The 72,089-nt window shown below is 36.4% G+C and overlaps 1 protein-coding gene across 1 annotated transcript; it reads left to right on the top strand.

Moving 5' to 3' along the window:
• The first annotated feature begins 14,328 nt into the window (after positions 1–14,328).
• LOC137253406 (probable multidrug resistance-associated protein lethal(2)03659) lies at positions 14,329–46,084 on the top strand. Its single transcript, XM_067790266.1, has 11 exons — positions 14,329–14,879; positions 16,234–16,430; positions 28,676–28,761; positions 32,899–33,058; positions 34,873–35,248; positions 36,654–37,420; positions 37,700–38,527; positions 41,258–41,700; positions 42,401–43,179; positions 43,260–43,676; positions 45,766–46,084. Exons 2-11 carry the CDS (start codon positions 16,354–16,356, stop codon positions 45,802–45,804), a joined length of 3,972 nt encoding a protein of 1,323 aa, XP_067646367.1. The 5' UTR covers positions 14,329–14,879; positions 16,234–16,353; the 3' UTR covers positions 45,805–46,084.
• The last annotated feature ends 26,005 nt before the right edge of the window (positions 46,085–72,089 follow it).

The raw sequence follows: 72,089 nt of genomic DNA, 5'->3' as shown, positions 1-72,089 counted from the left end.
TTTTCGAGATATCGCCATAAAGGTGGACCAGGGGTGACTCTAGAATTTATTTTGTACGATATGGGTATCAAATAAAAGGTATTAATGAGTATTTTAAAAGAGCGTGGGCCTAAGTTCTATAGATGGACGCCTTTTCGAGATATCGCCATAAAGATGGACCAGGGGTGACTCTAGAATTTGTTTGTACGATATGAGTATCAAATGAAAGGTGTTAATGAGTATTTTAAGAGGGCGTGGGCCTTAGTTCTATATGTGGACGCCTTTTCGAAATATCGCCATAAACGTGGACCAGGGGTGACTGTAGAATTTGTTTGTACTATATGGGTATCAAATGAAAGGTGTTAATGAGTACTTTAAAAGGGAGTGGGCCTTAGTTCTATAGGTGGACGCCTTTTCGGAATATCGTTATAAAAGTAGACCTGGGTTGACTCTAGAATGCGTTTGTACAATATGGGTGTCAAACGAAAAGTGTAATAAGTTTTTTAAAAGGGAGTGGGCCTTTGTTCTATGGGTGGACGCCTTTTCGGGATATCGCCATAAACGTGGACCAGGGGTGACTCTAGAATGCGTTTGTACAATATGGGTATCAAATGAAAGGTACTAATGAGTATTTTAAAAGGGTGTGGGCCTTAGTTCTATAGGTGGACGCCTTTTCGAGATATCGCCATAAAGGTGGACCAGGGGTGACTCTAGAATTTGTTTGTACGATATGGGTATCAAATGAAAGGTGTTAATGAGTATTTTAAAAGGGAGTGGGCCTTAGTTCTATAGGTAGATGCCTTTTCGAGATATCGCCATAAAGGTGGGCCAGGGGTGACTCTCGAACTTTTGTGTACGATATGGGTATCAAATGAAAGGTGTTAATGAATATTTTAAAAGGGTGTGGGCCTTAGTTCTATAGGTGAACGCCTTTTCGAGATATCTCCATAAAGGTGGACCAGGGGTGACTCTAGAATTTGTTTGTATGATATGGGTATCAAATGAAAGGTGTTAATGAGTATTTTAAAAAGGTGTGGGCCTTAGTTCTATATGTGGACGCCTTTTCGAGATATCTCCATAAAGGTAGACCAGGGGTGACTCTAGAATTTGTTTGTATGATATGGGTATCAAATGAAAGGTGTTAATAACTATTTTAAAAGGGCGTGGGTCTTAGTTCTATAGGTGGACGCCTTTTCGAGATATCTCCATAAAGGTAGACCAGGGGTGACTCTAGAATTTGTTTGTACGATATGGGTATCAAATGAAAGGTGTTAATGAGTATTTTAAAAGGGAGTGGGTCTTAGTTCTATAGGTAGATGCCTTTTCGAGATATCGCCATAAAGGTGGGCCAGGGGTGACTCTCGAACTTTTGTGTACGATATGGGTATCAAATGAAAGGTGTTAATGAATATTTTAAAAGGGTGTGGGCCTTAGTTCTATAGGTGAACGCCTTTTCGAGATATCGCCATAAAGGTGGACGAGGGGTGACTCTAGAATTTGTTTGTATGATATGGGTATCAAATGAAAGGTGTTAATGAGTATTTTAAAAGGGCGTGGGCCTTAGTTCTATAGGTGGATGCCTTTTCGAGATATCGACATAAAGGTGGACCAGGGGTGACTCTAGAATTTGTTTATACGATATGGGTATCAAATGAAAGGTGTTAATGAGTATTTTAAAAGGGAGTGGGCCTTAGTTCTATAGGTGGGCCAGGGGTGACTCTAGAATTTTTTTGTACGATATGGGTATCAAATGAAAGGTGTTAATGAGTATTTTAAAAAGGTGTGGGCCTTAGTTCTATATGTGGACGCCTTTTCGAGATATCGACATAAAGGTGGACCAGGGGTGACTCTAGAATTTGTTTGTACGATATGGGTATCAAATGAAAGGTGTTAATGAGTATTTTAAAAAGGAGTGGGCCTTAGTTCTATATGTGAACGCCTTTTGGAGATATCGCCATAAACGTGGACCAGGGGTGACTCTGGAATGTGTTTGTACGATATGGGTATCAAATTAAAGGTATTAATGAGGGTTTTAAAAGGGAGTGGCCCTTAGTTGTATATGTAAAGGCGTTTTCGAGATATCTACCAAAATGTGGACCAGGGTGATCCAGAACATCATCTGTCGGGTACCGCTAGTTTATTTATATATGTAATACCACGTACAGTATTCCTTCCAAGATTCCAAGGGCTTTTGATTTCGCCCTGCAAAAATTTTTAATTTTCTTCTACTTAATATGGTAGGTGTCACACCCATTTTACCAAGTTTTTTTCTAAAGTTATATTTTGCGTCAATAGACCAATACAATTACCATTGTCGCGACTGCGACTAAGGCTAAGCGAAAGGATTTGCGTTAAACATTCAACACTTTATTGTAGCTGTGTGTTTGGTTTATTCTGAAAGAATTCATTAATTATGTACAAATGTATTTCATAAAAAAGACTATAATTATCTTACCGCAGTTTTGCACCCTTTCTTTGGCGATCAAAGTTCAATAATAAAATGGATGTTTCGAGCTTTGACAAATGTCAACGTGAATAGAGAGAACGAATAAATAGCGATGAAAGAATGAGTGCAAAACATTGGCTTATAACTCAAGGTTGTACCAAAGGGTACTTAGATTAAATAAAACAAAACTTTAAGTGACATTTTCCAACACCCCCACCCCCGTGGAGCGATCAGCTTCACTACTTTCCACATCCAAAACCGCCAGTTTAGATACCGCGCGCTGCAAAAGTCCGCCTATTGTTCGCACGTCAGCACGCCGGGCCACACCATCCTTACCAGTGTACAAACGGTCAAAAATTCCGCGTCGCCACTGATTTCTTGGCATGTTTGGGTCACAAATATATACTGCATCCCCTTCCCTAAGGGGAGCCGTTCGTTGGCACCATTTGACTCTTCGCGTTAAAGTTGGCAGATACTCCAGTATCCATCGTTTCCAGAAAGCGTCCCTTAGACTGCGTGCAACTCGCCACTGCTTGCGTAGGCTATGTACATTAATATCAGGAGCATTGAGCGCTGGAGTGTTAGGAGCATTTCCTTGGCCAATCAGGAATTGGTTAGGTGTGAGTGGCTCTTCTTCGTTGGCGGAGACGGGCAAGTGCGTCAAAGGGCGCGAATTTATTATACTCTCTGCTTCTGTCAATAGGCTTTGTAAAACGTGTTCCCTTGGTGCTACTTCTTTCAACGTATGTCGAAGGACCCTTTTTACGCTTTGCACCATCCTTTCCCAGGCTCCACCTTCGGATGGATTGGCGGGGCAGTTGAAGAACCACTCAACACCTTTAGTTGACAATTCGTTTTGAACGCGCTCCGTGTCGAACACTTCAGAGAAACGTTTAGCCTCTTCGTTAGCGCCTATAAAGTTTTTACCATTGTCGGATCGAAGACGCGCTGGAACCCCTCTCCTGTTCATGAAGTTGCGCATTGCAATTATGCACGAGTCCGTCGACAAATCATGGGCTATTTCTAAGTGGATCGCTCGGACGGTGAGACACGTAAATAGAGCAACCCAACGTTTTTCAGTTCGCCGTCCGATGGTGACACAAATTGGTCCGAAATAATCGAGCCCTGTATATGTGAAGGGCCTTACATGAGGCTGGAGACGGTCTTCTGGTAGGAGGCCCATTTTTGGCGTTCGAGGTTGCACTCTGTTTATAGAACATATTTTGCATTCGTATACTATACTCCGTAGTAACTGCCTTATTCTGGGAATCCAATATTTCTGACGAATATTGGCTATAGTTGTCTCATGGTTTTGGTGTTTCATCTGGCAGTGATGATAACGGATGACAAGTCGCGTAAAAATATGTCCATTCGGTAGTATAATCGGCCTTCTGGTATTATACGGCAAGTAGCTAGCTGCATCTATACGTCCTTGCACCCTTAACAGTCCGTCCTCGTCAATGTATGGCGAAAGCTGTCTTATTGGACTGTCGCTGAGTAAATCTTGACCATTTTCGATGCGATTGCGTTCTAAAGGGAAGGCTTCCTTTTGGACAAATAGACATAAAATGCGTTCGGCGGCTTCAATCTCTGATGCAGTGAGTCCATATTCTTTATACTGCAGCTCTCGTTTACGGCAACAGTTAATGAAGCGAAGCATCCACGCCACAGTTCTCTTTAGCCTAATGAGGCTTGAAAATCGACTATAGTTAATCAAGGTGTTATTGCTAGCAACCAAAACAAATTTGGATCGAAGTTCTTCATCTACGTCAACAGCGTTTCTGGTATCAGTATCTTCAGTAGGCCAGGTGTCTTCGGAACGTCGTAAGAAATTCGGTCCGTGTAGCCAACGAGATTTATGTGAAAGATCAATGCTTCCGTTACTTCTCGTCGCATCGTCAGCAACATTATCCTGGGTTGGCACCCATCGCCATTCGTGAACTTCACTCCCACTCAGAATCTCCGCGACGCGGTGTGCCACGTATGGTTTGTAGCGTCGGTGTTCACTCCCGATCCATTTCAAAACGGTTCTGGAGTCGCTCCATAGGAAACATCGCTGGGGGTTAATTTGGTGATTATCCAATACTAACTTAAGCAGGCGTACACTAAGCACGGCGGCTTGCAACTCTAATCGTGGGATGGTTACAGGTTTTAGCGGAGCACATTTCGTTTTCCCGGCAATTAATGACACTTCGATACCACCGTTCGACTGCATTGTCCTCCAGTAAGCAACTGCAGCAAATGCCTTCTCGCTTGCATCAACAAACACGTGGAGCTCCAAGTTTTGAGGCTTACCCCGATCGAAGTAGAATCGCGGCACACGAAATTCCGCTACCTTATGAAACTGTCGCCTCCATTTCTCCCACGATACGTTCACGTCATTGGGAATGGCCTCGTCCCAACGAACTTCACGACGCCAAACTTCTCGCATGAGGGCTTTGGCGGCAACGGTGTAATGGCTTAAGAATCCAAGCGGATCAAAGGTTGACATAATAATGCTGAGGAGTTCCCTTTTCGTAGGGCATCTTTCACCTTTAATTACTGCCTGGTCAATACGATGAAATTTCAAACTAAACTTAAAGTTATCGCTTCCTGGCTCCCAAAATAGTCCAAGAACTTTCTCTGTACTCTCATCTGCTGCGATTTGTTTCGGGTTCGTAGTGCCATCTAATTCTCTAACCACTTCCTCAGAATTGGAAACGAACCGGCGTAATTCGAATCCGCCATCGCTGTGAATGCTCCTTACCATCTTTGTTACGTCTACCGCTTCTTGGATCGTCTCAAAACTGTCAACGAAATCGTCCACGTAATGGTGCTCAACAATAGCCTCAACAGCGCGAGGATTACTTTCATAATGCTCTCTGGCATTCTGTCTCATGACATATTGTGCCGAGCAAGGCGAGCATACGGCACCGAAAATCATAACTCGCATTTCATATTCCTTGGGTTGCGTATTACTCCTCCCATTACGCCAAAGAAAACGTTGTGCACACCTGTCAGATGGTTGAATAACCACTTGGTGAAACATTTCTTTTATGTCTCCACAGACAGCAACTGCACGTGTTCGAAAATTAAATAAAATGGAAGGAAGAGACGTGTACAGCTGTGGCCCTTTTAATAAATTAGAGTTTAAAGACGATCCTTCAAATTGGGAGGCAGCGTCAAAAACAAGACGTAATTTTTGCGGTTTATTCGGGTTCACGACGCCAAAGTGTGGTAAGTACCACTTCCTAGGTGAAACGACACAATCTTCCTCCTGATTAATTTCTCGCGCATAGCCCTTTTCTAGATACCCTGCGATGACATCTTTGTACGCGGTTGCAAACGCTGAATCACGTTGCATTTTTCTTTCTATGCCCTCTAACCTGTGCAAAGCGGAAATGTAATTATTGGGTAGTTGTATGTTGTTGGCTTTCCATAACAGACCCGTTTGATAACGGTCTTCCACTCGCTTAGTTGTACTTTCAAGTAGCTGTTTGGCCCTGACGTCATCGTTGCTTTCAATAGGCGTCGAAGTTCGGACACCAAGATTCTCGATGTTGAAATAGTCGGACACTAGACGATGTATATCTTCCTCCTCGTTTCGGGCGCGTACAAATAAGCAGGATTGAGTTGTAAGGGATGATCGGCTGCTTGGTCCGAAAACTACCCATCCCAGTTCAGTATTGCAAGCGTACGGACCTTTATCACTGATCTGCATCGGTAAATCAAGATTGGCTACTGCATACACGTTGCGCAGAAGATGACGTTTATTTTTACCCGCTCCGCTTATTTCAATATTAAATACCTCTACAGGCTCTTGCACTGCTCTTCTCCCGAACCATTGTATATCTAGGCAATGTTGCCGACCGCGTATTCCTAACTGTTTGGCAAGTTTGCTATCAAGCATCGTAATTGAGGAACCCTCGTCAAGTAAAGCATATGTGTCGATGCGTTTGTTTTCACCATATAACGTGACAGGCAGAACACGAAATAGCAGTTTCGGCTTAGAAGCGTCAGTGGTCGCGCAGCTCAATACGCTTCCTCGTACCTCTCCTCCTTCCTCCCTTAAGACACTGGAGTTCGGAGCTTTCACGATGGCTTCGTGCAGTAGGCTATGGTGTCTGCGTTGGCAACCTTCTGCAGAGCAAAATTTCTTACGGCGACAGTTACGTGTATTATGGCCCACGTTTAGGCAGGAAAAACAGACGCGATATTTCTTCACTATATCCCACCTATCAGAGACCATGGCATTAAGGAAACGACGACAATCTTGGAGTTTATGTTGCCCTTGGCAAAGGGGGCACTTAAGGGGACTCATAGCCGAGGGGTTTGGGGACGGTTTTTCGGATGTGTGTAGCACCACACGTCGCTTACCCTCTTTATTGTCAACACCTTGTATGGTACATATTAAATTAGCAAGTTCACTTACCCAGTCGCTAAAGTGTAGGATCGTAGGATATGGCAGTATCGACGCGGCGGTCCTTGCCCATTCCAGCCGCTTGCTCATTGGGAGCTTTGATAACAACTCCTCCAATAGCGTAGGATTTGCCAAGTGTTGTTGGCCATTCACTGATTGAAGAAACGTTGCTAAATTTTTCACTTTGGTAGCAAATGGCACTAACTTCGACAAGGCATTCTCCGCAATATTTGGCAAATCCCTCGCTTGCCGTAGCTGGCTTTGAATTAATTGTTCAGGGCGACCGAAACGAAAGCGTAGCTGCTCGATAGCAGCGGCAACGTTATCGGGGTGAATTAAAAGTGATTTAATTACCTCACGAGCTTCTCCTTTAACAGCTTTCTGCAACCGCTGGTTGTATTCTAAATTGGTGTAGTTATACACCGATGTGGACTGGACATAATTTGCATAAAAAATTGGCCAGTCTTCTGGCTCGCCACTAAAATCGGGCAAATCTTGTAATTTTCGCAGAAATCTTGTGGAATTGGTCAAAGGAGAGAGGTTGTTCAAGTCATTCAGTGGCATAGACGTTTGCATATACTGATTAATATTATTAAATAGCGTGGGTGTATATATCGAGGACGATGTACATGGCATGCTAAAGTGACTCTGTGTAGAGTGCAATTGACTTGTAGTTAAATATGTTGGCGCAGCGGCAGCAGACATAGTGTACGTCGGCAGCGATGAAATTATGCCAGCGTTCTCGGCTGGCAGAGTAGCAGCGCCGCTCGCGATTGGCGACGTAGCGGAGTGCACATAACTGTTTGCAGTAAATGGTCCGATATTATTTGAGGTTGCAGCAGCTGACAAATGCTGCACATGGGACGTAGTTTGCAAATTTGTGAGGTTAAGTTCTGCAGCACCGGCTGATGGTGCGAAATTCGTAGCAACGGCAGGCACTGTAGTTGGGGCGACTGTAAAGGGTACAGTATTTGCCATATCTACTGTATTTCGCAGCGCTTTTTCCAGCCTTTGGCAAATACGACTTTGTTCATTAAACCTTACCTTAGATTCCTCTAATTGTTTTTGAAGAGTGGCGATTTGCTTTTGCATTTCCAAAGTTGAGGTGACTGCTAAACTGGCTGTGGTTGCGACGTTTGAACTGGCAGTGGCGGTGGCGGTGACGGCGGACGTATCATCGTTCGCTTTGGTGGTGGGCGGTGCAGGCGGCATTTCTTCTGATTCCACCTCTACTTTGTGGAGCCGAGGACTGCGTCGTTTCTCAAGATTTTCTTCTGGTTCTTTCATAAGTGAATTCTCACTTCACGGCCGTGGAAGTAATCATTAAATGAAAACTGCGAATAAAAATGTCGCGACTGCGACTAAGGCTAAGCGAAAGGGTTTGCGTTAAACATTCAACACTTTATTGTAGCTGTGTGATTGGTTTATTCTGAAAGAATTCATTAATTATGTACAAATGTATTTCATAAAAAAGACTATAATTATCTTACCGCAGTTTTGCACCCTTTCTTTGGCGATCAAAGTTCAATAATAAAATGGATGTTTCGAGCTTTGACAAATGTCAACGTGAATAGAGAGAACGAATAAATAGCGATGAAAGAATGAGTGCAAAACATTGGCTTATAACTCAAGGTTGTACCAAAGGGTACTTAGATTAAATAAAACAAAACTTTAAGTGACATTTTCCAACAACCATACTTCATCCATTTTTTCGTATTTGGTATATAATTATGGCATTTTTTTCATTTTTCGTAATTTTCGATATCGAAAAAGTGGGCGTGGTCATAGTCGGATTTCGGCCATTTTTTATACCAATACAAAGCGAGTTCAGATAAGTACGTGAACTGAGTTTAGTAAAGATATATCGATTTTTGCTCAAGTTATCGTGTAAACGGCCGAGCGGAAGGACAGACGGTCGACTGTGTATAAAAACTGGGCGTGGCTTCAACCGATTTCGCCCTTTTTCACAAATTTCACAAGGATTGGTTAATTTTTGTTCGACTTATGGCATTACAAGCATCCTAGACAAATTAAATGAAAAAGGGCGAAGCCACGCCCATTTTGAGATTTTCTTTTATTTTTGTATTTTTTTGCACCATATTGTTACTGGAGTTGAATGTTGGCATAATTTACTTATATGCTGTAAAGATATTAACTTTTCTTTTAAAATTTGAATTTAAAAAAAAAAAATTTTAAAAAGTGGGCGTGGTCGTTCTCCGATTTTGCTAATTTTTATTAAGCAGACATAAAGTAATAAGAGTAACGTTCCTGCCAAATTTCATCATGATATCTTCAACGGCTGCCAAATTACAGCTTGCAAAACTTCTAAAATACCTTCATTTAAAAGTGGGCGGTGCCACGCCCATTGTCCAAAATTTTACTAGTTTTATATTCTGCGTCATAAGCTCAACTCACCTACCAAGTTTCATCGCTTAATGCGTATTTGATAATGAATTATCGCACTTTTTCGATTTTTCGAAATTTTCGATATCGAAAAAGTGGGCGTGGTTATTGTCCGATATCGTTCATTTTAAATAGCGATCTGAGATGAGTGCCCAGGAACCTACGTACCAAATTTCATCAAGATACCTCAAAATTTACTCAAGTTATCGTGTTAACGGACAGACGGACGGACGGACTGACATGGCTCAATCGAATATTTTTTCGATACTGATGATTTTGATATATGGAAGTCTATATCTATCTCGATTCCTTTATACCTGTACAACCAACCGTTATGCAATCAAAGTTAATATACTCTGTGAGATCTGCTCAACTGAATATAATAAAAAAAATTTAGCGCTTCCTTTATATAAAAGGACAAAAATCAGCGAAAAATGTCTCCTTATATAAAGACATATTCTTGCTTAACTTTGATTTTTAAATTTTGACATAGAAATTGCAAAAATATTTATGACAAGTGAAAATATAAAGGTGGAGCGCAATTAATTGACTAATAATATCTCCTTTCCTACCAGCTTTCCATTCCAGGCATGCTTAACCAACGAACCGATATCATTTCGTTACGATAGTTAACGTTAATAAACGAAACAAAGAACGTCAAATTAACGAAATGATTTCGTTTCGTTTTCTGCCATATCAAAACGAAATCAAATCGTTTATGTTGATTATTAATTTCAAACTATGCTGGCAAAGCTGATTGATGGCGGAGTCATTAAAGGTGAAAGCATTAGCTAAGCTGATTGCAACTTTTCTCATGAATTTTGACAGTACGAACATTTCTCAGAGTATTTTTGACATTACCACCAACAAATTACACAAACAAATTACATAGAGTTTGTGTGTGTATGTGCGCTCGTTGTTACCACCTTACGGCTTCACCATGGCTATAGCATTGCCAACACAATTCAAACATAAAGTATCACGTTTTTGTTAACGTTTTTAACCTTAACGAAAGCTTTTCGTTTCGGTTAAAAACGAGATACAATTTATCTTGATAATTTCTTTATCGATAATATTTCGAAGTGTTTCAACGGAAACGGTGGAAATTTTTTGATAAACGATTAGCTTAACGTTAAGGTGCATCCCTGTTCCATTCCAAGTAATGTGCGATGTACTTTTATATTTGTACTTCTCATAAATATTTTTGCAATTTCTATGTCAAAATTTGAAAATCAAAGTTTTCTTGCTAAATTGTCTTTGTATAAGGAGGAATTTTTCGCTGATTTTTGTCCATTTATAAAAGGAAGTGCTTAAAATTTTTAAATTTCTTTTTTTAATAACAATTTTTGAACTCTATTGAAATAGTTTTATTAGTTTTAGTGACAATGCATTTTTATTTAAATATTAGATATGCTAAAATAAAGGCTTATAAGTTTATTTCATAAAAAAAAGTACACTGAAAGAAAAAGACTGGTAAAATCAACCGAAATACGGGTCAATTCAACCGAAATTTCTGTCAATTTTTATCCATAGCAACAAGATGTTGAATCAACTGCGCACAAATCGTTGATTCGTAATTGACCGTTTATTAGTCAAATGAACAAAAAAAAAATCGTTGCGACAGTTTTGTATGAAAGTACCTATGTTGCCATATAAATATGTAAATAAATGTAAGGCGCGATAACCTCCGAAGAGATTTTAGGCCGAACTTCTCTTCCAATTTGCGTCGTGCTCCTTTTTAATTTTTCTTACAAACTTACGACTCCGAAAGACATCTTCAAGGCAGAGGAGTGTTCACTGAGGGCATTTCATTAGAAATACACTCGGAGCGCTTAGAAAATTTTCTTCTAATTGAAAAAGCTTGTTTCTAAAATTTTGATATTGCTTTGCCCGGGGTGTGAACCCAGGGTCTTCGGTGTGGTAGGCGGAGCACGCTACCATCACACCACGGCGGCCGCCATATAAATACATAAACACGCATGCTTGCTACATATACATCAGGCATGGGCATTTAGTGGCACAATTGTGCACACTCAATTCACACGTATTCTTATTCAGCCCAATTCTAAACGAAAATTCCGTTCGAGTTTTTTCCCTTCTCCCATTCCTCGTATTCTAAATAAAAATTCCTTGTGAGTTTTTCACTTCTCCCTTTCCTCCTATTCTGAACAATGTTCGAAAAAGCGGAAACCAGTTATGGGAGAAAAGTAGGTATTATGAATGTGAGGGAGAGGGAGATTTCTCTGCCATTTCATAGGAGTTTTTTCACTAGTTAAATTAAAGGGAATGCATCAAAATAGTTAAAGGAAATTGGTTATTTTAAGAAAGAACAGTTATTTGTACAAATTTGTGCTAAAATGTGTATTTACATTCTACCACAATATTCTCTCTGTTAATACAACAACAACAACCACAATATTCTTTAAGTCGAAAAATATATCATATGCAACGGAAGAGCTCTTTGCATATTTGATGCAGCCATCCAGAAATTGCGCAAGGATTTTTTAAGAAGGCTTAAATAGATTTTGGCATATGGCGAAAGGCGAACTCAACTCGACTTGGCCGCCAGAAAATTGCTTTGCAGAATGAATGCAGGCAATTCCGGCGGATTTATGTTATTCCGCCGGTCTTCTTTTGCTCCTCTGTTGATTCATTACTCATTTCAGTGAATACCACATGAAATGCAATAATGTGCTTTGTTTATACCTTATTTCTTAATTTCAAACAAATTGGCAACAATAATTAAACTTTACAATTTTTTAAACAAAATAAGAAATGCGCAACGAAATTTCAATTGACAAAACAGCTGACTTCGAAATAAAAATATCCGCGAGAATATTTAGAATTGGTCTGATTCTCTTTAGTTTAGTAGTCACTGAGCATTTGGCGCAGCAACATCGGTTGTGTGCGTCGCTCGCAATGTTGACGAATGTTATTAGCAAGCAACAAGCAAAGATCGTTTGTTAATTTTTTCAATGCGCACAAGCGAAAAATATTTAATGTTGACCAACCCTTTTACGCAAATACAATAGGGGGACTCATGTAACCGTATAAATGCCTTATAAAGTGTGTAAACGTATAAATTTATCTAGTTTACGCACGAGCTGTCAAAGTTTGTATGAAAAATCATTTACACAATTTGTATAAATTTACGCGCACATTTCATTGTGTAAACGCGGTAAACTCAAAGGAATGCAACCTTGCAGACATTACAGACGGCATTTTCATCAAAAATCTTCAACATCAGCAAGTAAAGGCGTTTTAGTTTTGATTTTTCACTTAATCTTGGTATTTTTTAATTTGTATAACAATCAAAAAATTTTTTTGGAAATAATACAGCTGAAAAACAATCAAGTTTATCAAGAGTATTACTAGGTGCGTTCATATAACCGCGTGTGTAAATGGATATAATTTTACACCTTATAAGTTTATATGCTTTCATGAGTCCCCCTAATGTATTTAATTGTATAAACTTTTTCTTTCCCATTGTGCGTTTTAAAAATATAATAACAACGATCTTGTCTTGTTGCTTACTAATAAGCGAATGAACTACGCAAACCGATGCATCAAGTGATGTGCGCGATTATCGCGCTCTCACTAACACACCTGCATTTCCAATTTGCCGATGCCTGATATACATACATATGAATATAGAAATGAAAATAGTAGTCACAAAACTGATTCTCAATTCTTTCAGTTGCAGCTCAGCCCTTTCTCAATTTCTTCTCTCGCATGTAGTTGCCACACTTGATTATTTCGAACAAAACTTGTAGTATAAATGTTTGACGTAACATTTTAAAAAGAGAACTTGGAAGTTATAGAAAAGTAAAGAATCAAATCACAAGAAGGTAATTCACCACTGGAGTAACTTTACATGTAATTCGGCAAGTTTAATTTTCGTAGCACTTTAAGTTGAAACGATTCCAAAACAACTCAAACTTTTATTTTGTCGGAAACATCAACATTCATAAAAACTTGAACAAAATGTTACTAACTTTGGAAAAATCCTGTTCGTTCAAGCACAACTTTTGCAACAAGAGGGCGCAATTTTGCATTTCGCTTGGACGAGAAGTTTCAAAATTGTACCCGATAGATCGGTGTCCCGGTATTTCATTATTTTCTGCACGGTAAATTCAAAAAAGGGTTTTTTCGTTTTGTATTGATAACTGAAAACTAGTTTTTTGTTGTTTTCCCATTTTGTGTGTTTTTTCGATTTGATGATTTTCTTATTTTGGTGTTTTTTTTTAACAAGTGGCACCATCGTCATAAGTGCAAAGTAGAGAGCGCAGTGAGTGTAAAATTCTCTTTGAAATTTGCTCATGTATTGACAGTTGATAGCCGTTGAAATGACCTGTAAGATCAGTTGTGTTAATAAAAAAAATCAGTTAGATTGACTAGGAATCTGTCAATTTTACAAAATTTTGTTAACTTAAGAGCGACAATTTCTCTTCTGTTGAAATGACTAAACTAATTTGTTCGCTTGACAAAGAACTCGGTCGAATTAACCATAATTCGATCGATTTCACCGAATCTCTGTTAAGTCAAGAACAACAGAACCGATTTGTTGATTTTACTAGCACCATTTCTTTCAGTGTACATGTAGATAAACGATCTTCGTAAAATTTCTGCATACACTACGGCAAATCCTTGCCTTCTGAAATGGATATCGATATTTATCGAGTCTTCCTGCTTCGGCATAATTATACATAGCTCTCGAAGATAAGGGTTATACTGGAAAGTCCAATCCAATATTGTGCCGTACATAGGGAAAATGTAAAAATGGTGTATGGTATATGCCTGTCGAAAATAGTTGAGAAACGGGCATTTCTAACTATGCTATTCCCTTATAAACTAAGGCGGTAGCCAAAGCAGAATTAAGGAAATGACAGTGTAACTACCGTAGATCTAAAGCAATATCCTTCAAAAATAGAATGTCAATATAACAACCTATATAAAGTTATATATTCGATATTCCTAAAAACTACGAGGATGAGTATGATTAAATTCCTTAATACATATTTTGCGTGCCTGGCAGCCCTGGATAGCGCCGATCGATATAAAAGTGCTAAGCAACTGCTCTTTAGAAGTAGTCTGTTGGGGGCGGGCCGTAACAATGTGTGGAATGAAAAGATCGCGCGTTGGTGCAAATAATTCTAATAAGTCGATTATTGCTGAATAAATGTATGAATTTTTTAATTGATAAAAATACTTGTTTACTGAATTAAGTGGAGTGTTGAGTACTTTTAAGTAAAGTAGATTGAAATGCGAAATGATTGAATTCATGTGATACAATTCTGATTTCTTGAACAAATACGGCAGCAACGAAAAAACCGAAAAAAAAACAAATTAAAGTGAAACAAAGAAAAAACTTAAAAATAATTTGATAAAAATTTACAGAAAACATAACTTTCTATTATACCTAAGAAAATAAAAAAATAAATTCAGAGTGCATAGCAAAATAAGCAACAAGTAAAGCATAAGACAAAAGATAAAGCAAGCTCAGTTAGACGTCTGGGATGTTCCATCGTCACCGGTGGGACAGTCACACGCAATGTTTCATCTTTGATGAAGCATTCTGATAACACCAGCTGGAGATTTCTGGTTCTATATATACATAGGTTGATACACTTAACATTCAAACATTACTTTTATGTAAACACAATCACTATATCTTTGTATATTTGCAAATTATATAAAAATATACACAATCCATTAGCGAAGTTATATATTATAAAATCTCTGCGAAGTAGTAATAAAAGTAGCTTGTGTTGTTTAAACACCTTTAGATAAAAAAAACATTTGGAAGACCAAATTTCATATAAATAATAAATTTTTCTTAAATGGTTTTATTGCTAAAATCCAAAATATAAGTGTCACGGGTGGACAGCATTTGTCACGGGGTCACGGGTGGACCATTTTCGAATTAAAAGCAAGATCTTGTTAATATAAAATAAAGTGCTCCAAAGCAGGCGCGTGGCCAGGGGGAGGAGGTTTGGGGGTTAAACCACAACAAACACACAACGCACAAACACATATGTACATACATATGTATGTATTCACTAAAGTGTTTGAAATACAGAAAATTTGTTATCAAAATTAGCAACTCTTAACAAGAATCTTCAAAATTTTGTTAAGTATCTAGGTACACAGCTGCACACGTGCAAGAAATTGTGGATACTGTTTACAAATAAAATGGTGCTCTCCTAAGACATAAGGTCAACCCACCTACCAAGTTTCATCGCTTTATCCGTCTTTGGTAATGAATTATCGCACTTTTCCGGTTTTTCGAAATTTTCGATATCGAACGTGGATATAGTCCGATTTCGTCCATTTTAAATAGCGATCTAAGATGAGCGCCCAGGAACTTACATACCAAATTTCATGAAGATATAAATGTAAGGCGCGATAACGTCCAAAGAGATTTTAGGACGAGCTTCTCTTCCAATTTGCGTCGTGCTCCTTTTTAATTTTTCCTACAAATTGGCGGGACGGGACCTACTTGTTTTATGCCGACTCCGAACGGCATCTGCGAGGCAGATGAGTTTTCACTGAGAGCTTTTCATGGCAGAAATACACTCGGAGTGCTTGCCAAACACTGCCGAGCAGCGACCCCGCTTAGAAAAATGTTTTTCTAATTGAAAAACCTTATTTATAAAATTTTGATGTTGCTTTGCCCGGGGTGTGAACCCAGGGCATTCGGTGTGGTAGGCGGATCACGCTAGCATCACACGGTGGCCGCAATGAAGATGCCTCATAATTTACTCAAGTTATCTTGTTTACGGACAGACAGACGGACGGACGGACGGACATGGCTAAATGAATTTCTTTTTTCGCCCAGATCATTTTCATATATAGAAGTCTATATCTATCTCGATTAGTTTATGCTGTTCGGGGTACCGTTATGCGAACAAAATTAATATACTCTGTCAGCTCTGCTCAACTGAGTATATAAATATGGATCTCAATACGGAAATATTTAAATTTATAATTTTATTGTTTGTTGCAGTTACATAAGTATTTAAATGTTGTGAAATTCAAAAACACTTACACAAATAAACAAATAACTTATCACTGCCAACTACGAAAATAAGCAAATTATAAAAACAAAAACAACTTCACCACAGTCATGCAATCATTTAAAGCAGATGAGTTGCCGGAAAATCCGCGCGAGAGGTCGAATCCACTTTCGACGCTTATGTTTTGGTGAGTATTAACTTTTAGATATATCTGTGCTGTTTTTTATTTTTAATTTGGTTTAATTAGTTAAGATTAATTTTAAGATTACTTTTTGATAACCGCCGTGGTTCACTGAAGAAGAGGCGTGAGTACCAAGTAGATATATACGCCGCCGAAAAACGACGCTAATCGGCGGCGGCGGCGGCGGCGGCTACTATATATGAAAGATTATCGAAAAGTAAGATGTTGCAGGGACGAAAAATCGTGTGAAGCAAGCTTCACAAAACTTCTAGTAGGTCACATTCACCACTTACCACTGTCTGTATTTGTTATTTAAGAATTATTTGTACACTAATGTGTTCAGAATTTTAACTTTTACTTTCTAAAACTCCAATCAGTGTATTTCTGTGCTTAAATTATTTAAAAAATTGTGTTAAAGTTTTTGGTGTGGTGAAAGTGACCTACTAGAGATTTGTTACGCTCCGCTGCTTTCCACCGAAGTTTGCGCCTGCAACATCTTTATTTTCGATAATCTTTGTATATATAAAGGGTTATCAAGGGCATCACTGCCAGTTATAAAAATCCAATTGCGAAATTTAACACTCTCTAACCGTTCAAAAGATATTTGAGAAAACAGGCGCGGCGCTTTCAATGCCAGCTTAACACGGATTTTGCATCACCGAATTCACCAAGTTATTAAAACATTACACTTAAAGAAAAATTATAATATAAATTTAAATGCTCACTTCGCATAATTTTTTCAAAAATTAATAAAGAACAATGAATTTAAATAAAATGTCCCAAAATATCGAACATATTTTCAAATTGTGTTCAAGTTGTTAAAAAAGCAAGTTACCCGAAAAGATGCCGAATTTTAAATCCCGATTGGCTGAAAGAATAATCGAAATCAGTGATGCAAAATCCAGTGGTTTAAATTCTCTTTTGAAATGATTCTCAGCTCACACTTAAGTTGCATGTATCTTCAACAAGTATGAGACGGATTTTAAAAATCACTTTATTTGCTTAACTATAAAATAGCGTCTGAAATCTTAATTTTAAAATATTAATTTTAATTCACACTTCATCATTCAACACCCAAGTCTCCCGGTTTGGCATTTCCTAAAGTTGGTAACCCTATCCCCAACTAGTCCCTTGGAGTGAATCACATTGGATATATGTAGCCTATCCATCGTGTTTAATAAATACGGCTCCTGTTACAAATGTGAATACGTAGGCACATTTTTTAACCAGGTTAGGCTATGTCCTTTGCAAGAACACTCAAAGTGGTGAAGCAAAAGCTTTCTCAAGACAGTTGAATAAATGACCGGGTGTTCTACTACCCTAACGTAGGGGATAGTCGAACTAGTTTGAAACTGAAGGCGGTCATCCATAATGAGCTCTTATATCATAAGGCCGGAACCGATGACTTCAATAGTCAATGTATCGAACATAAACGTCTGCAAACTTTGGTCTACATTCTAAAAACTTTATCCACGGTCCTTGTAAGTTTAAATTATGTAGATGCGCCAAGGATTATACGATTTTCAGCCATGAGTTACGCAATGATATCCACTTAGACTGCTTATGATGTCGAGGGCGGCACCCTTGGCCGAATAGTTACTTCCTCATGTTTTAAGGTGTTTTTTTGGTGTAGCTGGGAAGCATAGCGCGACAAACACATCCGTCAGGAAGTCTTCGGAGCTACACCTAGAGCTTCCAGGAAAGTGACGTCGACGAAAGTATGACAACAAGTCAGCATTGTTGCTAATCGTTAAACCTGTGCCACGAGAGTCATGACTTACTTACTTACTTAATTGGCGCTTAACCGTCTAAACGGTTATGACCGTCCAACAAGGCGCGCCAGTCGCTCCTTCGCTCCGCCAACCGGCGCCAATTGGTCACACCAAGGGAGTTTAAATCGTTTTCCACCTGGTCCTTCCAACGGAGTGGGGACCGCCCTCTACCTCTGCTTCCATAGGCGGGTTCCGATAGAAACACTTTCTTGGCCGGAGTATCATCTTTCATTCGCATAACATGGCCTAGCCAGCGCAGCCGCTGCATTTTAATTCGCTGGACTATGTTGATGTCTGCGTATAGCTCGTACAGCTCATCATTAAATCTGCTTCGGTACTCGCCATGGCCAACGCGTAGAGGTCCATAAATCTTTCGAAGAACTTTTCTCTCGAACACTCCCAAAGCCGCTTCATCTGCTGTTGTCATGGTCCATGCTTCTGCCCCATATAGCAGGACGGGTACGATAAGTGACTTGTAGAGTATGATTTTCGTTCGCCGAGAGAGGACTTTACTTTTCAATTGCCTACCTAGTCCAAAGTAGCATTTATTGGCAAAATTGATTCTTCGCTGTATTTCAGTGCTGATGTTGTTGCTAGTGTTGATGCTGGTTCCCAAATAAACGAAGACTTTTACTATTTCGAAATTATGGCTGCCAACAGTAGCGTGGTTGCCAAGGCGCTTATGCGCTGACTCTTTGCTGGATGACAGCAGGTACTTCGTTTTGTCCTCATTCACCATGAAACCCATCTTTACCGCTTCTTTTTCCAGTTTGGAGTAAGCAGAACTAATAGCGCGGGTGTTTAGGCCGATGATATCAATATCGTCAGCATATGCCAGTAATTGCACGCTTTTATAGTATATTGTTCCAGTGCGGTTAAGTGCTGCAGCTAGTATAATTTTCTCCAGCATCAAATTAAAGAAATCGCACGATAGGGGGTCACCCTGTCTGAAACCTCGTTTAGTTTCGAACGGCTCGGAGAGGTCCTTCCCAATTCTGACTGAGCTGATGGTGTTGCTCAACGTCATTTTGCACAGCCGTATAAGTTGTGCGGGGAAACCAAATTCAGACATAGCGGCATATAGGCAGCTCCTTTTCGTGCTATCGAAGGCGGCTTTAAAGTCGACGAAGAGGTGATGTGTGTCGATTCTCTTTTCACGGGTTTTTTCCAAGATTTGGCGCATTGTGAAAATCTGGTCGATGGTAGATTTACCAGGTCTGAAGCCGCACTGATAAGGTCCAATCAGCAGGTTCACGGTGGGCTTCAATCTTCGCCGCCGTACTTAAATAGCTACGCAGGCAATCCATCAGCGCCCACGGCCTTGTTGTTTTTCAATCTGGTTATTGCTATTCTAGCTTCGTCATATTCGGGCGGGGGGACATATATTCCTACATCATCGATTGCGGGATCGGGTTCTTCATCTCTGCGCGGTGAATTGCTGCCTCCATTTAGGAGAGCAGAGAAGTATTCCCTCCATAATCTAAACACTCTCTGGACATCAGTTACAAGGTCGCCGTTTTTGCTTCTGCTTGTTTCTTCCTGAAAGAGCGTCTCGCTTCCCTTTTCAAGTCACGATAGCGTTCACACACTCCTCTTGTCGCGCTCGATTTTAACGTAGCCCTGTAGGCAGCGTCTTTTCTTTCGGTCGCATCGCGGCATTCTTCATCGTACCAGTTGTTTTTTCGTGGCCGCCGGTAACCAGTTTTTTCCTCGGCGGCAGTACGAAGTGCTTTGGAGATATGCTCCCACTGCTCCTGTATTCCTTCAGGATGAGTTGTGCTCTCAGAGAGCAGGTGTGAGAGTCGAGTGGCGAAATCGTTGGCAGTCTGTTGTGATTGAAGCTTTTCGACGTCTAGCTTTCCTTGTGTTTTTTGTTCCTTGGTTTTAGCCGCGTTGAGGCGGGTGCGTATTTTGGCTGCAACGAGATAATGGTCCGAGTCGATGTTATGTCCTCGCATCGTGCGCACATCTAAAACACTGGAGGCATGCCGTCCGTCTATCACAACGTGATCGATCTGATTGCGAGTATTTCGATCGGGAGACAGCCATGTAGCTTGATGTATCTTTTTATGCATGAACCTCGTGCTGGATATGACCATGTTTCGAGCACCGGCAAAGTCAATCAGCCTCAGTCCGTTAGGAGAAGTTTCATTGTGTAGGCTGAACTTTCCGACTGTAGGGCCAAAAACAACTTCTTTGCCCACCCTGGCGTTAAAGTCGCCAAGCACGACTTTTATATCATGACGGGGGCAGTGCTCGTATGTGCGTTCTAATTGCTCATAAAAAGTGTCTTTCACCTCATCGTCTTTCTCCTCTGTCGGCGAGAGTCATGACTATTAGTAGATAATTGATAGCAACCGTAAGTCGCCTTTGTGCGTGACCAACATGTAGCCCACAAATGATTTAAAGAAATCGTGCCGACGAGTGGTATTAGAGTAAGCCCAGAACATCTCCTTCGGCGAAACTACGCTGCAAAAGTGTGACCATTTTAAGTATTTCTCCCTCTCTCCGCAAGGAGCTAATCCCGATATTTTCTGAACGATCCGCGAGATTTTGAGGCAAAAACCGCGGATCTTTCCGAAATGGCCGAAATGTCGATTTCCTTAAATACATATAAATAAAACTTTCCAAATATTATGTTATTAAATTTTCGCTTTACAAGCCTACCAGATACTCATCCGCAAGTTAATGATATTGATCCAGATCGTCAAACATACCATTGACGTCAGCAATATGTTTTCATATTCATTAGTTGTGGACAATGTGATACTCTGAAGTTCAGCCATTCAATTCAGAGGTTTACGCCGATCACTTTGTCGCCCCGCCGGACACGCCGCCGCCTATTAAGTGACCGGCGTAAACCTCTAGTACCAAGTACTCGTGAAGTTCGATGTGTCAGCATAAGTACAGGCACTTGTAGAAAAGTAATGTTTTTAAGGATTTGAAGTTAAACTACAACAGAAATTACTTTACCAGAAACATATACATACTTTAGTGCCATTTTTGAGAAGAGCTTCGTGCGCTTCGTATCGTAAACGAAATTATCGAGTTTTGGGTTAGTTATCGGAGTGTTACTATTTTGTTATCGCCGTGTTATGGATCTGTTAACCAAAATGTATCGATATTTCTTTCGAAAACTTGTCGATTTATTAGCGAAAAGTTATCTAAAAAATCATCGATTTGGTTTCGGAGTATTACCAACTTGTTATCGTGAGCTTTTCGATAACTTTGCGAAAACAAATCGACGACACGTCGACAACAAACTGATAACACTCCGATAACAAATCGATAATTATTTGATAACATGGCTGTAACTTTTCGTAAAAAAAATTTACCACTTTTCGACAAAAAACCTTATCGATAAAGAAAAAATAGACAACTCATCGATAACCTTGGTAAAAGTTTAATGGGATCTTAGTTTCTATATACAATAGATGACAAAGTCAATTTTGAAAACCTTTCCAGAGTTGGTCCGAATTTCACAAGTTATGGATGGTCCATAATCCCAACCGCCAATGTTGGAAAATAAAAATTATATATCAGACATACACAATTTCCTAAATTTTTTGTTGCAGAAAAAATCTTAGCAGTGTCTCACCCGTGACTTTGTAATGCCCCCGTTTCTTTTATCAGCCATACTGTAATGTTATTTTTATTAGAAAAGTCGTACCAATTTGACCATGATTTATGGTTTCTTTATTATTTTTATCTTGGATGTGTGCCTTGAAATCGAGCTCGATGGCCTTCAGTTTTATTCATTCATTAATTACTGCTTTATCGGCGATACGTAACAAGTTACGCTAGTCATCCCCAATTTGCGATAACTAACTCCCATTGCGCGCACTGAGAGAAATATCATGCCACGACCTCGCCTGCGAGGCCTACGTACTTTAATTCCCTGCACTGCGTTTATATCGACGAGCGTGGTGTGGCGGTAGTATGCTCACCTACCACACGAAGGGTTGATGGCGAGGAAAAAGAAACATCAACACCTTTCGAAAACGTTTTTTTCATTAAGAAACAAACATCATTTTTATGCCCTCGACTGTGATGTAGAAAAAACTCCGAGTGTATTTCTGCCGAATATGCTGAATCTCCTCGTGCTTGTTATCGCTGAGACACCGGCTCCTTATTGATCTCTTATCGTTTTGTTATCGAAGAGTTAAATATGAGTCATAGACATTTTCTTCATCAGTCTATTACATAACAACCTAATAAGTCGTAGATAAGAAATCGATAACACGCTGATAACAAATTGGTAGCAGGGCCGCCGAGAGAAAATCCGGGCCCGGGGGCAAAAAAATACGGGCCCCAAACAAAAATGAACAAAATCTCAACATCAAAATTACCATATTTTACATATTTATATGCATACATGTATATCGCTGTACAAGAATTTGCATCATACCGAATTTTTCTGCTGCAACAGAAAACGAATTCAACTTTATGCTACAAAGCCGACGCCAAAAACCAACAACACCTTATGCGGGGTGCAGACCCGTTAAGAGATTTATAAAATTTTTTGAAAATTAAAATGGTTGCTATCTAAGAAAGATGATTAAAGGTGTGGTTTGTTTACTTTCTGTAAGCAAAAAGCTTGAATAGCATTTTGAGATTCCCGGGCCCGGACTTTGGAGTGGTAAATGACCTCTCGTCGGGCCTGATTTGTAGCACACCAATAATAAAACGATAGCTCTTCGATAACAAACCAACAACCTTTCTATAACAAATCTCAAATTTTTTGATAACAAATCGGTAACTTTTCGGTAAAAAAAATATATAAATTTTCGATAGCCATTCGATAACACGCCGATTACAAATTGGCGTCGCTCCGATAACTTTTCGATAACAAATCGGCAACTTTTTAATAAATCTATTACACGTCAGTAGCAAATTAATAGAACTCCAATAAAAAATTAAGAGCTTTTCGATAACACATCAACAACTCTTCGATAACACATCTCTAAGTTTTTGATAACAAATCAATAACTTTTCGATAAAAAATTTATTTAATAATTTGGAAAAAATTTAAACAACGTGACATCAGGACGGACAAGGCGACAGCTGTTTCGAGTATACCTTGTAAATCTCTTCAAAGCCTTTTCTCCCGGGAGTGGGAGTCGAACCCGCACTCCTACGATAGTTGAAATGGTTACAAACGCATTCAGCTACGTCATGCCTTAGTTGTTGTAAAGTTTTTCCCAATTGCCTTCTTTCGCATATATTTTCTTCTAAACATCACATAATTCGTATGTAGTTATGTGTTGAAGTTATGCATGTTTGTAAGGCGGTTTCCAGAGAAACTTGGTATTTGTTGTTGTTTTTGTTCTATTTATAGAACTACAACGAATTAACCAAATGTTGTCTACTTATATGAGTTAACCGGGGATTGCCCGTATCGCTTTAAATGTATGAAAATATTTATTTCAAGCAATTTTTAATTTTATAATTTATTTAATAATTTGGGAAAAATTTAAACAACGTGACATCAGGACGGACAAGGAGACAGATGTTTCGATTATACCTTGTAAATCTCTTCAAAGCCTTTTCTCCCGGGAGTGGGAGTCGAACCCGCACTCCTACGATAGTTGAAATGGTTACAAACGCATTCAGCTACGTCATGCCTTAGTTGTTGTAAAGTTTTTCCTAATTGCCTTCTTTCGCATATATTATCTTCTACACATCACATAATTCGTATGTGTTGAAGTTATGCATGTTTGTAAGGCGGTTTTCAGAGAAACTTGGTATTTGTTGTTGTTTTTGTTCTATTTATAGAACTACAACGAATTAACCAAATGTTGTTTACTTATGTGAGTTAACCGGGGATTGCCCGTATCGCTTTAGTTCTATAAATACCAAGTTTCTCTGAAAACCGCCTTACAAACATGCATAACTTCAACACATAACTACATACGAATTGTGTGATGTGTAGAAGATAATATATGCGAAAGAAGGCAATTGGGAAAAACTTTACAACAACTAAGGCATGACGTAGCTGAATGCGTTTGTAACCATTTCAACTATCGTAGGAGTGCGGGTTCGACTGCCACTCCCGGGAGAAAAGGCTTTGAAGAGATTTACAAGGTATAATCGAAACAGCTGTCGCCTTGTCCGTCCTGATGTCACGTTGTTTAAATTTTTCCCAAATTATTAAAAAAAAATGTATTAATTTTCGATAGCCAGCCAATAACACGCCGATGACAAATTGATATTCACCGATAACAAATCGATAGCTTTTTGGTAACAAATCGATAAATTTTCATAAATTTCTTACCATTTCTTTGTATTTTTATCTTTTTCTTTAGGTTAGGTTAGGTTGGACTGGCCGGTCCATGAGGACCTCACACCGACTGATTAGGTCCGTAGTGTTACCAGAAGTTTGTTTTAAGGACCAAACTGAAAACCCTATCAAAAACCAGGACCTACGTTATAAAATAACACCGCCCTCTTAGCAAATACTAGAAGCCTCCTAGGACTTAAACCACTTGCTGCTTCCAGATCTGACAGCTGTATCACTGCTAATAGCTGGAGTCTTAGCTTGGCAAGTGCAGGGCACGAGCTTTCCTTGCATTTTTTTGTCTTGGATTGACTTTGAGCAACGATCGAAAAGTTTACTAGAAAATCCGACGGGTGAAAGAAGGTTAAAAGAGCGGACAAAAAAGCTGCAGGAAGCCATCTTTAGCGGGGATGACACAGCGTTAGCGTTGTTAAAATTAAGATAGTGAATCCCACAATCGTGCAAACGAAAACCCGTTAGTTATGATCCCGACAAATATAACCGTTAAAAGTTAATAAATCTCAATATGGCGTATAAATCGTGCCAACGTCCAAAGACTGCTATCTTCTCACGACACTCTTCATGATCCCCAAATGAACAACAGGACGGGTATGATGAGAGCTTCACGCAGCAGAGTGGGAAAATCTCCACTGAGTTGATGGTGGAAAAATGCTTGATATCGCATGGCGCTTTTAATTGGCGTCCTTTATCGCAAGGCCGGAATGACTGATGTAACTTGCTACGAAACTGCCAAAATCGTTTAGGCGGTGAAGCGACAATTAATGATGATGACTAGCTTCTTTTGATATATGTATGTAAATATTTAAGCGTGTTTAAGTGGCAAATAGCTGATAAGAAAAACGCAACATGCATAAGCCCAGTACTGGCACAGAATGTGATGAAGGTGCGTGGAACGATTCCAGGATTAAAGCACGATAGGAATTTTATGAACCTTTATTGAATTCACTGATAGATGCAACCGGAAACTCTGTCTTCTTTCTATCTCTAGTTATTGACATTTATGTTTAACGTTATATGTTTAACTTGACAATTAAAGAGTTACCAGATCAGCTCTAACATTTCCCCCCACTTAAATTTGAATATACCCCTAAATTTACTTCGAACCTATTAGGCTGCAAAGTTAATGCTTGGATCAAACCTAACTGGCTGCTTTCGTGTGCGCTCAGATCTTCGGAGTCCAGCGGATTGGTTATCCGTCGCACCAGAGGGGACATCTCTCGGTGGTGATTTTTTAACAATTTCCTCCACTTCTCTTTTGCCGTTTAATGCGTCAGTATCTACTTCGATGTCATCTGGGTTCAAATATTCGCTCGAATGTTTGGATTTATCAAGACGCATTTGGTTTTGATGACGTTTGAAACGCCTTTATTTTTTTGAACTGAGTACATTTTACTACCCAAAAGTCTAACGATTTTTCCCCGAATCCGTCGTTGGGAGCCGGAATAGTTACGGGCGATTACCTTTTCCCCTACTACTAATAATGCTGCCAATATGATCCTCGGTTGACGACCATGCAACAGCTCTGCCGGCGACTTGCCTGAAAGCGGATTAGGCGTTGCTCGATATGTAGCCAAATATTTGTACAAGGCACGTTCAGTATGATGCTCCTCTCTCATTATCTTCGTAAATGCCTCTTTGAATGTACGTACTCCCCGTTCTGCAAGTCCGTTTGAAGCCGGATGAAAGGGGGCGGTTGTGAGATGCTTTATAGCGTTACGTTCACAAAATTGTTTCAATTCATGCGATGTGAACTGAGTGCCATTATCTGTTACGATGGTTACCGGCAGCCCTTCCACGGAAAATATGCGCTAAGGTGCCGCGATAGTTGTCATTGTTGTTGCTGCAGAAATCTTGAATATGCATTTACCACAATGAGCCACATACGGTTAAAAAATGGACCAGCGAAATCCAAATGAATTCTTTCCCAAGGACCCGTCGGTTCAGGCCAAGGTGAAAATGATTGTTTCGGTGAAGTTGCCGTTGCTTTGCAGATACGACAAGTTGCATGTACGTTCTCGATCTCTTTGTCAATACCAGGGAACCAAACATATCATCTAGCCAACTGTTTCATGCGTTCCTTACCCCAATGCCGTTCGTGAAGAAGTCTAAGTACCTTAGGTTGCAGCTCTTTTGGAATCACGACCCTTGTGTGATCAGTTTGCAAGAGTATAATGCCACTCTGCAACGATAAACAGAATTTTCGATTATAAAATGGTTTAATATTACCTGGTGTTGCCAAAGGCGCAGGCCATCCGGTTTCAATGTATTTTGAAACAAATTGTAAGACGTCATCATTTCGTGTAGACTCGGCGATCATTTCAGCTCCTAGCGGAAACTCCTGAATTGTAGTGCTGTAGATGGATTCGACATCGTAACATTTGTTTTTCCGAATTTTCAAAAGCTACGCTGGCTAGGCCATGTTATGCGAATAAAATTTGATGCTTCGGTTAAAAAAGTATTCTTATCGTAACCCACCTGTGAAAGCAGAGGAAGAGGGCGGCCATATTCCATTGGAGCGATCAGGTGGGAAACGATTTAAATTTCCTTGGTGTCACCAATTGGCGCGAGTTAGTGCAGCACAGGCGACTGACGCATCTTGTTGGACTCCTTAATCCCAAGAGCCACTTTTTTCATCTCTTCCTTAAAGCCAGAAAAAGAGCGTTTGTTTAAGCCAGTGATATCAAAATTACGAGCATACGCAAACAATTTTACGGCCTTATAATAGATTCTTCCTTCCGGTTTATATCTTCTACTATAACTATTTTCGCCAGATTTGTCTTTTCTGAGACTTATTTGGTTTCGGGTTGATCGGAGAGATCTCTCTAAATCCTAACGAAGGTGAGGGTTTTTCTCAACGCCGTTTGGTCTTCTCATGCATTTGGCGTATTCTGAAAATATGGTATGTTTTAAGTCTAAAAGGCCCGAAGTCGCACTAGTAGGCGATGCTTATGTCTTTCGCACAATTCGCTTGATACGACCTTATATGCGATATTAAGAAGGCTGATTTCTCCATATATAGTGCAGTTTGGGTAGAGAACACGAACTTCCCAATCGTCAGGCATGAACTCATCAAACCATGGAACTTGGTGCATGCCCTTTACTAACTCCTTTACTTTCTGGAATAACTTATCGGGCATCCTGCCAAGTTACCATTTTCGTTCTTACAGGAGCTCCTTCCGAACTTGAAATCTTCCGTCTTTCACTGATTTTTTATTCCTGTCGGCTACTAGCTCTAGCTGTTTCCAACCACGCATCTGCCTCTACTTTTTTCTTTCTGATAAAGTGTGCCTCTTTAACTACAAATGTTCCTCATTTCATTCGATCTCAACGTAGCCCTGTAGATATGCTTCTTTGTCTAAAGAGATGTGTGACTTGTTACTCTTATTTTAAACTCATAATTATATACTATGGAGAACTTTGCTTATAAATAAGCTTTGTATACATCGTCCTTAAACTCTATGATCGCTCTGTCTCGGGATAGAGAGTTGATAAGCACAATACAATGCTTTCTAGCTTCACACTTTCCACTACGCAAGTGTTAGCTTCACATACCCGAGGAGATCTGTTACCAATATGAACACATCATACACATATATAGCAGGCGAGGTTCTGGGGACCCTAAGTTTGTCATGGAACTATTGGGTAGGACAGAGATGGCCAGAAGGTTGAATGTGGTCATATTAAATCGTTCCCGTTATGGTCGGGCTTGTACCTTAATGGTGCTCGTTACCGGAACGTACGGGATCTATATCCGGCAACGGACCATGAACATCGATAACACTCTCCAAAACCTTCGGGGAGTGTCGTTATCGTTACAACAACAACAACATCGCTCTATCTCGTCTATCGGTTCCAAAATGGCCTACATCATAATTTGTTTCAAAAGCTGATAACCTCAATTGAGAAACCTATTGAATTTACGTTCAGATTGGGCGCTTTTGAAGCAAGTTCTGAAATAAGGTGTTCACTAACTTTGTTCTGAGACAAGGCTGTTTTAAATACACTTCTGAGATACACAACAAGTTTTATGAAAAAAAATATGATCGTTTTGGAATTTGCAGCCGAAATAAAGCGATCTTTAAATCAGCTGACGATGTGTTATATAGTTAAGTATTTAGAAGATAGAAACGAATTTTATCAAAAATTGTGAGCGTAATTAAAACTTCATTTCTTCTTTTCAGCTACACAATGCCAGTATTTTTCAAAGGACGTAAAAAGACTCTGGAAGAGAGCGATCTTTATCGAGCCTTAAATTCACATAGATCAGGTAAGCAACACTCAAAACAAAAACCTCCTCAGAACATGGAGAATGGGATACGAAAAGCTTAATAATTAAGACTTCCATGTAGGATATAAGAAAGATCTCCTCCTATTTAGAATAATTTCATTGATTTCAGATAGAAACTTCTATATCGGTATATCATTGAGACAAAATTTATAAAATCACACTTTGTTCAGCGGCTCAATTACTTGTTGAACAGAAAGCGAGAAGTAAATTGGACGGGTAATGCCCTGCTTTGCCTTTTTTCTTCTTAGTCGAAAGCTTTTCGTATAAATATTTTTCAGATCCCGGTAGTCTTAAGAAACATGGAGTTTGAATAGGGCTGAGACGCAGTGTTTTAAGGATTGTTATTTCGATCTCCGGACCTACCGTTCTTTGCGCTTTTCTTTTTCCGTCAGACTCTGCCAACTCACCTGGTTGCGCTTCCACATTAATTGCCATATATGAGGATTTCAGAAGCGTAGTGAATGGTAAATTTTAGGCACGAAACTTGAATACACTTTTTTTGCGTTTGCTCAAAAATTAAAGCAAGTATATGAATGGTATACAAATTTCCCTTTAGGGAAATTTAAGTTTTTTACGCAAATTTTATGTTTATTAGATTTTCAGCCATTTTTTATACAAATGCAAAACGGTGCAGTGAAATAACTCCCAATGAAATAAGTCCCAATAAAAATGAAATAACTCCCAACTTTAATAAATGAAATAACTCCCAAAGAAGGAAATGAAATAACTCCCAATATTTGCTAGTTATTTCATAATGAAACCACAAGTCCCAAAAAAGATGAAATAACTCCCAAATGAAATAAGTCCCAAAAAAATGAAATAAATCCCAAATCAAAATTTGAAATGGTATCTTTATACTATATAATCAGTTACAATGAGATTTGAAAAATACAGCAAACTATTATGTACATATGTAAAAGTTACAATTACAAGAGAACTTGAATAGTGTCGTCGAAGTAAACGTAATTTATTTAAAAAAATCGCATTTTTTTATGAAATTAACATAATTTATTAAAAGTAAAAAATAAAAGGAACAAGTCTGCGTAGAACATCTTTCTGCATAGGCGGCCTTCGGCCGCGCTTATAAAAAATAACCCTGGGATACGCCATGCCAAGTCCGGGTGTGTGGTATAACCGTGGCTACCGCCACAGTAATGTCCTTCTACGCAGAAGGGTGTACTACGCAGGATCATCTTTTATAAGCGCGGCCGAAGGCCGCTTATGCAGAAAGATGTTCTACGCAGAATTACTGTGCATCGCGCGATTTTTTATTCCAAATTTTCTATTTTTTTGTAAAATAAATAAATGGAGTTGAATGAAAAAGGTCCATTTTCCTCGCTGGTACTATTTAAAAATTTTTCATTCGTTGGAACAATTTAAAGCATCTGGTACCACCAAGCAAGCAGTGAATTAGATAAAATGGGTGAATGCTTGTGTTCGCGGAAAGTAAACAAATAAATCATTAAATTTTGCAATAATACGCAAATTTAAACAAATGAAAATAGTTGATTGTGGCTTTATAAACATTATAAAGTGTACTTATGTATAAAATTCTTGTGAAAGTGTTCGCATGTAGATAAAAAGTGATAGTTATACCATGGTAACTTTAACTACTAATTACTAGTAAATTGTTAATAACAATTAAAAATTACTTGGTCCCTTAATGTATAGCCGACCCATAGAAACTGTTAGAAAAACGTCAAAGTTTGATAAAATTGTATTTTTAAGAAAATGAAATAACTCCCAATGCTTGAATTACAAACAATGAAGTTAGTCCCAATAAAAATGAAATAACTCCCAATCTCAAAAAATTATGAAATAACTCCCAAAAAAATTTTATTGGGGATTATTTCATTTGGGAATTATTTCATTATGAAATAATTACCAGCAAAAATGAATTGGGAGCTATTTCATAATAAAATAAGTCCCAATTTGTATGGAAAATATTTGGGAGTAATTTTTTTTGTTGGGAGTTATTGCATTTGGGAGTTATTTCACTGCAACATGCAAAACAATATGAGGTGCAAAGGAAAGTTTCCCTTTTTGGGAAATTTTTATTAATTTGCCTTTGACATTTTAAAAACATGTTAATGTAAATTTTCGAGGTCATTAACAATGCTGTGCTTTTCGTTTATCGGTTTAAACTAAAGCCTCTACAAATATTCGACTCAAAATACCCTCTTATAATCTATTTACATATGCTTCTAAAGAATTCAAACGCGACAATTCTCTGTAATCTCTGGCCTATAAAAATCATTCCTTGGTAACGTTAATGTTGCTCCGGTAATAAGCAAAAAAATACGAGTATACCAAAAACATTCGCTAAGCTGGTGATCCCTAAATATTTTTGTCTATAAAATCTAAAATACTAAATTCTAAAATCTAAAATACTAAGATTTCTTTCAAAGTTCTGCAACAAAAAGTAAAAATCGTCATGAGCATGGATCAGAAGGACCAATGCAAAAAAGAGGTCATTTTTTTTTAATTATGATAGCAATAGCCTATTTTCAAGACCACACGAATAGGGAAATTTTACGCAATGCATTTGGTTTGATTTGCGCTCAACTAAAAACATTCTTCACTTTGTTTAAAACACTTTCGTGCAGAGACTTGAATTTTTATGCAAACATAATCATTATCTCGTGTAAATCAAAAATTTCACTTTTTTGGGAAATTTTACTATTTTTTGTTATTGATATTAGAGAAAAATTGTAAGTTTACAACCGGCGATGATTACTAGGACATGTTTCTGAATCAGCTAGCTTTTCGGGAGCTGAGCATTGAACTCGAATCCCCAACGTTCACATCAGTGCAAAGGCAGATGCCTTTAGTTGCTGAGCCATATGAATGTCCCGTTGTTCGCTGTACAATTGGTCTCTAAGAGCTAAGAGTTTACATTTTTGTTTCTATTCCTTTTAATCACCATGTAGGCACATACACTCTGCATGTAGTTTATTCCTAATAGTTTTTTGTTTAACACTTTCAAATCACTCTAGACATTATTATTTATATATTTTTGTGATTCTTTTCGATTTTCGGCGTTAGCTAAAGCCACTTATTGAAGATTTAATGTCTCAACGGTAAAACTGGCATAAGAACGAGCTTTTTTCTAAAACTTTGCAAATTTGCCGTACTAAAGGATGTCATAACTGTACAATATGTTGTCGCGCGGATGTTTCGCTCTGCAGAAGTTATCAGGTTGAAGAGGCAGATGATTCTAATCATCCCTTGTTTTGGCGTTTCGCTCCTACTTAAGTTCATATGAAAACTTAAGTGCTGTAGGAATTAAGTAGGAAAAATCTGATCGGACGGAGGTTCCTTTGTTATGCATGTTTCTATAACGATATCCAGTTTTAGGCCCACTAGAAGAACGGTATAAGTTATCTTTTTAACTCAGTGTTTATTTTAAAAAATTGTTCAAATTGTGCGAGTTTAACGCCTCACTTGAAGCTTACTCTGACTTGAAAATGTAACTTGCCATCCTGCAATGAGTCTTAGTAGCATCAACAGCAGTCTTCCAGAACGAAATATATTTAAGTTAGGTTTTCCAGATGCCTTTTCTTACTCACAGAATAGCTCTCTATTCATGTATGTGTCCAGCAGTCCAAGTTGAAAAATAAATTGGAATCAGGTCTTATTTCCTTCAAATAGAATTATGTATAACGAGCCGAACCCGTGCGCATCTTGCTCAACCAAGATCAAATATTAATAGAAATTAGCTGTTCTATGAATCAATTCAAACTTACATACAGCTTGCGCTGCCATTTAGCGTATGGTAGCAACCGCCGGTAATGCAGTGCATATATTCACAATAGTGCCATAGTACAAAGAGATTTCTTTGTGTGCTCACAATCGTTTATTTTTAACAAATTATTTTAATAAAATATAGCTAAACTAAAGCACTACGACCAAAATTGCCCAAAGCTCGCAAATAGCCCGAATCTCCATCTTTACAACTAAAACTTTATTTATAAATTTGGATTCCAAATAAGAGCGAAAAAGGGACCCGTACATAAAAACAGAAATTAGAAATAATATATATGTATGTTAACCTAACTAATCTTTTACTCCCAATATTTTCGATTAAACTAAACTCCTTGCATGAATTTATTTCAGCCGAAATGGGCAATAAATTGGGCGCTGCTTGGGAGGCGGAAATAAATAAAAAAGTACAAAAAAATAAAAAACCGAGTTTGTTGCGCGCTGTATTACGTGTGTTTGGGGCGCGTTTTGCGCTATTCGGTATGGTGTTACTTGTATTGGAAATCGGACTTCGGTAAGTTAGCCTCATATAATGTAAAAATAACTTCAAGAAAACTAGGAAAAATTACACTGTGTGACAAAAAATAAACTGAATTGAGTACACTTTTTACGAGACACACATCTAGTTTTATGCCCCTATTACGGTTAACAACTCAACTTAGTTGGGTTGTAATTAAAACAACTCAACTTTAAGACAACTCAAATGGCGAAAATTATGGCGATTGATATGTCGCGAATACGAAAAACATTCGCGTGATCATTCCAATCCCTTGGAACTACCAAGCACCAAGTAAGAAAATGTTTAAGTGACAAATGATGAGCTTCAAATGAAGTTATTTGGCAGATTTGAAAGGAAGCATTTTGCTCATTACTAAACACAATTAAGGACTATTTCCGCAAACGCGTTCGAGGGAAGGATTTACCCCTATTTTAAAATTATGCGCCACGCTCAGATTTCTTGCTGATGGCAGCTATCAAAAATGCTGTGGAAATGATTTTGGTGTTGGACTGGTTTTAGATATTATTAAGGAGCATAATTGTGCGAAGTGGATTAAAACCCAAACAGCAAAAATTGTATTTTACTCTAAATTGGATTCCCACGAGTAGTGATTAGTATCAATGGGACTAGCGTTCGCATAATTTCACCTATTTTGGCTGCATCTGAACTGCGGCCAGCCTCGTCCAACTTCGGAATGTCGCTCCACAAATTTATTCAATGTAATCCTTCGTTAAAACGTTGTTTTTTTACGAATGTGTACAAAATTGTTGATTATTGTTTGATTAAAAAATGTTTAACTACCGGCTTTCAATTTTTTGTTTCTTTTCGGTAACGTTTTATGAGACCGTGCACCTCTTATCAAAGGTGGTATCAAAAGACGTTTTTCGATCTGCGTTTTTAGGATTCGAAAGCGGAAATTAAAAATTTTATTTCTGTGGAAAAATATTAACAAAACCCACAAAATGGCCCCGAGAGGGTCCAAAATATGAGGCCCGATCCATAGTTTTGTTGCACAGCACATCTTTCTGCGTTGGTGGCCTTCGGCCGCTATTTGTAGAAATAGCCCTAGGTGCATCCAACGCCTTTATGCATTAGTGTGTACAAAAAATCTGGCAAAATACAACAAACACATGAAAATTTGAACCGAAATGATATGACAGAAATTAAATTTTTAATTTTTGTTTTCGGATTTCAAAATCGGAGGTCGAAACGTGTCTTTTGATACCAACTTTGAAAATTTTTGTTAAAAATTAGGTGGTGAACCGTCTTTCAAAACAACTGCAAAATTGTATGAGAGAACTGCTATTAATCAGTTGTAAGATTTCGACGTCTTTGACAACTACACCAACACAAGGTTGTAAACGGTAATGCCACAAAAAGTTGTTAGATTAGACAACTCAACCGACATCTTTTTTGACAGGTTGAGTTGTAATCGGTAATACCAACCAGAGTTGAGTTGTAAACGGTAATGGGGGCATTAGTTGTGGTCGAATATATAAATTGCATACTCAGTATTTCGAGACATTCTCAAAATCTGAAATAAGTGATCAAAAGCCCCTTCTCCGTGGGTTGAGACATACTATAATGGCCTATAATCTTAAGCTTGCTACTTTTACGAGCATAACTTTAAACTATAGAAAAGTATATCGAAAAGATTAAAGGGGTATCTCAACAGCAAACTACCCGGTAAGCTTACGGGTAGGCTAAACTTAAATTTTAACTGAACTTTTTGAAATTTGAAAATACATAGCTACTTTAGAGTTTAATTTTAACATACTAGTACTCTTAATTTAAATTCGTCTCCTTTGCCTCTTTTCTCATTCTTGCAGTATTACTCAGCCACTCTTTCTTGGTGGACTTATTGATTTCTATGCCAGTACGCCAGACAATGAAAGCACCACCACCACTGCCTATACCTATGCACTTGGTGTGATATTTTGCAGTGCATTACATGTTATCTTCATGCATCCGAATACTTTAGCCGTGCAACACATCGGCATGAAGATACGTCTTTCACTGTGCAGTGTAATTTATCGAAAGGCGTTACGTTTAAGCAAGACGGCATTAAGTGGCACCACAACTGGCCAAGTAGTGAATTTGATATCGAACGATGTAGGACGATTGGATATGTCAATTCTGCAATTGCATTATTTATGGTTGGGACCAGTTGAAGTTATAATTACAACATGGCTTATGTACAGAGAGGTAGATACCTACATGAAAACAATTAATTTATGTAAAAATAAAATGACATGATGCTATTCGCAAGCTTTAGACATTTTTTTGATTACTCAAGAAAGAAAATAATAAAAGGTTGGAATATAGCCATAAACATCCATTAAAAAGGTTTAAGCAACAAAGTGAAAAAAGTCGCCGACTTTTGATTCTTAACAGAAATTATTAAATATATACAAATTGTCGCTTGTGACCTAGCCATAAGATCTATACCTCTTCTAATGTACCTGGTGAGTGGCTAGCGAATCATCAAAAATTGGCTTGAGCCAATTTGTATAATTTGTATACCTTAAATTTAGGATGTGCTACTTTTTAATTTTTTCCTACAAATAGGCGGAGGGCTTGCCAAACCATTACCGCAGGGCGACCCCATTTAGATATTCATTTATTTAGTAGATATAGATATCTTTGCTATGGTTAATCAGATCACATTGCAGATCGCATTATATTAGATCAAGACCACGTTTACACATGCACTAATCTTTATCTTTACTATATATAAAATTAAGGACCCTGATTAGCTTAGAGCAAAACAGCTGATCTACTGAGCTATTCACATCCGTACACAAGTTCCCAGCAAAAATCTGCTCTTTTACCTATAGGTTGGCGAGGGAGCGAATTTCAGCAGACCACTCTGAGAAATATTTTATGATAAAAGATGCCGTCATGCCATGCCTTTTGTGCCGAGATTGAGTTGAACGCACCTATATGAAAACGGTTCAAAGGCTGCAATACCTTTTTGCTGTATGGCGTTTAAAGGAGATAATGGTCGCGTCGCAATGAACTTTTTCATATATATAGGTCAGCACAATTACCCAAGATATTGCGTTTGTAAATAGCACTTCAGATTTATCAGATGAAAAATACTTGCTTAAATATTTTGTCTCCTATTCTTTTGTTAAAATTCAGTTTTTATTTGTGAAAAATTTCGGAAAAGTACCAAAGAGTGGGAAAAATAACCCCACTTGAAAAGTGTGAAAGCACTTTTAGACAAAACAAATGCCGAATTTTTCTTCTCATGCTTTAAATGTAGCATAAGTTGTAGATTGTCAACTTTTGTATGCCAGATGCAGCTCGATATGTCGTTCTCCATAAAAATACACACAATCTACTTATTATGATTGCGTTGAACGCATCTATATGAAAAGTTCAGTGTGATGCTGCCATAAAGAAAAGCAATTTTATTACCGTTTCCAGAAAATGAACAGTGTTGATAAAGTAATGAGTCAATGATTATTTAAACACAACATTTAGCAAATCTGCCAATCCAGCCAAGCGCTATAATTTCAGTTTAAGTTTCCTACTGGGCTGCTCATGCCACCATTGATTTAATATTCTTCGCACGTGCTTACTATTATTTCTCTCTTCTCTGCAGATTGGCGCATCAGCATTTTTTGGAGTTATCTTTATGTTACTATTTTTGCCATTGCAAGCCTATCTTGGAAAAAAGGCATCGGTGCTGCGTTTGCGCACAGCTCTTTGTACCGACGAGCGTGTACGCATGATGAACGAGATCATCTCAGGTATACAGGTAATCAAAATGTATGCATGGGAGAAAGCCTTCGGCAAAATGGTCCAACAATCACGCCGAAAAGAAATGAAAGTCATACGTAACGTCAACTATATTCGCGGTATTTTGATGTCATTTTCCTTATTCCTGACACGCGTGACAACCTTTCTTAGTTTGGTGGGGTTCGTGTTGCTGGGAAACTTCTTGACAGCTAAGAAGGCTTTTATGATCACTGCCTACTATAATATATTGCGCAATACAATGACCGCCTGGTTTCCCATGGCCATAACACAATTTGCCGAGACATTGGTCTCGTTGAAACGTATACAAACATTTTTGCTGTATGATGAGACAAAGGTAAAGGATCTTTCAGAGGAGAGCAAAAATGCGTATAATAAGCTTAAAGAAACATATATTATAAGCGAGGAGAATGAAAAATCTCTAGGATTAAATGGTAGCCTCATACCTTCAAAGCCAGAGGGAACACAAACGAGTATTGGTATCGAAATACACGAATTAAAGGCGAAATGGGATAGTTCCATGACGGATTATACGCTAAATAATATTGAGTTGAGGGTGAAACCACGTACTTTGGTTGCCGTAATTGGACCAGTGGGTTCTGGAAAGTCAAGGTTAGTGCTATTGTAATGTGGTACATTTAGGCTTTAAGTCTAATTATGTGTAAGGCTAGGGATCACATGACATCACAGGCATTTTTGAATAAAATTCAAGGGTAATTTTTTTATTTTATGAGACACATTGTTTTGGAAACGGCAGCCAGGATAGGTTGGTATTTCACTCCGAAGTTGATATGTACATACTCGTTTTTCATAAAACTCCTTAATAAACCAAGCGCAGCAAATGAAAATTTTATTTTAACCATTAATTACTATTTCTTGATTTGCTTTTAGCTTAATCCAAGCCATACTCGGCGAACTACCTGCCGAATCCGGTTACGTTCATGTACATGGCACCTACTCGTTTGCATCTCAGGAACCTTGGCTCTTCACTGGCAGCGTACGTCAAAACATATTATTCGGTCTTCCAATGGATAAGCATCGTTATCGTACCGTGGTTAAGAAGTGTGCATTGGAACGTGATTTTGAACTCTTACCCTATGGTGACAAAACGATTGTAGGTGAACGTGGAGCTTCGCTATCGGGTGGACAGAAAGCACGTATTAGTTTGGCACGTGCTTGTTATCGTAAAGCAGATATCTATCTACTTGACGATCCATTGAGTGCGGTGGACACACATGTCGGTCGGCATCTATTCGATCAATGTATGCGTGGCTTTTTGCGTGATGAAATTGTGATTTTATCAACACATCAATTGCAATTTCTCGAACAAGCCGATGTTATTGTTATTATGGATAAGGGTAAGATAAGCGCGGTGGGTACCTATGAGTTGATGCGTCGTAGTGGTTTGGACTTTGCTAAATTATTAATGGGACCAGATGTGCAGACAGATGCCGGTGCTGCTGGAGATAATGCTAAAAATCAAATTATGTCTCGTCAGAATAGTACAACTTCGGTGAGTTCCCTTGCCGATTCGATAATTGGTGATATGGAATCTCCAATGCAAGTGGAAGAAAATCGCGTAGAGGGCAAAATCAAGTCTAAATTATATACAAAATACTTCAAGGCCAGTGGTGGTTATACGCTCTTCATTGTATCGATGGCACTCATTATCATGGCGCAGGCTTTGGGTACGGGTGGCGATTATTATTTGTCTTATTGGTAAGTGAAATTGGGTTTGAAACATAAACTATTCGAATAGTCGATTAGCAAAAGTTGTTTAATAAAATAATCGATACTCACTAATTTACTAATTGTGTGCATTCGGTTAGTGACAAATTTGACTATTCGAAACATAACCTATTCGAATAGTCGATTAGCAAAAGTTGTTTAATAAAATAATCGATACTCACTAATTTACTAATTGTGTGCATTCGGTTAGTGGCAAATTTGACTATTCGATTTTCTATTCGTTCTGCGATTCGTAAAGACGTTGTGGAGTTAGTGTAAGCCATCTGCAACTCACATATTTTGCACTATGCTTCTTTGCCATCCTCGGAACTAGAAAAGGAATTCCATACTTAGCTAGACCGTTTTGAAAAACTCATTTCAAATAAAAACTTCATTTTTTTCTACAACAATTTTAATTTATGAAACTGTAAGTATTCAAATAATGCCGGTTAGTGGATTGCATGCTAAGTGAAAATCAAATACCACCTAATCGATTTTTAATCAATGCAAAAGTTGCTAATCGACTAGTCAGAATAATCGATTGTAAATAAGAGCCCTATATCCACCTGATGCCGTTACCAACCTTAAAATATTCCTTTGTTATTTAGCAATAATAGTTTTCCACAGTTTAGCGAATATCGATTTAAAAAAAATTTTACTTAAGTCAGGGTAATAGATTCGATAGCATAGCGATTTCGAATGTCGTTAAAAAAACTAGTGAATTCCACTTCTGATTTTCTCAAATCCTTTTAGTTCGTCAATTTCATTGTGATGTAATTGAAAAAGTTCTTCCTCTTCTTGTAGCGAAAATGATACTCCCCAGAGGTTTTAGGAAGTATTATCGGTTATGATGGTTCTTTGACGACTGTTGAACCGGCACGTTCTGGAAATTAGTACTATTAAGGTACTAGCCCGACCATATCGGGAAAGATAAGATATGACCACGTTGACCTTTCAATATTGAGGAAACTTTAATGCTGTTACTACATAAAATAGCAAAAGCAAATCGTACGATACGATCCCTATTTGATAATGTTTTATATTCGCATTTATTCTCCACAAACAATTTTTTCGTCTTCACTTTCCATCTTTGATTTTAAGAAATTTCCCAATTTTTTTAAATTAGTCAATTACGCGATTGCTTCAAAACCCAAACAACAAACAAATGTTTACTTACTTAAGGAACGTAAGTTCGTAAGTTCAAACAAATATTGGCCTCTGTTTTAGAATACTCAAGTTATCTCTTACCACTATACCGTCTTTATATATGTAAATCCCAGTTAAGTACCAATTGAAACATACTTGTCTGGTAAATTATCAGGTGAGTTACTCTGGACATACTCTTTTACTATTCAAAATGTCTGTTGTTGCTCATATTTCATTTTTATGTTTTCTGATGAAGATATTCTCATCTACTCTATTTATGGCCCAACGTTGGGCGCCATTTTCAACATGTATGCAAGTTTTTAAAGGTACTAAAGTTAGGTGTTTTGAATAAGATAGGATGCATCATACGAATCATTAGTCAGGAGGGATCCTAGTTTACATATAAAGAGCTTATCTTCATTTTCGTAATTAAATCCTAATCGTTAAATAAATAACTAGATATTCCATGTAAATTTTTCCTTTCGATAATCGGTAATTATGAAACAATTTTAGAGATGCCGATTTTTTTTCATAGAAAAAATACCAAGTCTAGAAGCACGAAATAAAAGATAAACGTAAAAGTTTTATAGATAATAATCTCTAGTACCTAGGATGGAACATACATAAACGCCTGGATTATCAATTGAGCATTTATTGTAGATTAGTGCACGTGTAAACTTCTTACTTACATAACATGAAAGATAGGCAGTTAATAATCTAGCACTAGGGATGGGACGTATGTGATTTACTATTGTGGATTTATTCTAGATTAGTGCATGTATCAACGTGGCCTAAATTCTTCTGTGTCATACTATCGATAGTTTATCAGTAGCACAAATCACACAAGAAGATTGCGCATTGCGCATGTAAACATTAGATCAGCTGTTTTTTATGGGCACTTCATACGTCATTTTCCTTAAGCTCTTGTTTTTTCTCTCTTTCTTTCATTCGCTCAAGCAGTCAACTGTGACGTAGATGCGCAGAACGAAGCAATTTTGAACTCGTGCATGCGCAATCTGGGTAGGTGATTTGTGATCAGCAGTACTCAAGAAGAATCGATAGTTTGCAAAAAAAATATTGGTTCTCCTGCAAGGCGAATCCAAGGCAAATTCAGTAGAGGTGTTGTTATCCCAACAGCTGATTGCTTCTTGCCCAAGGCGAATCCATGCCAGGTGGTGGCAAAGCGAATTCAACCAATTCGCTGTGCAGAAGAATGTCAAGCCAAAAGAAAATTTTCATTGATTTCGATTAACTGACATATTATTGTACAAAGCGTTGTATGGAAAATTATCAAGAAGAAGCATCAGCTGTTGGGATAACACACCTGGTGCTGAATTCGCTTTGGTTCTCCTGTGTGCGGCGAAATAGTATTTTTGCGACAGCTTTTCAAATCGAATTCTGCATAAGGTGTAGACTCGCTATAAGTTGAATGCTTGTTTGGCGATTTTTCTTGAAAAATCTCCTACAAAAGGGTACTGTGTACCGTAAATTGGGTCTGAATTTGTTTCATTATCATTTTATATAGATTCTTCGTAGATAAAAATACATTGATTCTACTTTTTTGAATTTTTACAGGGTAAATAAAAACGAAGCAAGGCTAACTGAAGAAACTGATCCCGTAGACATATATATATTTACGGGCATCATATTGGCAACCATATTTTTCTCCATCTTTCGCACCTTAGTTTTCTTCACAATGGTAGGACATTCTTCGATAAATTTGCACAATTCCATGTACCGTGGACTTACACATGCTGCAATGTATTTCTTTCATACAAATCCATCAGGTCGTATATTGAACCGATTCTCAAAGGATTTAGGGCAAGTTGATGAAATATTACCAGCGGCAATGTTGGATGTTATACAAATATTTTTGTGGTGTTTGAGCAGTGTGCTGTTGGTATCAATAGTGAATGCATGGAATTTGTTGGCGGCACTCATTCTAGGCGTTATATTTTACTATATACGAGCATTTTATTTGAAAACATCACGTGATGTTAAGCGGCTGGAGGCAGTTAGTAAGTTTAATATAAAATAAACAAAATATGTATGTATAAAATAAGGATATTCACCAAATGAAGCAAAATACTGCATTGTTGTTTTAGTAACAGTAACTTCCGCTACTTAATCGGCCCGACAACTCTGAAAATTGTCGTCAAGGTATTCTAAGAGAAGTTAGGGAAACTTTAATAGAGTTGAACCATAATGACATTCCTCGTGTTCCAATGAAACGTGAACCAGATATGGATAGAGATTTAACATGCAAATGCAACAACAGTGTGAACTATATGGATCACATTGTTGTTGCATCTATCCATATCTGGTTCATGTTTTATTGGAACACGAAAATTCGCTTTAGAAGAGCTTTGCGATTAACTAATTACTCAAAACTTTGATTAATCACATTTAAATAACTCAGTTATTCGATTATTTCTGTTTTAATCGAGTAACAAGTTTTTAATTAAGCACAAAGCAAACTAATTGAGTAATAGTTGTTTTGATTGAACTACAGAAATATTGAAATACGCACAATATTGCCCATCAATGTTATATGCATATGTTTTAGACAGTGTTTTGGAAAACGTTGCTGTCAAGAAGTGGTCCAAGTTAAGTGCTAAATTTAGCAATTTGGTGAATGCTCTTTACACTTACTTTTTTAAACTCTTCATATTTTTCATATCCAGAATGTTATTAATTTTTTGTTTTGCTTTGCTATAGCACGTTCTCCTATATACTCACACTTGGGCGCTTCACTAAGTGGCCTCTCGACGATACGCGCTTTTGGTGCTCAAAAGATTTTAACAGCTGAATTCGATAACTATCAGGACCTACATAGTTCCGGATTTTATATGTTTTTGTCTACAAGTCGCGCTTTTGGTTATTGGCTTGATTGTTTCTGTGTACTCTACATAGCTGTTACTACATTGAGTTTCTTCCTTTTCTCCCCCGAGAATGGTGGTGATGTTGGTTTGGCCATCACCCAGGCAATGAGTTTAACTGGTATGGTACAATGGGGTATGCGACAATCAGCTGAGGTGGAAAATAGTATGACTTGTGTGGAACGTGTTTTGGAATATGATGAAATTGAGCCTGAAGGCGATATGGAGAGTAGTCCGGCTAAAAAACCACCACAAACATGGCCGGAACAGGGCAGAATCGAATTTGATAAACTCAGCTTGCGTTATTTCCCTGAACCGACATCGGAGCGTGTATTGAAATCGTTAGATCTTGAAATAGAACCTAGTGAAAAAATTGGTATTGTGGGTCGAACTGGTGCGGGTAAATCTTCACTGATCAATGCTCTATTCAGATTATCCTACAACGACGGTGCGATAATTATTGATGCGCGAAATACAAATGATTTAGGTTTACATGATTTACGTAGCAAAATCTCAATTATACCACAAGAACCGGTGCTCTTCTCAGGTACAATGCGTTACAATTTGGATCCATTCGATGAATACTCAGATGCTAAATTATGGGAGGCACTTGATGAGGTAAGATTTTTTTTTTTTTTTTTGCACCTTCTCGCCGTGAAAAATATAATCATTGACCAAAAAAAAAAAACTTTTTTTAGGTGGAATTAAAAGGAGTTGTATCAGATTTTCCAACTGGCTTACAAAGCAAAATATCTGAAGGTGGCACCAATTTTAGCGTGGGCCAGCGTCAATTGGTGTGTTTGGCGAGAGCCATATTACGTGAAAATAAGATTCTAGTATTGGATGAGGCGACAGCAAATGTAGATCCACAGACTGATGCTCTAATACAAACGACAATAAGAAGTAAATTTAGGAATTGCACGGTTCTTACAATTGCACATCGTCTACACACAATTATGGATTCGGATAAGGTGCTGGTTATGGATGCTGGACGTGCTGTAGAATTCGGTTCACCATTTGAGCTATTAACTGTAAGCAAAACTAAAGTTTTCTATGGTATGGTGAAAGAAGCTGGTGATAGTGCATTTGACAATCTGCTGATGGTTGCACAAAAGGTGAGTAGTACTTAGGATTGAAGACAACTAAGACAACGATAACGACTAACTAAGATAAAGATGAAATAAAAGATAAGAAATAAAGACGAAGATGAAGATAACGATGATAAAGATAGAGAAAGAGACAAAGATAAGGATAGAGATAGATATAAAAAAGAGACAGAGATAAAAATGCAGATCATAACAGAGCTACGAAACTTTGGTGCATCTACTTACCTGCTCAGAATAATTGGTAGAAATTTTAGCTATAGAGTACTCCTCTGTGATAAGGATGAGGAACCAAGAAAGTACAACATCACGGCGGCACCCCTCAGAAATCTGTTCCAGGACCAACGCTATGAAATGTGATGTATGACGATGCGCTACAAATCGATCTTCCCGGAGTCACGCAAATTGTCGGCTACGCAGATGATATTGTCGTAGTAAGCAGTGGCCAAGAAAGGATCTGCTGCAAACATTATGTAATGACGCCGTAGGAAGAATAACAGATTGGTTGGCGTATATGGGGCTGGAGATGGCTAGCAATGAGAAAGAAGTGGTATTGGTAAGCAGATTATGAAATGAATTCAAAGCTTAACTTGAAATATTTAGCAGTAAACATTGACTGAAACTAACTTTTAAGGAGCACTTCAGGGCGGTGGGAGATAGGATCTAAAGTTAGTGGAGCCCTAATGGAAACAATGACCAACATCGGCGGACCAGGTGGAGCTACCTGTCAGCTATTGTCCAACGTAATAACAAGCTCTATAATATTATACGCTGCACCAGTGTGGAACGGATCTAATATAACCCACCAAAAAAATAAACTGTCAGCCTACCAAATTACTCTTATACGAAAATGCTTATCGGATGGTGTCCGACGATGCGATCCTTGTTTTATCTCGGAGAATCTCAGTAGATCTGCTGTCAAGAGAAATTGCCAATATGTATGATATTGGAATCGGGCGACCATCGGCACATGCCAAGCAAAGCGGAAGATCACGAGAAATAGCTAGGTGGCAAGAATCGAGGAAAGGTCGCTGGACCTTCACCTTGTTTAAGCATACAGAGGTTTGGTATGAGCGGAAGCACGTTGAACTAAACTAGCATCGCACGCAGATATCCAGTGCGCACGACGGTTTCAAGGGCTATTTACACAAGCGTAGGATAGAGAAGAATCCTTTCTGTCAACATTGTCCCACTGTAATGGAACACGCAGAACATGTAATATTGCAATGCCCTCGTTTTCTAGCGAGACTCTTTGTACACAGCTTTTTTGGAGTGCAACCTTCCATAAGAAATTTAGTTAGTTATGTAATAGATTGTTGGACTGCTGCAAGCAAAATGTCCTTTCTAGTTATGACGAGATTGGAGCATGATGAAAGAGAGCGCAGAGAAATGCGCATGCGAAGCAGTGGCGATTAAATGATTAGATCGCCTTTTAGCCTGGTATCTTTGAGCCTCTTGAGTGCAGTGCGCTGCAATATAGAAAGGGACACAAAAAAGATAAAGATTAGAATAATGAGTATAAAACATTTAAATCGGTTGTAAATTACAAGCACATTTTTTATCGATTTAGTTTTATTGATGAGGTGACATAATGTCAACGGCCAAAGATCTTCTTATCTCAGAAAGAACCTCTTTGGGCCAGCTTTTTATGCGATTTTTTCATTGAATGGGACCAAAATATAAGAAAAAGAGGGAGGTGTTCGCAAATTTTAAATGAAAAAAAATTTATATTTGTATTCGATTAATAACGAAACACAATAAAACGTACCTTCAAATCAACAGTTGTTAACATTTTAGTACGTTAAAGGGCGAAACAAAATAAATGACCTTATGGCCACTTGAGAAAAGCAGGTTGGTCATAGTGTCAGTATCATTGATATTAAACCAATTGAAATTTGACGTTGTGATCATTTCATATCGTCAACTTTATTTTACCTTGTGGCCATTTAAAGTGGTCATAAGATCAATTGATGTTATGGCCGTTGAGCTTATGTCACCTCTCCGTTTTTGTTTTACTTTATGTTAGATAATATTTTATTAAAATTATACTTTCATTATATGTATTGAATTAATATTTCTGAATTTTAATATTTAATTTTAGGCGCATGAGGAGAATTTGCGCGCGAAAAAGGATTCTTAATATTTTGCTGTACCAAAAGTATTCAAAGAGTATTTACTTAAATTTCTGGAACCGATAACAAATCATCCGACAAATATGCGTATACAGAAAACACTCACCGATGCTACACACCATGATTTCTTGGGATAGCAGGAAGTGACAAACAATGGAAGGGTGAATGGGAACGGAAATCGTAGATTATCATAATACTTAATAAAAGTAGATAATTAAATAAGACAATTAAAACTAGTAAACAAAAAATAAAATAAAATTTTGTATATAAAAAAAATTACAAATATAACTTTTAAGTAAATGGGTAAATAATGCAGCTACATTGAAAATTTACCTGAGATTCGTAAATTGTACAGATCGACAAAAAAAAATGTGTGTGTGTAATATTTATTTGATACCATTTGATGGGAACATATTAAATACAAAATTGAATTAAAAATGTAAAACGAGACAATAATTAATGCAACACAAAGAAAATAGAATCTAAATTTAAACAAATAAACTAAAAGAACAAAAATTAAAAAAAAAATTTTAACAAAAAATTATCATACCCCAAATTTGGGCGAGTGCAATAGCAAATTGAATTGTTGTGAAACTCAGCGCAGAAGAACTTTATACTATGTATGCAAAGAGGGTAAATATAATAAGAGCCACCAGTCTGCTACGAGTGGCGAGTAACTCGCTGGCAATAAAAAAATTGATGCCTAATGTTTTCTATGAGGGTCATTTTTGAATTGTCTCCCATTTATCCATGCGGTGCACACTGGTCGGTCTTGTATGGAGTTGGTGGCCAAAAATAGTTCCGGTAGAGATATCAACGTGAAACTTTGGTCACGGCTTTACAAATATGTGGGAATTATTTTTTCATAAAATTGGTGCGGGTGATACCTTTATACCGGACCTAAAACCACACACTTTCACCGCATGCATAAAAAAAGTAAGTATACTCTAAGACTTTTGTATGATATTAGGATTTAAATGGGGGTAAATTCCTTCCTGTTGAAACAATTTTTAGGTGTAAAATGCCCATTTTTTGTGCGTTTTCATATTGAAAATAAAAAATGGATGATATTACTATAAAAAAATGTGTAATATTTTGATTTACACCCGAAAAGTACGTAGTTTTTCGCAAGAAGTCTGCAAAAGTATACATGCTTTGTAATTTCACATAACAATGTGTAAACTTCGGTCACTTATTGTCATATTTTGCTTCAGGTGACTATGAATTTTCATTTTCTGTGAAAGCGTCGCGTTTGTCGCCTCGTCGTGGAAAAAGTGAATAAGCTTTAAAATATAATTATAAATAGGTGAATAAGCTATAAAATATATGACAATATAAATAAGTGATAAGCTTTACAAATATATTGGAAATGTTTGTGTGTAAAGACTCCGCATATAGGTAGATTGCGGCCAAAAATATTTTATTGCCTATATCTTCTTAAAACTGTTTAATAAATGAAAAATTATAATAATTTGTATAACTAATCGGTTATATTAGAATAGATATTACACTGTGTAACACTAAAAAATACCTGCGCAGTGATGCTATTTTTCGTGTTGTACAGCAACAAGGGTGTATTAAACCCTCTATCTAACCCCCTATCTGCAAGTATCTGCAGCTAAATTTAATGCAGTTGGTAAGCTAATTGTGCCAAGTACCATGTTCAAAACTAATTTTCACTTGGACGGACTTGGAAACATAACAAAACTGGTTTTGAACACCAAAAATAAAAAAATTTCAACATCCTAAATAAAATAGGTTCTTTATCAATTTATAACTTTTAAAAATCACAAACACCATTAATAATGTTAGTATTTACCTGAAATGTCAGAATCCATCACAATTACTCAATTTAATTGTCTTAAAACTTAAAATATTCACGTTAAAACATGCGATTTCACATAGGTTAAAAAAAAACATAACACGCGTTTCAGAAATAGTTAAATTCCGATTATTTGAGAGCTAACGCCAGATATGCGATGGATAAGAAGGGGTAGAATTATTGTTTCCCTGTCTATTCTTAAGCTGTGGGAGTGCTATTTTTTGTAATTGTGGCAGATATTCAATTATGGCCGCCTAAATGTCTAAAATCTACCTATGTATGTGCGCCGTGTTTGAAGGTGTCGCCACTGCGTACCACAAATTCAATTGTTCGATGGCTTCTTGCGACTTTTTCGCTACAAGCATACGTGAAAAAATTAGGCCCTTAGTGTTTAAAATCGCGCTCTTAGGGTGTAAATATAATATATATGCGTACAATTTTAGGCGTATAGTGTCTAAAGTATTACACATTTTTCGGGTAAAATTCAACAACAGATTTGTAAAAATAAAGATGTTTAATATTACACATTTATAGTGGTTAAGGTGTTGCCCACCATTTTGGTACATAATTTGCACATAATTTGCCGCTGTTTTACTACAAAATCACTGTAATTCTGAAAAATAATAACAAATGAATGTTTTCCATAATAAATGTGATATTTTTATTAATTTTAAGCATTTGGCATTGATCTCGTTGTATGCTGATATGTTTGCATCAATATATGAAAAGTTTAACATTCAAAAAATCATATTTCGGAAACAACGAATTTCGGCTAATGGGCATTTAAATAAATAAATAAATGTAAGGCGCGATAACCTCCGAAGAAATCTAAGGCCGAGCTCTCTTCCAATTTGCGTCGTGCTCGTCTTGATTTTCCCTACAAATTGGCCGGACGGGACCTAAATTTTTTATGCCGACTCCGAACGGCATCTGCAAGGCAGATGAGTTTTCACTGAGAGCTTTTCATGGCAGAAATACACTCGGAGCGCTTGCCAAACACTGACGGGGAGCGACCCCGCTTAGAAAAATGTCTTCTAATTGAAAAACCTTATTTCTAAAATTTTGATGTTGCTTTGACCGGGGTGCGAACCCAGGGCATACGGTGTGATAGGCGGAGCACGCTACCATCACACCACGGTGGCCTCAATGGGCTTTTAGCCAAGTTGAAATATATGATGTTTACTCGGTATTGAAAAAGATTATGCAAAAAAAAAATGAGCTTTTTTTTGAAATATTAATTTTTGTAAAAAAGTCATAAACTTTTACTAAATACTAAAAAAAAATTGTTTTCAACTATATGCTATTGTTTATAAATTTAAATAAAATTAAAAGTAATAGTGAACATTTCAAAGAAAAAATCATGAGAATCGGTTAATTTTTGACAAAGTTATTGACAGTTGAAAAATTAGGTGAATAAAATATCGATTGCATTTTACGGAATTCAATTGCCGATAAATCCGAAAAAAAATTTTGAGGCAAAAAAAACACGTGTTTCATGATTTGGTCAACCAAGGAACAACATATTAAAATTTCATCAAAATCAAAAATCATGTTCTGCGCGGACCGGGTGTCTTCCAATGGAATGAGCCGGTAGTAAATTTACGACTTTCACTTTATAGTGTAGACGTGGGGGAAAAGTCGTAAGATGTGTCTATCGCAAAATAATGGCAACATCGAATCATCACAAAAGGAATTCATCACTTTAAAGTGACGCCAGCGCCAAAACGACGCAAAGTCGAAATTGTGTCGGCCTAAAAGTAAATATAATTTACCATACGCTCGCCTCTTAATAGCAAATTTAGCTCTATAAAGCCTATATTTTACTTTCACATATTTTATAGTTGAAATCTTAGCCTTTTGAATTTTTCTCCAAAAAAGTTCCAACACAAAACAACAAATACACAAATCGTTGATCAAAAATCGATAGACCAATCAGTAGCGGAATTCACTAACTTATAACGATGCGATTTGTCGAGATTTTAGTTAACGATTATGTCGCTTGCCTTATCGATTGTGCTATTCACTAACTTAGTTTTAACGAATCGAAATAAATTACATTTAAATTTCGTTTTAATAGCTTAACGAAACCTAAAAAATGCAAAAGCACAAAAGGAGTGCCAAAAATAAATAAATTCCGCATACTAACTGATTTTAAAAGTTTTTACATATTTTAACAAAAGTAAATGCGGTATTATTTTTTTTTTCTCTGTTGACATCGCAGTTATTCTTGTACCCCTTAATTTACCTTCAAGTTGAGAAATAATATCACGAGCCAAGTCTACGATTAGTCGGTACAGCTTTAGAAACTCCGTTGCATTCAAGTGGAATAGGTCATCTACTTCTCTATGAACCACTGGCGATGGACTTAGTAATTCTTCATTTTGAGATAAAACGTACGCCAATTACTCAAATGCCATTTGATTTATCGTGATTTTTAACGCAGCCAATTTACTTGCCGTTTATTTAACGACACAGCTGATCGTCGATAAACGAATATCGATACAAAATAGTTACTGAATAAAGAAATCGTTATAGTTATCGATTCGCAAATAAAGCGATGGCAAATGTCGTTAAAAAAGTTAGTGAATTCCACTACGGGTTTATTAAGGTCGATAATTGCGCAGGAGCTACATTGTAAGTTTAACTGAGTCGGCTGCTTATTGAAAACGAAAAAAACATTGAAAGGTCTCCATCATTCTATGTCTCTGCTAATGTTAAATGTGGACAAAATTTGGGGGGACACATCCAAGCATATATAGTAAACCCAGTGTACGTTCGAATGAGTAGTGTTCCTATTCTCAGCTAAAAGATATAGGAGCATTCCACCGTATTATGGGACAAACAACATCATTTACTCTCGCTTAGCTAGGGCTCGCCATACTTAACTCATAACAAATGGCAGAATCTTGTTTCAATCTGTTTTTTTTTTTTTTTGCAAGATTGAACCACCGCTGGATTTCAAGGCTCATATATTATTTTCACTGTTGATACTGCTTCCTAGGTTCTAATAAAATTTAAATAAATCCAAATCATATCGAAGTTAGTCTTTAACAGTTGTTGTTAAAAAAAAGTGCAGAGATAACTTTTTCAAAAATTGACCGTTTGGGATCTTTTTTTTTTTAATTTGTTTTTAAATGTACTTTTCGGAAAAAATACAAAAAATTTTTTAAAGTTTTTTTTTTGTAATTCAGTTTTTCGAGATTTTTCGAATTTTGCCATTTTTTTTTCTCATAAAAAACTTCAATCAATTCTGCAATCATCCCCACTAATCCCGGGGTGGGCCGATTATTTATTTATTTTTTTATTTAATTGAAAAAAAAAACTATAAATTATTTTTTTGTATTTTTTCCGAAAATTACATTTAAACATAAATTTAAGAAAAAAAATATCCCAAACGGTCAATTTTTGAAAAAGTTAAAGCATTTTGAAAACAAAAACGGTGTCCAACTCAAAATAAGTTATGAATTTAAAAAAAAAAAAAAACTGTGTTTTTTTTTTCAAAATGATATAACTTGTTCAAAAATTGACCGTTTGGGATCTTTTTTTTTCAATTTGTTTTTAAATGTACTTTTCAGAAAAAATACAAAAAAATTTTTAAAGTTTTTTTTTTTGCAATTAAATTAAAAAAAAAAACAAAAAATAATAATCGGCCCACTCCGGGACTAGTGGGGATGATTGCAGAATTGATTGAAGTTTTTTATGAAAAAAAAAAAAAAATGGCAAAATTCGAAAAATCTCGAAAAACTGAAAAATTACAAAAAAAAAACTTTAAAATTTTTTTTGTATTTTTTCTGAAAAGTACATTTAAAAACCAATTAAAAAAAAAAAAAAGATCCCAAACGGTCAATTTTTGAAAAAGTATTAGCAATTCTGAAAAACGTCTTTCGTAAGCTAGAAAAAGAAGAAAAACTTTCAGCCAATTCTAAAGGGGTCGGGTTCAAAATTGGTCGAAATGGGATGGAATACCCCATATACATGTGTTTTTGCTCATTGGAAAATTGCAATATGCTACAAAGGAAAGCGCAACAAACAGTACGCATACATATGTACATATTTACTAGTGAAAATGCATCTATATTATATATATATATATATATATTCAAACTCCTTCTTTGTTCATAATAGGACGTTGGCCCAACGTTGTACGAAAGGATTCCGAAATATGGCTGATTTTATTTTGATTCATCTCACTTCATTCCATTTCATTTCATTCCATTTAATTGAATTTTATTTCTTTCGCTTCATTTAATTCCGTTTCGTTCCATTTCATTCCGTGCCATTTTATTAATTTCTATATTATTTCTTTCTATTTTATTTGGTTTTGTGTCATTTCGTTTAATTATATTTCATTTTATTTAATTTCATGTCACTTCATTATATTCCATTTTATTTTCTTTCACTCCATATAGATTTATATCATTGCTTTTCATTTCAATATTATTTCATTTAATTCCGTTTCGTTTCATATAATTTCATATTCTTTCGTTTCATTTCCATACCATTCCATTTCTTTATTCCATTGCATTTTATTTCGATTTATTTCATATAGCTTTATATTTTTCGTTTAATTTTGCTTCATTTCCATATATTTTAATTGATTTCTATTTCTTTTAATTTTATTCCGTTTCATTTTATTACGTTTCGTCTGATTTCATTCCATTTCCTTTCATTTTACTTCAATTAATTTCATTTCATTCCATTTAATTTAATTTTATTCAGTTTCATGAAATTTCGTTTAATTCCCAAATTGTATTTCATTTCATTCCATTACATTTCACTTAAATTGATTTCATTTCTCATTTCATTCTGTTTAATTTCATATGGTTTCATATTTTTTCGTTTCAGTTAACTTTTTTCTGTTTCATTTCATTTCTTTCCGTTTCATTTTATTTTGGTTCATCATAATTCATTCCATTTCATTTTATTGAATTTATTTTTCTTTTAGTTCGTTCTACTCCATTTTTCAATGTCAATTCACTTTATTTAATTTTATTTCATTTCATTTTATTTAGTTTCATTCCAACTTTTTTTACTTTTTTTACTTATTTTATTTGTTTTATTAAATTTTATTTTATTTTTATTTATTTACTTAAATTAAATTTTATTTTTTTTTTTAATTTATTTTTTCATTTTACTTTATTTAATTCTATTTATTTTAATTTATTTTATGTTATTTTTGGTATCGTTTTCAATTTTATTCCATTTTATTCTATTGGTATTTTATTTAAATTTTTTTTATTAAAAATTTAAATTATATAAAATTTATACGAAATTTGTAAATTCAAAAAAGAATCAATAAAAGGTATGGAACATGTTGTGAATTTTTTGTACATAAAAAAGTTAACAAAAAATTTGGAGAATTTTTCATTCCGCATGTAGAATTTTTGGGTATTAGGAAAACGGGGTTTGGATATTTTAAAGGACGGTGTGTCAACACTACACATTGACGTTCAAAGGTGTCATTGCCACCTAAAAGTTTGCAACCGTTGCCGACTAACAGCTCACACGTACACGAAATATCTCATTTCACCATGGATAAAATCCGCACACTGCCTATACAATATTATCCACTTTTTTAACCACTTTTTACTCGTGCGTTATCCAGTTTTGTACGCAGTTTTGGTTGGCAGGGTAGCTTGGAGTACGACGTTTCTTTCATTAATTGTAGTCAGTATTTTGAACCAAATTGAGGACATCAATATACATTCGAACTTGTTGATATACTTGAGAATGTCGGTTATATCTCCGTATGCTTGTGCAGTCAAATTTAGCGTAAGTAGTGCGTTTAGTTCTTGTGTTAATCCTGGAACATGGTTTGCGAATGGTCTGATTGCCTCAATTCTAGCCGACCACCTAGTGTCTGAAAGACTGTGAAGAGAGCTCGGTAAATTTTTTTTGAAGATGTACCATCGTTGTGGACTGCTGCTGAAACATTCTGCAGCATCAACTCCACATAACCACCACACTTTGGGTTGCACAAGGCGAGTAATCAGAATTCGAGTTTTTGTCGAGAATGTGACGTTGTGCTCCTTTCATATTGGCGCCGTAATCATACCCTTGTGCACGACAATCTATTAATGGGATTTCATGTTTACCTAGAGTATGGCAAATTAAATCAGCGATTTCCTGACCAAATTTTTTTTTTACAATCCACGAAAGCCAAAAACCGATCTTAAATTGTAAAATTTGTTGATTTCGAATTGAAATGGAGTTCGCGCAAAATGAACGTAGTCAACGTGACATCAGGCATAGCATCAACGATAATAGCAAAATACTTGGCTTTCTTAAGATAGTGAACTTGTAAACGTTTGTGCTGCTGTTGTGAAACTTTCTCCAAATGATCTCTAAGTATCGGATCATAATGGCTTATGAGTTCAAAGATACCCAAAAAATTTCCATTGTTTCGTTCACCAAGATATATACTTTCGCCTCTGAAAGCTAGGCCTCTTTCCCAAAAATAAAATAGTGTCCAAAATTCTATATAAAATTTCTTTCCACTTTTGAATTTCAGTGATTAGCTGGTCATTGATAAGTGTATCAATCGTAGCCTCCTTTTGAATTAAATTTTGTAAAGATAGCCATTGAATATAACATTTAATGTGGCCTTGAGTATTTTCGTGTGCTGGCAGTTTATCGTATAACTTCTTCCACACCTGGAATTTCGAATATCCGCCAGGACAACAAATTTTAGGTCGATTTAAAGTATTGGTGCTTAACAGACGACATGGTAGGCAATAAAAAGCATTGCTACTGGCACTCCACACCAACAAGTCACGCTCCACTTTCTCTCCATTTGGGAAGATTCTGTTAAACAACGATGTAGGAAATGCCTCGGCATGACGATCACGTGGAAAAATAACTGGACACCTTTGATGACCTCGACGAATTATTTCGTTGACTTCTTCAGATCGCAAAAACTCATTATGCACGGTACCGATGTCGAAGTCGCTTAAATAATCTGGGCTTTGATACAGAGTTGGTGGTATTGTTGGAAGACTTTTTGAAGATGAATCTTCATCAGTGGCACCACGAAACTTTACGATTTCGGATTCATGTAAACATACATTTTTGTTTGATATTTTTATTATCTCCTCACTGTTCGAACGCCCAGGCAAAAAATCATTATCAATAGTCGAATCGGATGCGGAACCTGAATGGTTTTGAACCAGCTGCCAAATGAAATATTTATTATCTGCATACATTTTAATAAGATTTTTCCATCTAACTCTGGCCTCCCCCCTCTTCACTTTATCCTAATCCTTTTAATCACTCCTGCCTCCGTCTTTTTCGCTTCATCTATCTCCATATTCGTCACATTCTTCTCTTTCTCAGTCTCCTTATCCTTCTCTCTTTTCTCTTCTCTCAAGTTCTTCTCGTTCTTCTTCATCCCTTATTGCCTGTCCCAGAGGGTGGTATGTATTTTGTTCCTGTCCCAGTCCCAGTCCCACTCCGAGTCTCAGTTCCAGTCCATCTTTGGCCTACTTCCCGGAAAAAAGGATCGTAAATATTAATATAGGCAAATTTATATACCATATTTCAGGCCAATCGAATACGACGTATGTAAACAGGTATGTGGGTATTATTAATTCATGTCTTTATTTCGGCTTCGCATGCATATTTATCAGTTTTGCCAGGTTGATGCGACTAAATCGAATATTACAATGAAAATTACTTTAGAGCTCTCAGCAACAGCTTTCATTTGATATCCATATTGTATAAACACTGTCTAGGCATTCACGGGCCCACGTTTTGGCCTATATCTCGAGACTCTAGTCACCCAGGTGTATGAAAATTACCCTCTACTAAAGCACTCATCAACAGCTTTCATTTGTTATCCATATTCTATAAACACATTCTCGGGGTACCCGAGTCCACGTTTCGGCCTATATCTCGAGACCCTGTTCTTCGTTCGCAACAAAACCTATGTAATAACCACCGCGTGGGGTATTCGCAACTTATGTGAAAGTTTGAACAAAATCGACCGACGCATCTCTTCAAACACCGACGACCAACTAACACACATTTTAGCCTTTTTTTATACTCAGCGTGCTTTGCACACAGAGTATATTAACTATGATTGGATAACGGTTGGTTGTACAGGTATAAAGGAATCGAGATAGATATAGACTTCCATATATCAAAATTATCAGTATCGAAAAAAAATTTGATTCAGCTATGTCCGTCCGTCCGTCCGTTAGCACGATAACTTGAGTAAATATTGAGATATCTTCACCAAATTTGGTACACGAGCTTATCTGGACCCAGAATAGATCGGTATTGAAAATGAGCGAAATGGGATTATAACCACGCCCACTTTTTATATATATACAATTTTGGAAAACACAAAAAACCTGATAATTTAGTAAATAATACACTTAGAATGTTGAAATTTGATATGTGGACTGATATTAAAACTCTTGATAAAAATTTGGAAAAATTGTTGAAAAGGGGCGTGGCACCGCCCACTTTGGTAAAATCAATTTTACAAATATTATTAATCATAAATCAAAAATCGTTAAACCTATCGTAACAAAATTCGGCAGAGAAAATTAACAAAATCGGTTAAGGACCACGCCCAGATTTATAAAAGATTTATAAAAGGGTCGTGGACGAATTAAATAAGCCATATCTTTGCAAAAAAGATAATGGTATTTCATTTCCCAAGTGGATTTATAACAATAAATAGGAAATACTTCAAATTAAAAAAAAAATGGGCGCGGCACCGCCCTTTTATGACTAAGTCATTTTCAATGTTCCGGGAGCCATAACTCGAAGAAAAATTAACGGATCATAATAAAATTGGGTACACCAATTTTCCCTATAGCACGAAAAATTTCTAGAAAAAATGGACTAGATCGTTAAAGACCACGCCCACTTTTATATAAAAGATTTTTAAAACGGTCGTAGACGAAAATAATAAGCTATATCTTAGCGAAAAAGAGCTTTGTATCAATAGAATTTTACTTTATAAATTGACTTATAACATTAAATTGGAAAACAATAGTTTTTGAAAATGGGTGTGGCACCGCCCCTTTTACGATTAATCAATTTTCTATGTTTCGGGAGCCATAACTCGAAGAAAAATTAACGGATCGTAATAAAGTTAGGTACACAAGTTTTCCCTATAGTAGAAAATATTTCTAGTAAAAATGGACGAGATCGGTTAAAGACCACGGCAACTTAGATATAAAACAACTTTAAAAGGGTCGTAGGCTAGAATAATAAGCTATAACTTAGCAAAAAATAGTTTTGAATCAATGATATTTCACTTATCAAGTTTTATTGTAAGAGGAAATGTGGAGACATTTTTTTTAAACCGACGGTGCCACGTGTTATGTAGAAAAGTAATTTATCTGGAATGAAATTTACAGTTGAATCTCACGCTGAGTATATAATGTTCAGTTACACCCCAACTTAGACACCTTTATTTGTTATATATATAGATTTTTATTTTTCACACATCACAATAATATTAAAACGAAATGCAGATATTCGTTGCTTTTGAAATTCGGCTTTAAAATTCCAAATGGAACAACTAAAGACTCTCCTGAATTAAAAAAAAAATGTCTTAGTACCTCTAAATCGCGGGCCTCCTCAGAAACCCCGGGCCCGGGGGAATCCCCCCATTACCCCTTCCCTATGGTAGGACCTGATCACAACACACGGTATGTACACTGTAGTTATTTAATATTTAAATATTCTATTAGCACATGCAGTTTATTAATTAACTTACTGACTTCTATAAGTCATCTCAATGTCTCCCTTCGCTGGGTTCCTGGGCGCAGCGGCATTGAAGAAAATGAACTCGCAGATGAGATGACTAGGAAAGGTTTCGATTTGGACATAAGTGATGTGGACAGCTCCGTCCGACCACCGCTGAGTTATCTCCTGAGGAGAATCGAGAAATATGAGAAGAGGTCAACGGACTCTATTGACCAAAAGGGTTGATTGCGAAGTCTCAAGGTCCTTATGGTCATGGTGGCGAATACCAACAATCTCTCTCTCTCTGCAGAAGCTGTCAGGATGAGGAGGAAGAGGAGTCGATCTACCACTTTCCCCCCAGCGGGTTAGGGGGTCAGAATATTCCCGCGATAGGTATGCCTGTCGTAAGAGGCGACTAAAATACCGTGGCGAATCCTGTTTCACTAACAGACGAGGCCCTGGCGACCCCAAGCTCCTCATGGAACTTGAGGGTGGGGAGGGAGGGATGGCCTGAATATTTAATGTGGCCATATAAACCATTCCCGAGATGGTTGGGCTAGCACCTAACCGGAGCGTACCGGATCTGTATCCAGCAAAGGACCACCACATCGATAACACACCCCAAAGTCTTCAGGGAGTAACCTTATCGCTACAACAACAAAAACAACAACCACTTTCTCTCTGCCGGTGTCCGGCGCACTATGGAAAATAAAGCCCGGTTTCTGATTAAAAATCAATAACTTTTTTATTTCTGAATATTATGTTCTAAAATATTACACAAATATAGAATAGGGTATATGGAATGTAATTTATTATGATTTAATTTAAAAACATACCTTAAAAAATAAAAGATATTCAAAAATATTAAAAATATCCAATTTTTATTTTTTAACAATGAATATTATTATTTTAATGCCTACAAAAACTAAATATAAAATAGTACATCAAAATACAAATCAATTTAAATAATAAAAACATAAAAAAATGGTGATTGAAATTGAACACAGATTAATTAATTAATTTTAATGTTTACTATTGTTATTTTACATATATGTTTATTATGTTATTTATACTTGATGAACTTCGGGATCTAAAATTAATTCGTTCACTTTCAAAAGATCTATTGTGTATTCATCAAGTTTCTTCCCATTTTTGGTATACAGTTTTGAAACGCTGGTTATGTAAGGATCTGAAGTACAAAGAAGCGTATGAAATACGTCCTCGTTTGTAGCGGATCTTGAGCATTTTCTAGCATGATGTAGACGAAATTTTTTATAATCCTTATTACGGGTTCCTTGTGATTCCACTCAGAAAAGCTTGCATTGTGAAAAAATCTTCTGGCAGTATTACCGACTTGTTTTGGTTTGCCGATGATCAATCCTAGCTCTTCACGGAAACGCCTTTGTACCAGGGTTTTCTTCTCTTGTTTTAGTCGTTTCTTTTCTTCGCTTGTGGCTGACCATGTTTGGGAGTGACAAATTATAGAAAATATGTAAAATCATTTCCATACAACGAATCCAGGCGTGCAAAGTAGACAGTCCGTAATGATAAGAATCTTCATTTTCAGGCACTTCAGTCAAATCGTTCATTTGTCGTGGATTAGCTCCACATATTGTACATGTGGAACCCGAAGGCGTTTCTGTTAATACCTGAGCTACTTTTCTATCTATCATTGTAAGAAAGAGATCGTGCTTCACTTGCACTCCCTCATCTTCTTTGTTAACTAATGATGGCCCCCAAAGAAATTATTTGACCTTTTATTTCATCTACAACAGCTTTAGTCTTCTCGGGGTTTCTTTGCTAAATTCTATTAATACAGGCAGACAAAAACGAACAGATGAAGGTACAGGTTTGGCAAACAACATCACCTGTTAGCTCGTTAATTAACTTAATAGGCACCAAGGAAGTGATAAATAAGTTTGCATCAGAAATTAGTTCGTACTCTTCTGGCAGTTTTTGTTTGTACTGGCTTTGACCGTATGAACCATCACAGCCCCATTTATTGTATAGAAGTAACTTATTCAATCCATTCCTATACACTGAATCTATTGTCAATATTATATCTGCAGTATGATCTAATAAATCTTGAAGTCTTACTATTTTTGCACTTGTGTCTGTAATTTCTATAGACGAAGATGGTGGATAGCAAGTAGTTTTAACTTCTTGCACTTTGTAATATGGTGCAAACACAAAACATTTTCGTTCGTTAAATTTCTCAAGTACAAATATTATGCTTTCGTTAAATCCAAGTCAATAAATAAGCTCAATGCTTCTTCATCCGTTAACATTTTTGTCTGCCTTGCGTCTTCTATAAGACTAGGAAATAAGGCTTTATTTCACTGTCAGGAAACTTTAATGTTTCCACAAGTTTAGCTTCTGTTCCTTCTCCGTATCGAACGTAAAAGTAGGAATAATATGTCTTTGAAAATCACTGAGGTGAAACATAAGTTGTCTTCAGATACATGATATTTTTCTTTTTAAACTGTTGATAATGCCACCAATGATTTTCTTCCTTCGATATACGAAAGTATTATTTCACGTTTAAAACACTTGAAAGTAGACATTTTGAAGGGAAAACAAAACACGTAGTTACACTTCTGTTAATTCACCAATATTTTGTTCTGTTTATATACTAATATGAAATATGAGGGTAGTGCGTTGAAACAAAGGAAAAGTATTTTGGAAATTCCGTTATAATCGCTTTTAACCTCGTTAGTTTCCTATCTAAGGTGTACATTCATAAGTACTTCTAAACATATGCCTAAGTTCCTTGCGCAAGTAGGTAGAAACCAAATTCCCCATACATATGCGTCACAATCAACAGTCTACCTAATAAAATTTAAAAAACTAAAAATTCTTAGTTTGATGTATTATCCGCCCACAAAGTTCCGAATTGTAGGTATATTATGCAAAACTGCACTTAATACTTTACTTTTTTATCCCTTTATATTAAGTCCCTTTCATGTTTGTCACCTCATTTCCATACGAATTTTTGACCCACGGAAAAGTCTTTTTCGGTAACTTCCCGTTGAGCTAGACACTTGATACTTAGAACATAGTTCAGATCTGGGAGATATTACAATGCAAGTGAAAAAAATGCCGCTAGGTGGCGCACGGATCGAGAAATACAGAAAATTCATTTTAAAATGGAAATTATGCGATCGACTTTTAACTAACTTCTCGGTGATCCAGAGACTTGAAACTTAGCACATAGTTTTCGAGTCGATGGCACTACAATTCGTGGAAAACAAAATACCGCCAAGTGGCAGACGAATCGAGATAAACGAAAATCCCTGAATATCTCTGAAAAAACGCATCTCTTGCGATCAATTTTTAAGTAACTTCCCGGTGAGCTAGAGACTTGAAACTTGGGCCGTGAGTCAGAACCCGGTGACAATGCAATATTTTATCAAAAAAAAATTAGCTAGGTCGCGCATGGATCGAGATATTAAGAAAATTAGTTTTGATTTGGGAATTTTCAATCCATTTTTAACAAAATTCCCGGTTACCTAGAGACTTGTAACTTAGCACATAGTTCAAGACCCGGTGACCTTACAATTTATAGAAAACAAAGTTCCGCTAGGTGGCGTGCTAATTGAGATAACTACAAATCCCTGAAAAACGAGAGGAATTTTGCGATCGATTTTTGAGTAAATTCCCGGTGAGCTGGAGATATGAAACTTGGGCCGTGGGTAAGAACCCGGTGACAATGCAATATTTTATCAAAAAAATTCGCTAGGTGGTGCATGGATCGAGATATTAGGAAAATTAATTTTAATATGGGAATCTTTCAATCAATTTTTAACTAACCTGTACCTGTGCCTCAGCACATAGTTCGAGACCCGGTGACAATACAATTCACAGAAAAAAAATTCCGCTAGGTGGCGTGCTAATTGAGATAACTACAAATCCCTGAAAAACGAGGGGAATCTTGCTTTAATTTGGGAATATTTCAATCCATTTTTAACTAACTTCCCGGTAACCTAGAGACTTGAAACTTGGCACTAAGTAGAGGCCTGGTGACAATACAACTTATAGAAAACAAATTTCCTCTAGGTGGCGCGCTATTGAAGATAACTGTAAATCCTTTAAAAACGGGGGAAATCTTGCGATCAATTTTCGAGTAACTTCCCGATGAGCTAGAGACATGAAACTTGGGCCGTAAGTCAGAACCCAGTGACAATACAATATTTTATCAGAAAAATTCCGCTAGGTGGCGCATGGATCGATATTGAGAAAACTAGTTCTAAATTGGGAATCTTGCAATCGATTTTTAACTAACTTCGTGGAAATCTAGAGAATTGAAATCTGAAATATAGTTTAAAACTCGGTGACAGTGCAATGTTTGATCAAAAAATTTGAGCTACGTAACGCGCAAGTCGAACTATTTAGAAGATTAGGCCATACTTTCATGGCTAGCCTCCTGAATGTTGCCGGCGTTGTAGAATTGCACCTCGTTGAAGGCCCAACTCAATGCACGTCCTTGCATACTTTTAGGCGTACGCGACTTTCACCACGATTCTTTTGGACTTTCAGGCGTATGCGAATTTGACCACGATTTTCAGCTGTGCAAATTAAGTAGCTGACAAACGAGGTGGAATTCTCTTGTTATGATGCGAGGTGGAATTCTGTTGTTTTCGCCAGTGTTTGGCAGCGAAAATTCCTCTAAATCTCTTAAATCTTGCCATTTTGAACAAATAAATAATATAAGAATTTTCGCTTAGGAATTACTTAAATTACTAATCAAAGTTGCAATTGCCTTTTTGTAGGCAGTACTAAAAAATTGAAAATAAAAAGATGATACAAAAATTTCAAGGACTACCTTTATATAAGTGGACCAAAAAAGTTGAAGGCAATTTTTCCTTTAATACAGACATAGTATTGTTGAATTTTGACTAAAAAACTTTAACAATAGCTCTTGTAAAAGAATTTTGGGATTTAAATTTGAAATAATCAGTTAGTTAATTCCAAGTACATGGTTTGCCTTAAATTGAATGATTGTGCTCCACCTTTATAGTTTTAAATCCCAAAATTCTTTTACAAGAGCTATTGTTAATAAATTGTTTCAAACTGCAAACACAACCTTATAAAGTGTGTTTATTGAGTAGATTTAAACGTCAGTTGCGCATGGCTCAATTATTTTTTTAATTTCACTGGAGTAGGAATTGTCAAAAGAGGATGGCAAACTCAAAATGAAACCAAAACATTGAACACATTTTCTTACAACACACACAAATTTCAAAGTTTTATGTTTTCATTCCATTCCATTCGCCTAATTCCAACACGCACATTTTGACATTCTGAACAAAGGTATGTTGTTGCTGTAGAGATGAGCCAACCGGCTATCAAATTACTATTGTGTAAGCTAAATTGAGTTGTATGAACACCACTCAATTTAAATTGAAATTGCCTCAATTTATTTTTCTGTTTGAACATAGTATTAGGTTTTCAAATCAACTCGCACAGTTTTGACAGCTTTTTCCTAAATTATTGCAGTGCTGGAAAGTTCCAGTGGAATATAGATTTAGGTACCTAAAATTTAGGCGAACTCGCACTCAGCCTTAGTAATATTCTTGATAAACTTAATTGTCGATCAGCTGTATTATTGCCAAACAAATGTTTGATTGTTATACAAGTTAAAAATGCCAAGATTAAGTGAAAAATTAAAACAAAAACGTCTTTACTAAGAAATTCTTGTAAATGACTTGCTGGTGTTGGAGATTTCTGATGAAAAGGACGGCAATTATGTTTGCAAGGTTGCATTCCTTTGAGTTTACCACGTTTACACGATAAAATGTGCGCGTAAATTTACACAAATTGTGTAAATGATTTTTCATACAAAATTTGACAGTTCGTTTACGCACTAGATAAATTTATACGTTTACACCATGGTTCAACTATACATGGTTGGCTCATCTGTAAAGCAACAAAATATGTATGTTCAAATTGTCAATACTGTGTATTGGTGTTGGTGCAATGGTATGGAATGGAAACATAAAACTTAGCAGTTTTTGTATGTGTAAGTAAAATGTTGCCAATGTGTTGGTTTCATTTTGAGTTTGCCATCTCCTTTTGACAATCCCTTCGACCATGCAATGACATAAATAAAATCAGCTGATGAGATGAGCCAACCTGTATAATTGAACCATGGTTTACACACTTTATAAGGCATTTATAAGTTTAAATGAGTCCCCCTAATGAAAAATTACAAAACTTACCGCAAACTATTGATGTAAATAGGAACATTTAAAACCCCAATAGATAGCGAGCGGTTTTTAGTTTTCTGACTTTTGTCACATTTTTACTAGTTACTCCGAAAGTCGCAAATTTCCGCAGCTTAGTTTTATTTGATTATGTTTATGGATAGCTAGGCTACAAAGCAACATAAAATTTAAAGCGTGGGTAAACGTGGGGCAACTGTCAAAAGTCTCGATGAACTTTAAAAAAAACTGTTTTTTCACCATATTTTATTTTGCAATTATTTTAAGGTAAACATTAACATAATATTAAAAACATATTAGTTGTTTCATATTCTTCAAAAAACGAGGTTTCCAGAAATATATAATACATCATACCTTTTCCTGTAAGGTATAACATTAAAATCAATTTGAAAGTGATGAAGGGAACGGGCTTAACATGGACGTCCGTCAAAACTATAAAGTTTGTGATGTTGTAAAAAATAATTTCATATAATATGTATACATTTTTGATATTATAGTCTGGTTTGGTCCTTAGACTATTGATTAAAATAAAAAAAGCATGCCAATAGCGACATTGAAAAAAAAAACATTTTTAATCAACCGTTGTTCTACGATTTTCCATAGTACGGCGCTTCAAAAAAGAAGGCTCTGATTTCTGGGCTCACGGTTCTTCGACAGCCTGTCTTGCTCTTGTTGGGTTCGTCAGGGAAAGCAAGTGGTTCGTTGAAGACCACCAGGAGGTAATGGGGTTAAACGAAGGTGCCGGCACGCTGCACTTACTGAGAGCACTTACAATGGACAAAAATGTCTCCGATTGAAAGTGTGGGTACTACCCGCTCACGCCCTCTTAACCTAATCTTACTAAGATATGTATTAGCTGTTCATACACAGCTGTGCTCACATGATCATTATACTTGTTCTATGTACTTTTTTGCGGATGCTATTCGGCAGCGTTGTACTACTTTTGTACTAAAAATTGTAGTAGCTGTAGTGAAGTAGTCTGTGCATTAGCTGTAGTACAGTTTTTCATGGATAACTTTTGAACGGATGGAAAAACTTACTTCCGTGTTCGGAATCTTAATATTGATGTAACTACGCGCCTTTGTTCACCCTGTTCTACGACTTGCGTCAAATTGCGATAGAATGTTCTCTTTTTAAACAAAAACCAAGTTTTGAGCTTCTCTTCCAGAAAAAGAAAAAAAGGCGTGAATTCGAAGTACCTCGAGAAACTCGATGTGTAAGCATGTGTAGTAATACGTCTCGAAACTTATGTTTTAAGCTAACTAGAGCTCGTAAAGGGGTTGAAGCTAACCCACTAGGGAAGCAATTAAACCAGAAACAAATAGTTCCGGGCTTTTTGAGGTGATCTTTCACGGTATCTTATTGGTAATATATACCGACAAATTATTGTTTAACTATCGGTTAATTATTGATAGCGAATTATTATCGTCGAGGTTTTGATGTGATATTAGCTCGTCATCGTCTTCTTATTGGTTTCTAATCGGCTTGATACCGAAGAGTTACACATGTGGAATCGATTTTTATTAAAGTTTTATTGGTGTCTATTTCATAACAAACAAATGAGTCATTAGCAAATCAATAACATGCAAATTGGTGATTCGATAGGAAATCGATAACTTTTCAAAAACAAATCGAAACATGACAACAAGATCATTTTCCGATAACATGCCCCTAAAACTTTTGACAACATATCGATAACTTTTCGGTAAGCAGTTGATAACGTTTTGATTGTAGATCGATAGCTTTTCGATAAAACTCTGATAAAAAATTAGAAAAAATCGAAAACAAATCGATAGTATTTTGTAACTTTTCGTAGATAAATTGATAACTTAACAATACTAAAATATTGGTAAAACTCCAATCACAAATCGATAACAATTCGAATTGTTCGTTGATAATTTAATAATTTTATTATAGGACACCGATTAAAAATCGATTTCTTTCTTATATATTTTCATTTTATTTTAAATTATTTAATTAAATTAAATTTATTTTATTTTTTATTTAATTAAATTTTTTTTACTTTGTTTTATTTTATTTTGTTTTAATTTATTTTATATTATTTTATTTTATTTAATTTTATTTTACTTTATTTTAATACAAGTTTTTTATTTTATTTTGTTAAATTTTTGTTTGTTTTATTTTGAAAAACTTTTTTACTTTGTTATGGCATCATTGTCATAAATAAAGTCCCATTTTCACATCGTTTCTGCAACAGATGTCGCAGTGCTGTGAATATCAATTGGCAAGAACCAGAATAGAAGTAGAAATAATGAATACAAAACAAACAACCGCTGTGATAGCCTGCTATAACCGGCGACGCCTAAACGTTGTCGATGAAGGAATTTAGCAGGTCCCGAAATGGATCTATACAATGAGCTTTGGCAGTTGCCTAAATTTTTTCTTTCTTCTATTCTAATTTAAAAGTTTTCTCATTTAAGAAAAAATGTATCATAACAATTATAATGAAAAAACAAGTAAAGGTGTCTAAGTTCGGGTGTAACCGAACATTATACTCAGCGTGAGCTTCAATTGCACATATCATTTCAGATAAATTACTTCTCTACATAACACATGGCACCGCCCGTTTAAAAAAATGTCTCCCCATTTCCTCTCACAATAAAACTTGATAAGTGAGATATCATTGATTCAAAACTATTTTTTGCTAAGTTATAGCTTATTATTTTAGTCTACGACCCTTTTAAAAATCTTTTATATAAAAGTTGCCGTGGTCTTTAACCGATCCCGTCCATTTTTACTAGAAATATTTCTTGCTATAGGGAAAATTTGTGTACCCAATTTTATTACGATCCGTTAATTTTTCTTCGAGTTATGGCTCCAGAAACATAGAAAATTGCTTAGTCATAAAAGGGGCGGTGCCACACCCATTTTCAATTAGTGTTTTCCAATTTAATGTTATAATTCAATTTAAAAGGTATAATTCTATCGATACAAATCTCTTTTTCGCTAAGATATAGCTAATTATTTTCGTCTACGACCGTTTTAAAAACCTTTTATATAAAAGTGGGCGTGGTCTTTAACCGATTTCGTCCATTTTTTCTACAAATATTTCCTGCTATAGGAAAAATCTGTGGACCCAATTTTATTACGATCCGTTAATTTTTCTTCGAGTTATGGCTCCCGAAACATAGAAAATTGCTTAGTCATAAAAGGGGCGGTGAAGTTTTTCCTATTTACTGTTTTAAATCCACTTGGGAAATGTAATACCATTGATATAAAGCTCTTTTTTGCAAAGATATAGCTTATTTTATTCGTCCACGACCCTTTTAAAAATATTTTATATAAAAGTGGGCGTGGTCCTTAACCGATTTCGTTAATTTTCCTTCAAAGCATTCCTTATAGTAACGGCAACCTCTCTGCCGAATTTTGCTACGATAGGTTTAACGATTTTTGATTTATGATTATTAATATTTGTAAAATTGATTTTATCACAAGTGGACGGTGCCACGCCAATAAAAAAATTTTTTTTTTTAATTTTTTATCAAGAGTCTCAATATCAGTCCACATGTCAAATTTCAACATTCTAGGTGTATTATTTACAAAATAATCATTTTTTTGTGTTTTACAAAATGTTATATATATAAAAAGTGGGCGTGGTTATCATCGGATTTCGCTCATTTTCAATACCAATAGATTGGTCCAGATAAGCTCGTGTACCAAATTTTTACTCAAGTTATCGTGTTACCGGACAGACAGACGGACATAGCTCAGTCAAATATCTTTTCGATACTGATGATTTTGATATATGGAAGTCTATATATATCTCGATTCCTTCATACCTGTACAACCAACCATTATCCAATCAAAGTTAATATACTCTGTGTGCAAAGCACGCTGAGTATAATTAGTTATTGTTAGGCCTTGAGCTCGTTTCAAACCCGCGATCTCATTAATCAGTACGCCGATATAACAACAAAAATTGGATGTAGCTTTATAAATGACGGGAAAATCCCGTTAAGTATTGAATTAGCACAGAATTGTATTTCATTTAAAAAAAATTGTTTATTTACAGTAGTAGTAGTCGCGGTCAAAAGAAGTATTGTGTTAAAATTTATTAAAATACATTTCTCTAAATGATGACCCCACGGCAAAATATCTTTTTATTATATTTAAATAAACATTTTGTTTCGCTTCACTTAATTTCAATATATAAAAATCAAATTCTGTGTGTGGATCATCACTAAATTTTGGCTATAGGTTCCTTCGATCAAGACGAAGGTTTTTCCAATTTCAGAACTAAGAATTTTAAATCTAATAAATTTTTTTTTTTTTCAATTTCACGTGCACCACTGGGTGGTGCGGCAAATTTTGTATGTCAGCAAAAGTTACTCATACGCCATGTACGTACTTAAGTGCAGAACTTTTCTTTGGTCATAGCACTGAATTCACAAAAAGTTAAAGCGATTGCATTGAGTGATTTAAAAGTTTTTATTAAATTTAAGCAATCCATTGTAAAAATAGCTGTCTATATGAGATGATAGGCAAAAATTGTGCAGCTAAAATATTTTGATTAAGTTATGAGATTTTGAGTATGAATTGTGTCACAAAATAAAATTTGAATAATAGTTTAAAAAAACTAAAAAAACACGCGTTTATAGCTAACCGAACTAAAAAATAGAAAATAATTTTCAATTAAAAAGAGTTTATATAACAGTAGTAGAAGGTCAAACAATCATTTATAGTTAATCACCGTATCAGCGTTTATAGCTAACCGAACTAAAAAATAGAAAATAATTTTCAATTAAAAAGAGTTTATATAACAGTAGTAGAAGGTCAAACAATCATTTATAGTTAATCACCTCAAAATAAAATTATAATAAAATTTAAGTTATTAACAAAATAATTTAATTCAGATTAAAAAGCGTGGGGTGCATTTGACTACATTTCATATCTTTCCTCTCATATAGTTGCCAATAGAAGATTGTCACATTCAAAATCAAGCACCCCACACTTTTTACTGTGAATTAAATTATTCTGTTAATAACTTAAATTTTATTATAATTTTATTTGGAGGTGATTAACTATAAATGATTGTTTGACCTTCTACTACTGTTATATAAACTCTTTTTAATTGAAAATAATTTTCTATTTTTTAGTTCGGTTAGCTATAAAATCGTGTTTTTTTTAGTTTTTTTAAACTATTATTTATTTTTAATTTTTTAGTTCAAGTAATTTTAAAAGTTTTAGTCGAGAGTGATGAAACCTCGAAACGCCAGCGGTCCATGGATGAATCCAACCCCACGGCACCGAAAAGGACAAAGACGCAGGGAGGCTGGACGCGGTCTTTCGCCGAAATTGCCAAGGGTCGGCAGATCATTGGCATTATAGACGAGAGCAGCGAAGATGGCAGGATCCCGAAAAATTTAATTAAATTTTATTAATAACTCAATTAACTATCGTTAACCTTATGTCACCCCACCATCACATTATTGCATTGTCATCGAGCCTTGATACGTGTGCAAAGTTTCAATCAAACTTATGACCATTCAAAGTGGTAATAAGGCCAATTGACCTTATGGCCGTTGACCTTATGTCACCACACTATCACATTAATGCATTGTCATCGAGCCTTGATACGTGTGCAAAGTTTCAATCAAACTTATGGCCATTCAAAGTGGTAATAAGGCCAATTGACCTTATGGCCGTTGACCTTATGTCACCAAACCATCACATTAATGTATTGTCATCGAGCCTTGATAAGTGCGCAAAGTTTCAATCAAAATTATGGCCATTCAAAGTGGTAATAAGGCCAATTGACCTTATGGCCGTTGATCTTATGTCACCACACCATCACATTAATGCATTGTCATCGAGCCTTGATACGTGTGCAAAGTTTCAAATTAATCAGACTTCTAGAAATCGGTGAAAATTAAGCTCAGATATTCCGTTACATACAGGCCAAGCTAATAAAAGCGTGTTAAAAATAAAGCAAGGAATGATATATTAGAGGAATGAGGGATCTAAGGAAAAAGAAGGAGTGGTAGAGGGTACAAAAAAAGAAGAGGGAGAGATAGGGAAATTATAAAGGGTAACAATGAGAAAAATTAGGAGATACATTTTGAAGAAGATCAATAAAATCTTATATACTGATTGCTTGACTTTGAGTAATGGGAAGGAATGCGTTAAAATACACCTTCTTTTTAGATTAGTATCAGCCCAATCCGAGCAACGCCGTGTACCCTGTTAGTTCGCTAGTCACTACCACCGATAAACTCAATAGTTGCTACCGAAAAAAAGTTTTTTTGCGTGAATAAGAAAATAATAATGGGGCGGCCACCGTGGTGTGATGGTAGCGTGCTCCGCCTATCACACCGTATGCCCTGGGTTCAACTCCCGGGCAAAGCAACATCAAAATTTTAGAAATAAGGTTTTTCAATTAGAAGAAATTTTTTCTAAGCGGGGTCGCCCCTCGGCAGTGACTGGCAAGCGCTCCGAGTGTATTTCTGCCATGAAAAGCTCTCAGTGAAAACTCATCTGCCTTGCAGATGCCGTTCGGGGTCGGCATAAAACATGTAGGTCCCGTCCGGCCAATTTGTAGGGAAAATCAAGAGGAGCACGACGCAAATTGGAAGAGAAGCTCGGCCTTAGATCTCTTCGGAGGTTATAGCGCCTTACATTTATTTTTTTTTTTAAGAAAATAATGGGTTAAATAGTTTATTAAAATTGTTTATTTCAAGAAAATTTATAATTTGAAACTAAGTATAAGTGAGTGCCATTTATTATTATAATTATATGTGCATAAGCTTGTAAAGATTGCAATAAAACTTTTTTATATTGTACTTGAATAAATAATTAATTTACGGTTTTATTATACAGTTATTAATACTGCCTTAAGAGCTTCGTTCGTGCTAAGAATTGACGGAATCAATCCAATAATGCCTATCTATATGGACCTAGATTTTTTAGAAGTTGGAGTAGGCTTGGCGCGTTTCTTACGATGAAGAAAAAAATCTACTAACAGCGTCCACTTGAAGCCTTTTCTTCAAAATTTTGCAAAATCCACATCCTTTTATTTTTTTAAATAAAATCAAAACGTTACCATGTGGAGAGTTTGCCTTCAATTATACTTACCAAGAGATCGATATTGTTCTTGGCAGTTAAAGATACTGCATTTTGAATTGCTGCAAAGAATCTAAAGGACGCCTAGCGAGCTGGGAATGGTAGATTCTAAAATTCTCTTGATAGTGCTCGGCATTTCTTTATCCCCGGTTTACAGAATAGATAGGCTTTGTAAAGCTTACACTAAAGTGATTACATCTTTTTTTTCATCAATTACAATTGCCTCCTAAAAGCACCGAGACTTTTTATACTCAGTTGAGCAGAGCTCACAGAGTATATTAACTTTGATTGGATAACGGTTGGTTGTACAGGTATAAAGGAATCGAGATAGATATAGACTTCCATATATCAAAATCATCAGGATCGAAAAAAAATTTGATTGATCCATGTCCGCCCGTCCGTACGTCCGTCCGTCCGTTAACACGATAACTTGAGTAAATTTTGAGGTATCTTGATGAAATTTGGTATGTAGGTTCCTGAGCACTCATCTCACATCGCTATTTAAAAGGAACAATATCGGACTATAACCACGCCCACTTTTTCGATATCGAAAATTTCGAAAACCATAAAAAATGCGATAATTCATTACCAAAGACGAATAAAGCAATGAAGCTTGGTAGGTGAGTTGAACTTATGACGCAGAATAGAAAATTAGTAAAATTTTGGACAATGGGCGTGGCACCGCCCACTTTTAAAAGAAGGTAATTTAAAAGTTTTGCAAGCTGTAATTTGGCAGTCGTTGAAGATATCATGATGAAAGTTGGCAGGAATGTTACTCCTATTACTACATGTATGCTTAATCAAAATTAGTAAAATCGGAGAACGACCACGCCCACTTTTAAAAAAAAAATTTTTGTAAAGTCAAATTTTAACAAAAAATTTTATATCTTTACAGTATATAAGTAAATTATGTCAACATTCAACTCCAGTAATGATATGAAAATTTCAAAATGGGCGTGGCTCCGCCCTTTTTCATTTAATTTGTCTAGGATACTTTTAATGCCATAAGTCGAACGAAAATTTACCAATCCTTGTGAAATTTGGTAGGGGCTTAGATTCTGGGACGATAACTTATTTCTGTGAAAAGGGGCGAAATCGGTTGAAGCCACGCCCAGTTTTTATACACAGTCGACCGTCTGTCCTTCCGCTCGGCCGTTAACACGATAACTTCAGCAAAAATCGATATATCTTTACTAAGCTCAGTTCACGTACTTATCTGAACTCACTTTGTATTGATATAAAAAATGGCCGAAATCGGACTATGACCACGCCCACTTTTTCGATATCGAAAATGAAGAAAAACGAAAAAAATGCCATAATTCTATACCAAATACGAAAAAAGGGATGAAACATGGTATTTGGATTAGTTTATTGACGGAAAATATAACTTTAGAAAAAAACTTTGTAAAATGGGTGTGACACCTACCATATTAAGTAGAATGAAATGAAAAAGTTCTGCAGGGCGAAA

This window comes from Eurosta solidaginis, chromosome 1 (assembly GCF_040869045.1).
Source record: "Eurosta solidaginis isolate ZX-2024a chromosome 1, ASM4086904v1, whole genome shotgun sequence".
Taxonomy (NCBI): Eukaryota; Metazoa; Arthropoda; class Insecta; order Diptera; family Tephritidae; genus Eurosta; species Eurosta solidaginis.
Note: the sequence above shows the minus strand (reverse complement) of the source record. Positions and strands in the feature narration are given on the sequence as shown.

Coding starts and splice junctions, on each gene's coding strand:
- LOC137253406 (XM_067790266.1), top strand. CDS start 16,354: ATGCAATCATTTAAAGCAGATGAGTTGCCGGAAAATCCGCGCGAGAGG. Junction 16,431..28,675: donor CTTTCGACGCTTATGTTTTG/GTGAGTATTAAC, acceptor TCTTCTTTTCAG/CTACACAATGCCAGTATTTT. Junction 37,421..37,699: donor GTGGGTTCTGGAAAGTCAAG/GTTAGTGCTATT, acceptor ATTTGCTTTTAG/CTTAATCCAAGCCATACTCG.